The sequence below is a fragment of the Miscanthus floridulus genome, chromosome 16, assembly GCF_019320115.1.
Source record: "Miscanthus floridulus cultivar M001 chromosome 16, ASM1932011v1, whole genome shotgun sequence".
Taxonomy (NCBI): Eukaryota; Viridiplantae; Streptophyta; class Magnoliopsida; order Poales; family Poaceae; genus Miscanthus; species Miscanthus floridulus.
This window is the reverse complement of record NC_089595.1, coordinates 97,374,237-97,446,325: the sequence shown is the minus strand read 5'-3', so window position 1 is coordinate 97,446,325 and position 72,089 is coordinate 97,374,237. Positions and strand designations below refer to the sequence as shown.

Genomic DNA, 72,089 nt, shown 5'->3' with positions numbered 1-72,089 from the left:
ATGTAGCAGTGAATGTTCTTAATTTGATGTATTTTTTGGGATCTGAATTATATTTGTTGTGATGTTTATTTTGTGTGATGGGGAATTGGTCTTCTACGATCGGTAGTGCGATGGTAGCCCTCTAACACCTTAGAGTTCATGACCATATGACATGTCTGTCATTAGGTGCTAACATCTTCATGACACCTAATCACCACTACTAGTAGCCTTCACTGCCGCTTCCAAACGGTTAGGATGGTACAGCTATCATCAATTTCCATGCCCACCTAAGTCTCCCGCACGTATTTACAAAGTTTTGCTCAAATTTCCATTCCCGCGGCTCCTACTTTAGCTTACAAAGACTGCTTCCCCACCTTGTCTGTCTCCTCCTCAGTGCTGTTATTCCCCATCGTGGCTCCTGCTCCCTAGTGTTGAACGGTGTGACCGCCCCTAGTAAACCGTGTGCAAGCCTCACTGGCCCACATAAGTCAGCCGTGTGCAAGCCTCACTAGCCCACATAGATCCACTAGTGACCAAGGTGGCACTCACCATCATGCCCGCTCAAGCTCACTGCCACAAGATCCAAATGCAAGGGTAATGCTTTCTCACTTCCCTTATCCATGTTTCTTGGATTGTTATTCCCCACTTCACTCATGTAAGTATGAAGCCAGCTTCCATCTAATTAGTTTGTCTGTCGCTCGAGTAGATCCTTGTCAAGATAGAGGAGGTCCCCAACAAGAGGAATGGAACGACCATCCTCGCAGACCATGTCTTGGTCCTCATTCTCCACTACCTGCTCCTTGTGCTGTGTGTTTGCCGCTCCTGGAACCATCTCATCTCAAACTCCAAGTGACGTAAGGAGCTACCCTCGATTGTTGCTAGATTCTTCTATCGCACCTAGAAAGGCAAACACCACTTCACCAGCGTCACCGGTGAACACCCCACCTTGTCCTTCTTGCCCTTCCCCATTCAGGATGTCATCATCTCATATTGTTGCAGCGGTCTCATCCTGCTCATGTGTTGGGTGTCGCTATGTAGTCTGCAATCCGACGATTAACAAATGGTTGCTACTACTAGATAACCTTCGTTCTTGTGGTAAGGCTGACTTGGGTTTCGATCTGATAGTCTCCTTACACTTTCATGTGTTTGAATATGGGAATATGAGGGAGGGTGAGTCCATAGGTGTGAGCATCTACTCAACTAAGAGTGCAGCATAGATCTTTAAAGAATCTAAATGGGACAATGGTATTATAGTATCCACATATGCGAGAAGTGTGTTTCTTAATGGTTTTATGCACTGGCTGAAGTTCTCTCAGATCGTTGCTATTGATATGGACGGAAAGACATGGACAAAAATACAGAAGCCACATGGTGATGCAATCTCCATCCACGAAGCCCAGGGCCAGTTGTGTTTATGTACTGTTGATATTTATAGTATGACTCAACTTTTAATCTAGATCCTTGAAGACTATGGTAGTAGTAAATAGACATTGAAGCATATGGTGACCATGCTGGAGATATTTGGACAGAACAATATTGAATTTGGTTATGAGGTTTGTGATGTGGAGTACAGAGTGATTAGAATGGAATTTGATTTTCCTTGTTGGAGATGATAGAACACTGCTTGCATATGACATGAATCACAAAAAAGTTTATGTCCTCTCTACACGGGTCATCCGCTATCCTAGATCTACTTGGAGTCTATGTATCAATGGACCTCACTATCTTCCTTATGTTTTCTTGTTCATGGAGTCATTAGTAGAGCAGTAAAGGTGTATTTGTTGCATTTTGTTTATTTAGGTATGGAGTTGTTTTGATTCAATATATAGGTCAATTTGGGCTTGGTAACTAAAGTAATGGTACGTTGAATATTATTAATTATGTTCCTTTGTGCGGGTGATGGAGTTTGAGTGCATTGAACAATTTTCCTACAATGGCTAAGGGAAGAAGAGGGGTTGCATGGTGCATTGGCTACCAATCTGAAGGAAGCTTTGCCTTGGAAGCACGAGTGCCACATAGGAGCGAAGCACATCTGCCTTGTTTTAGTTATGTAAGTCTATACGGAGCAGTACCTTTATTCTGCAATCTATGCACCGCTTGTGTTATTACATCGGTTGACATAGTTATTATGTTCGTGTCGATTGTTAGTGTAAAAAATACTCTTCTTTGTGGACATAATGTATGGATGTAATGAATATATCTGTATGGTGTGTGTTGGATGTAAGCGTATTGTTAGTGTCGATTGGCACAACTAAATTAGCAAATACATTTTTTGTTAGTGTCGATTAGCACAACTGAATATATCTATATGGTGTGTGTTGGATTGTTAGTGTATTGTTAGTGTCGATTGGCACAACTGAATTAGCAAATACATTTTTTGTCATTGTTGGATGTAAGCGTCGTTGGTTGTTTTGTCATCGCCACCACCGCATACCCGTTGGTGAAAAGTGAATCACTACCGAATCGTTTAGTAACCTAACATGGACTAGATGATCGTCCTAGGTAGATCATACTGCAAGGCGACAGTGACCATGACCATTGAACAAATGGTTCATACGGCCAAACGACGGTGATGTTCACCTCGACACAGACATGCCGGACGTCAAAGCGACGGTGAACATGCACTGCACATAGTTGGATCGTTGTGCAATGCGATAGTGATCATGACCATTACAGACGCTCAACTGATGGTGATGTTCACCTCGCCATAGACGTATCGGACGTGAAGGCGACAGTGATAATCTCGATTACAGTTGGATCATTGACCAATACGGCGATGTTGAGGAGCCATCGCCATCGATTCTGAACCAACCGTGTTGACTTCGACTATCACCATCTAGTGTTTACTACCGAGGCCAAAAAAGGCTGCAATGAGGGGTTACAAACCGATCATGATAGGTTTGTATGAACAGTAGTGTTTCAATATCCATTCTTGTGATCAACTATGGTCCAATGTTGATTCCCCTTCAATTGCTAACCACTTGATTAAAAATCTTCTTTCCTGATAAACAATATCATCCATGTGACCAAGTTACCTATATTTAGAATATGTATTGATTCACCATTGCTTTTTCTCATATCTTGACTTATATGAATCAACATAAATAAGGCCAAGCTAATTTTCAATTCCTTATATCATCTCTATTTTGGCTTGGCACTTCACTTAATATATCTTTGTGTAGATGTTGTGACCAAGCAAGCTTCCATATAAACTCTTTTTGATCAACTAAGACTTTGATCACACATTTCACATATATTAATCTTGATCAAAAATAATGTATCATCAATCTCTTTTCATTTATGCAAGCAAGCCATCATTGAAACTAAACCATATCCATCTACCTTTGCTTCATTTTGATTTACCAATTTGCTTTCTTTTTCTTCATTCGAGATATGTCATGAGTTTGATATGATCATTTGCAATGAAACTTATCCAAAGCTCATCAAACTCATTAGTCTTTTAATTGATTTGTCATTCAATCATCAAAACCCACTAGATAGCCTATATATGCACTTTCAAATGCCTTCTTCTAAAATTGTTTTCACGTTAGGAAGAATTCAGTACCATATTTTAATAAAGGACTATAAGCTCCAGGTATGATAGTTTTTTCAACTTATTTTCGTTCAGGGAAGGTAATCATAATCTTGGATGTAGTATATTTAAACTTGTAGCTAAAATTAGTTTACATGTTGTCAAGCCTTCTCGATAAATATGGAAAACTACATGCCCTATTCTCATGATGAGGCTCATGATGAGGCATACTTTCTTAGTCCTGAAATATAGTGCATTATGGTATTTGAAATTTATCCTCAAATATAGTGTATTCGGGGAACAAGTAGATAATGTTTATACTTAAATAAAATACATGATTATTTTGTACAAGGAAAGTAACTCATGCACTTGCCATATTTTATATCACCCTTTAATCATGCAGAATAGAATTAGATTTCAATACATTAGGAAGGTAAAGTGAGGGGTACATGCGTCTATTGCACTCTCCCTTATTTTGTCTTAGAATGATCATAATGCACTACATTGGTCAAATAAGGTGCTGATCATTTTCTTCTTCCGTGTGTTATTGTTCCATGTTTCATGTGGATCTCTTTCGCTACTAATATGTTCATCAAAGCTGTATAATATGTGGATCAATATATTGAACCATGCAATCTCATAGTGTCAGTCATTTTGAATTTCATACGGCGGGGAATTCGCCTAATTACTATTGTTGTTGTAGACAATAGATAGGATAACTCATGAAGACAGATAAAACAACTAGCTATATAATGTTGTTAGGTCAATCCTAGCGAGAGTTTTATTCGCATTTGATAAGGTGATACACTAGCTAAAATGATAATGTGACATAAATTAGAGAGAGAGAGAGAGGAGATAAGCAGCGTGCACTATTTTCAGCACATAGAAAATTAGTTAAAACTCCACTGGAAGTATTATGTTTTTATCCTCATGCGTCGGAAATTAAGTGAAACTCCACTAGGAGTATTTCATTTTACAATACCAAGATTTAAAATATGTAGACACGTAAAACTATAAAATAATACCGTGAAGCGTGAGTCTTATTTTATTTCATCATCCAAACCTAGCACCGAGAATGACCTTAGAGTATCTCTAGCAGTCTCCTAATACCAAAATATTTTAAAGGAATTTTAGTGCTCCAGCATTTTCCCAATCTCAACCCTAAGAAAAAATAATTCTCAACCCCTCAAATCCATCCTCCAACCCTCTTCTCAAAATACGTTTTTTTGGCAAGAGGTCCAATTGTCACCATTGACAAAGCCAACTATCGAGGTAGCTACTGATCATCGATCGTTGTGGCAGACATCGATCGCCGAGGAAGATAACGCTGAGCCCACGCGATGTCGATCAGAGGAGGTGGGCAACTGGCATCCTCTCTACGACGGAGATGAGCCACAATGGGGCTGACAGAGGAGATGCAAGTGAGCCATGGTGAGGCGCCGACGATAGAGAAGGAGAGGTGTGTTGACGGAGAAGGCATGAGTGGGCCATGGGCAGGCATTGCAGGCCTAGGCAGTTGGCTTACCTCATTTTTTAAGGTCAGGTAATTTAGGCAATTCAAAATTCGGGTAATAAAAAATGTTACTCGATATTAGCCAAAAAAACATTACCCGTAAATTCGGGTACCCGATAATTCGGGTTCAGTATTACCCGATATACCCGAATTTACAGAAAACAACAAACTACACAAAATTTTAGTAGTGATCTATACATAATTTCAGCAGCAATTTATATATAATTTCAATAACAATTTGCAGAGAATAATATATTACAGCCACTTGTTCAAATAGAGAGAATTATATTCTTATAAAGTGATAAGTTAAAGTGTTCAACTAAGGACACATGATAAATACAAAGATAAAAACAAATCTTTGGGTAGTTCGGGTAGTTTGGGTACTGGGGAATATTACCAGAATTATCCAAACTAATTTCGGGTAATCAAAATCGCTATCCGAATTTGGGATCGGGTATCTCGAGTTCGGGTAATTTGGGTACGGATAATGGGTATTGGGTATTTTTGCCCGGGCCTAGGTGAAAGCTCTAGTTTGGTTTTGGTGAATTGATGAAACCCTAAGTGCTAACCTAGTTTATCAAGTGATCATGAGATAGGTAGCACATTCTAAGTGGTGAAGCAAATGAAGATCATAGCACGATAATGATGATGATCAAGTGCTTGGACTTGGAAAGAAGAAAGAGAAAAACAAAAAGCTCAAGGCAAAGGTATAAACCATAGGAGCTATTTTATTTTGGTGGTCAAGACACTTAGAGAGTGTGATCACATTTAGGTTTGATTGCCGTACTATTAAGAGGGGTGAAACTCGTATCGAAATGCGGTTATCAAAGTGCCACTAGATGCTCTAACTCATTGCATATGCATTTAGGATCTAGTGGAATGCTAACACCCTTGAAAATGTTTGTGAAAATATGCTAACACATGTGCATAAGGTGATACATTTGATGGTTGGCATATTTGAGCAAGGGTGAAGAAGTTAGAGGTGAAAAAGAGTTAGTCTTGCTGGTCACTGAGTGACTAGACGCTGGTCTCAGAGGGACCGGCGCGTCCGGTCAAGTGTGGCAGCGAAGACGCTGGCGTCGGTCAAATGACCGGATGCTTGGTCTTGGACTGACCGAACGCTAAGGTCCGGGGTCCGGTCCTATTGTCGGACAGCGCAGAGAAAAGTCACTGTGTGACCGGACGCTGGCAGGGTCCGGTTAAGCATGACCGAACACGTTCGGTCAAAGAAAATCGTTTCTAGAACCTTACTGGAAATGACCAGACGCTAGAGGCTGAGCGTTCGGTCAGTTTATGCGCTACGTCCGGTCAGCAGATGACTGTTGAAATCTAATGAACAGTATTTAAAGCAAGGGACACATGGCGTGAATCACGTGACCGGACGCTGAGGGCCAACGTCTAGTCGATTGGACCGGAGCGTCCGGTCACCCCGCGTTGTGCCTAGTGAAGGGGTACAATGGCTCTATTTCGTGGGGGCTTCTATTTAAGCCCCATGGCCGGTTGAAGCTCATACCTTTGGCCATTTTCATTGACATAGCAACCTTGTGAGCTTAGCCAAAGCCCTCCCACTCATCTTCATCATTGATTCATCATCTTTGTGAGATTGGGAGTGAATCCAAGTGCATTACTTGAGTGATTGCATCTAGAGGCACTTAGTGTTTGTGTTTCGCTACGAATTTCACTTGTTACTCTTGGTGGTTGCCGCCACCTAGATGGCTTGGAGCAGCGAGGATTGTCGAGCGGAGGTTGGTGATTGTCTCCGGCTCTGATCATAGTGATTGTGAGGGGTTCTTGACCTTTCCCCGGTGGAGAGCCAAAAGGTACTCTAGTGGATTGCTCATGGCTTATGTGATCGTCATCTTGTGTTGGTTGCGTGGCACCCTATTGAGGGTTTGGCGTGTGAAGCCAATTAGCATGTGAACCTCTAAGTGAGTGAATTGCCACAATGAGGACTAGCTTGTCAGTAAGCAAGTGAACCTCGGTAAAAAATCATTGTGTTCATCATTGATTCCGAGGTGATTGGTCTTCATTATTATTTGTCATTATGATTGATTGGTTCCTTCAGCTACACGGTGGTATAACCTTCTTGATTACTCTCCTTATATTACCACAAACTAGTTGTCAAGCTCTTTAGTGTAACTAGTTGTGAGAGCTTGCTTGCTTGGTTGGTGTGGCTCTTTAGTTGGCATTTGAGAGCACACTAACATAGGGTAGTGTCATAGATATTGTGTGAATAGTTACTATCTAAACTAGAATTGTGGTAGGTGGCTTGCATTTTGAGTAGGCTAGCGCAACACTTGCTTCGCCTCATAATTGTCTAACCATTTTATTAAGTGTTGTTGTAGAAATTTTTATTAGGCTATTCACCCCCCTCTAGCCATTAGGACCTTTCAATTGGTATCAGAGCTGAGGTCACCATGATTTGAGGCTTAACAACCTTCGGTGTAAAATGGCTCAAATCAACAACACCAAAAAGCCACCCTAATTTGATGGCATAAATTATCCTTATTAGAAGTCAAAGATGACCATACACATCAAGTCAATCAATAGAAAGGTGTGGAAGATGGTAGAAACCAAAATTGAGATTGGTGATCCAGAGAATCCCATCGCGACCGAAGAAGTGCTTCTTCAAAACAATGATATTGCTCTAAGTGCTATTCATGATGCAATTGGTGACAGAACACTTGAGCAAATCAAGAATATTGAGATGGCTCATGAGGCTTGGAAGAAGTTAAAAGAATCATTTGAGGGCACACAAGCCATGAAGAGTGCAAAGGCATACATTCTCAAAGAAAAGTTTACAAGCTTCAAGATGAAGGAGGATGAGAGTGTGTCGGAGATGTTCCATAGGCTTCAAGTGCTTATCAATGATCTCAAAGCACTTGGAGAAGAGGTGAAGGACAAGGACTTCTCCCACAAGTTATTGAGATGCTTACCTTCAAGATTTAGCACATTGGTCACTATTCTAGTAAGGAGTGGTTTGGACACCATAACACCAAACCAAGTGTTGGGAGATATCATGACCGATGATACATATAGAGATGAAGATGAAAAGGAAGAAAAGGAGAAGAAAGATGAGAAGAAGGATGACAAGAAGAAGAGCATGGCATTTAAAGTCACATCATCTAAGGGCAAAGCTAAGCAAGAAACATCAAGTGAAGATGATGATTTATGGGATGATGATGAGAAGATGGCTCTCTTTGTTAAGAGATTTGGCAAGTTCATGGTGAAGAAGGGCTATCGTGCTAGGAGAAAGAAGTCTTCATCTAAGAACAAAGAACAGTCAAGAAGATGCTTCAAGTGTGGAATCAAAGATCATCTTGTTGCTCAATGCCCATACAATAGTGAAAATGATGATGACAACAAGAAGAACAAGAAGAAGGACAAAAAGGAAAAGAAAGAGAAGAAGGATAAGATGGCCTTCAAGAAGAAGAAGGGTGGTTCATATGTGGTCACTTGGGATAGTGATGCTTCCTCAAGTGATAATGATGATAGTGACAATGTCAAGACCACCAAGAAGAAGGTTCTTGCAAGCATTGCTATCAATGAGAAGTCTTCTCTCTTCGAATCTTCATCATGCTTCATGGCTAAGGCCACTAAGGTACAAACTAGTGAAGATGAAAGCGATGAAGAACATGATGATGAAAATAAAAATGAAATTAACCATGATAGTGATAGTGATGATGATGAACCCACTAAAGATGAATTATTTGACATGCTAGAAGATGCTAGGGAATACTTTGACATCAAGAAAAGGGAATGCAAAAGCTTGTGTAAGGAACTAAAAGACCTTAAGCAAGCCTTTGATGAGCTCAATGCATCTCATGAGAGGCTAGAGGAAGCCAATGAGAAGCTTGGCAAAGCTCACAAAAAGCTTGAAAAGGCTTATTCATCTTTACTTGATGAGCAAAATAAAAAGAAGCATGTTGAAACTTGCAATGTAGGTTTAACTTGTGATATAATTGATGAATCACTATCTATGCCTATCATTGTTGCTCCTACTAACCCTTCTTGTAGCACTTCCACTTCTACCTCATCTAGTAGTGATGGCCTCACTTGTGATGCCTCACTAGTGGTTGAGAATGAGAACCTCAAGAAGGAGGTCAATAAGCTCACTCACACCTTGGCTAAGGCTTATGGTGGTGAGGACCGCTTGCTTATGTGTTTTGGTAGCCAAAGAGCTTCTCTCTACAAAGAGGGATTGGGCTATACCCCCAAGAAAGACAAGGCGGCCTTTACTCCTCACAAGACTAGTTTTGTGAAGAACAATGGTCGGTTTTGTACTAGTTGCAAGCAAGTTGGTCATGTAGAGCAAAAGTGCATGAACAAGAAGTCACAAGCTAATGTATCCTCCATTAAGCTTGATTCTTTCTATGTACTTACCAAGGGTGCAAATGGTGTAAAGGCTAAGTTCATTGGTAAACCATGAATGAGCTCAAAGAAGAAAGCCATTTGGGTACCAAAGAGCTTAGTGACTAACCTTCAAGGACCCAAGCAAGTTTGGGTACCTAAAAAGAATTGATCTTCTTTTGTAGGTTGATTACAAAGCCAGAGGAAGGCATTGGGTTCTTGATAGTGGGTGCACTCAACATATGACCGGTGATGCAAGAATGTTCAACTCAATCAACACCAATGGCGATGATAGTTATGATAGTATCACATTTGGTGACAAAGGCAAAGGCAAGGTCAAAGGGCTTGGTAAGATTGCAATATCCAATGACATGAGCATAGCCAATGTGTTGCTAGTTGAGAGCTTGGATTTCAATTTGCTATCCATGGCTCAATTGTGTGATCTTGGATTCAAATGCATATTTGGGGTAGATGATATAGAAATCATAAGTGTATATGGCTCTAACTTGATCTTCAAAGGCTTTAGATATGAGAATCTATACTTGGTTGATTTCAATACTAGTGAAGCTAGATTATCTACATGCTTGTTCACTAAGTCTAGCTTGGGTTAGTTATGGCATAGAAGGCTTGGTCAAGTTGGAATGAAACAATTAAATAGATTAGTTAAGCATGACTTAGTTAAAGGCTTGAAAGATGTGTTTGAAAAGGATAAGCTTTGTAGCTCTTGTCAAGCTGGTAAACAAGTTGGAAACACCCATCCTAAGAAAAGTATAATGAGCACTAGTAAAGTATTTGAGTTATTGCACATGGATTTGTTTGGGCCAACACAATACACTAGCATTGGTGGAAACAAATATGGCTTTGTGATTGTGGATGATTATACTAGATACACATGGGTATTCTTTCTAGTGGACAAAAGTGATGTGTTTGCAACATTCAAATCATTTATCAATGGCATTTACAATGAGTTTGAAACAACCATCAAGAGAGTGAGAAGTGACAATGGTAGTGAGTTCAAGAACACTAGAATTGATGAGTTGTGTGATGAATTTGAAATTAGACATTAATTCTCGGCCAAGTACACTCCACAATCAAATGGACTTGTTGAGAGAAAAATAGAACACTCATTGATATGGCAAGGTCTATGCTTAGTGAGTATAATGTGAGTCAATCTTTTTGGGCCGAAGCTATCAACACGGCTTGCTATTGTAGCAACCGTCTCTATTATCACCCATTGAAAGAGAAGACACCATATGAGCTCTTGAATGGTAGAAAGCCAAACATAGCATATTTTCAGGTCTTTGATTGCAAATGCTATATCTTGAAGAAATGCACTAGATTGGGCAAGTTTGACAAGAAATGTGATGAAGGATTCCTACTTGATTATTCCACTACAAGCAAAGCATATAGAGTTTGGAATTTGGATAGTGGTACTCTTGAGGAAGTTCATGATGTTGAATTTGATGAAACCAAGGGTTCACAAGTAGAGAATGAGAACTTGGAAGATGTTAGAGGCATTCAACTTTCAAATGCCTTGAAGAACATGGATGTTGGTGAATTAAGGCCTAGGCAAGTGAATGATGATGAAGATGATCAAGTGCAAGTGCTCTCTAACTCAAATGTGTAAGATGATACAACTCAAGCTAGTACAAGTGGATCTCATGACAAAGAATAAGATCAAGTGGCTAGTACATCATCTCAACCTAATGATCAAGCAAGTGCAAGTAATCAAGTTCCAATCCTCCAACCAACCAATGTTGCAAGGGATCATCCATTGGACACTATCATTAGTGATATTTCAAGAGGTGTACAAACAAAATCAAGATTGGCATCATTTTGTGAACACTTCTTATTTGTGTCATCCATTGAACCAATGAAGATAGATGAAGCATTGAAGGATGTTGTTGGGTTAATGCTATGTATGAAGAATTGAATAACTTCACAAGAAATCAAGTATGGGAATTAGTAGAAAGACCAAAGGGACACAATGTGATTAGAACCAAATAGGTCTTTAGAAATAAGCAAGATAAAGATGGGATAGTAGTAAGAAACAAAGCAAGATTGGTAGCACAAGGCTATACACAAGTTGAAGGTCTTGACTTTGGAGAAACATATGCCCCGGTTGCTAGATTGGAAGTAATTAGAATCTTGCTAGCCTATACATGTGCCCACAACATCAAGCTCTATCAAATGTATGTCAAGAGTGCATTTCTAAATGGCTACATCAATGAAGAAGTATATATTGAGCAACCTCCCGGTTTTGAAGATGATAAGAAGCCCAACCATGTATACAAGTTGAAGAAAGCTTTGTATGGCTTGAAGCAAGCACCTAGAGCATGGTATAAGAGATTGAGGGATTTCCTACTATCTAAGGGTTCACAATGGGCAAGGTTGACACCACTCTTTTTATCAAGAAGATTGTAAAAGATATATTTGTCTTGCAAATCTATGTTGATGATATCATATTTGGATCAACCAATCAAGATTTTTGTGATGAGTTTGGAAAGATGATGGCTAATGAGTTTGAAATGTCCATGATTGGAGAGTTAAGTTACTTCCTTGGTCTTCAAATCAAGCAATTAAAGAGTGGTACATTTATGAGTCAAGGCAAGTATATCAAGGACATGATCAAGAAGTTTGGCATGAGTGATAGCAAAGTCATTAGCACACCAATGGGAACAAATGGTAACTTGGATAGTGATGCAAGTGGCAACATTGTAGATAAAAAATTATGTCGGTCTATGATTGGAAGCCTACTCAATGTGACCGTATTAAGGCCGGATGTCAAGTTTAGTGTATGCATGTGTGCAAGATTTAAAGCCTCACCAAGAGAAAGTCATTTGAAGGCTACAAAGAGGATATTGAGGTACTTGAAGCATACACCAAATGTTGGTTTGTGGTATCCTAAAGGAGTAAAGTTTGAGCTAGTTGGATACTCCGACTCGGATTATGTGGGATGCAAGGTTGAAAGAAAGAGCACCTTGGGCACATGTCAATTGTTGGGAAGATCACTTATTTCATGGTCATCAAAGAAGCAAAATAGTGTTGCACTATCAACCGTCGAAGCCGAATATATATCTACCGGTAGTTGTTGTGCACAAATACTTTGGATGAAGGCCACTTTGAATGATTTCGGAATCAAGTTCAAGAAAGTGCCATTGCTATGTGACAATGAGAGTGCAATCAAGTTGACCAACAATCCGATTCAACATGCAAGAACAAAGCACATTGATGTCCGCCACCATTTTATAAGAGATCACCAATAAAAAGGGGACATTTGCATTGAGAGTGTAGGCACCGAAGATCAACTTGTCGATATATTCACCAAGCCATTGGATGAGAAAAGGTTTTGCAAGCTAAGGAATAAGTTGAACATATTGGATTTCTCAAATATGTGTTGATGCACCCCCCCACTTATATGACATGCCTCTCCTTCGAGCTATTCAAGGTAAAAGTTGATTGGCATGACATACATCCTTGCTAAGGACATGTTTAGTGCATCTAGTCACATTTTCAATTTTATTAGGACCTTTCAAGTGGTTCAATTTTATTAGGCTCATTCATGAAAATCAAATGAATTTTATATTTATATGGTACCACTATTGCTTCTATGCTTGACTTAATCTAGTGGTAGCATATGACATGCTTGTGGGCTTGTAAACCGAGTGTTTAATCTAGAAAATGAGCTCTAAGTGTTTAACTCAACATGGTACAAGATAATCCTTAATTAGAGGTGTGAAGAAGCTTGTCCTTGGATCAAACCGAGTTAAATATCTTTGGTAAATGATCTAGATTAGACCAAACTTGGGAAAATAATCCTCATCCCATTGATTGACATTGATAATCTCTACCTATCTATATTTTTTAAACCTTTGTGGTCATTGATGACAAAGGGGGAGAAGTTGTGCACAAAGATATTAGTACATGGGGAGAAAGACAAAAGATATATTAGTGTACTAAGATGGTGAAAAGACAACAAAGGGGGAGTATTTGACATAGGGGGAGAAATATGACAAAGGAAATTGATCAATTAAAATTTTGAGCACACAAGTAGGGGGAGCAAGCTCATGAACTTGTATGATGCATTTGAATGTGCATTTCATATGTTTGCTTGCATGGCACAAGTTTTAAATTTCAATATTCATGCTTGTGTGGTGTATGCTAGTTGTAGTTTTGAATGATAAAATGAAAAACTAGCATGCATAGGACATCTAATGATTTCATTTCCAAGTATTTCCAAGTGGTATCTTTTCAAAGTATGTTTTCAAGTAGTATAAAGCTAACCTTGGTGCTAAGGATGGTATAATGGTGCACTCTGGTTGGTATCACGCTTCAAAGGTCCATCTTTTATACCTTAGCATCATTTGGTAGACATTGTCTCCTATATTTCCTATCTAAGCATATGTGCAAGCTACAATCCAAACTCTTAGCACATATGTAGGGGGAGCAATTGCTAACATTTGGGGTTCATGAAACTTGTCCATATTCTTTTACACATGGTAAATATGCTTGGGCAAGCAACATGGATTCAATTGAATTTCAATTCATATCTTTGTGAAAGGGTTGTCATCAATTACCAAAAAGGGGGAGATTGAAAGCTCTAGTTTGGTTTTGGTGAATTGATGAAACCCTGAGTGCTAACCTAGTTTATCAAGTGATCATGAGATAGGTAGCACATTCCAAGTGGTGAAGCAAATGAAGATCATAGCATGATAATGATGATGCCATGATGATGATCAAGTGCTTGCACTTGGAAAGAAGAAAGAGAAAAACAAAAAGCTCAAGGCAAAGGTATAAACAATAGGAGCTATTTTGTTTTGGCGGTCAAGACACTTAGAGAGTGTGATCACATTTAGGTTTGATAGCCGTACTATTAAGAGGGGTGAAACTCGTATCGAAATGCAGTTATCAAAGTGCCACTAGATGCTCTAACTCATCGCATATGCATTTAGGATCTAGTGGAATGCTAACACCCTTAAAAATGTTTGTGAAAATATGCTAACATATGTGCACAAGGTGATACATTTGATGGTTGGCACATTTGAGCAAGGGTGAAGAAGTTAGAGGTGAAAAGGAGTTAGTCTTGCTGGTCACTGAGTGACCGGATGCTGTTCTCAGAGGGACTGGCGCGTCCTGTCAAGTGTGGCAGCGAAGACGCTGGCGTTGGTCAAACGACCGGATGCTAGGTCTTGGACTAACTGGATGCTGAGGTCCAGGGTCCAGTCCTATTGTCGGACAGCGTAGAGAAAAGTCACTGTGTGACCGGACGCTGGCAGGATCTGGTCAAAGAAAATCGTTTCTCGAACCTTACTGGAAACGACCGGACACTGGAGGCTGAGCATCCGGTCAGTTTGTGCGCTGCGTCTAATCAGCAGATGACCGTTGAAATTTGATGAATACTATTTGAAGCAGGGGACATGTGGCGTGAATCATGTGACCGGACGCTGAGGGCCAACGTCCGGTCGATCGGACCGGAGCGTCCGGTCACCCCACGTTGTGCCCAGTGAAGGGGTACAACGGCTCTATTTTGTGGGGGCTTCTATTTAAGCCCCATGGCTGGTTGAAGCTCATACCTTTAGCCATTTTCATTGACATAGCAACCTTGTGAGCTTAGCCAAAGCCCTCCCACTCATCTTTATCATTGATTCATCATCTTTGTGAGATTGGGATTGAATCCAAGTGCATTACTTGAGTGATTGCATCTAGAGGCACTTGGTGTTCATGTTTTGCTGTAGATTTCACTTGTTACTCTTGGTGGTTGCCGCCACCTAGATGGCTTGGAGCAGTGAGGATCGTCGAGCAGAGGTTGGTTATTGTCTCCGGCTCCGATCGTGGTGATTGTGAGGGGTTCTTGACCTTTCCTCGGCGGAGAGCCAATAGGTACTCTAGTGGATTGCTCATGGCTTTTGTGATCCTCATCTTGTGTTGGTTGTGTGGCACCCTATTAAGGGTTTGGTGTGTGAAGCCAATTAGCGTGTGAACCTCCAAGTGAGTGAATCGCCACAATGAGGACTAGCTTGCCGGCAAGCAAGTGAACCTCGGTAAAAATCATTGTGTTCATCATTGATTCCGAGGTAATTGGTCTTCATTTTTATTTGTCCTTGTGATTGATTGGTTCCTTCATCTACACGGTGGTATAACCTTCTTAATCACTCTCCTTATATTACCGCAAACTAGTTGTCAAGCTCTTTAGTGTAACTAGTTGTGAGAGCTTGCTTGGTTGGTTGGTGTGGCTCTTTAGTTGGCCTTTGAGAGCACACTAACATTGGGTAGTGTCATAGCTATTGTGTGAATAGTTACTATTTAAACAAGAATTATGGTAGGTGGCTTGCATTTTGAGTAGGCTAGCGCAATACTTGCTTTGCTTCATAATTGTCTAACCATTTTGTTATGTGTTATTGTAGAAATTTTTATTAGGCTATTCACCCCCCTCTAGCCATTAGGACCTTTCACTAGGGTATTGGCAGGGGAAGCATCATAGGAGAAGAAGATAGATGACATGCATAGATGAGGCGGCGACATAAGAGGCATAGACGGGAAAGAGTTAGTTGGGGAAGAAGCAAAAAAATACAACATTAACAAACGGATCCATATGCCATGATAGTTGTTTAGGGTGTAAATTTTCTCATTTTAGTATAGACTAGTTTTCGTTGTGTCGACCAACACTTGGTGGTTCGGGGCTAATAGGTATCATACACCTAGCCAACAAATAGCGCCGCAATAACCTACCCACAAGTGAGGTAACTCAATGATACGAGCAATCCACTAGAGTTACCTTTTGGTGCTCCACCAGGAAAGGCACAAGACCCCTCACAATCACCGAGAAATAGCCATGAACAATCACCAACTCATGCCAAAACTCCTTCGCTGCTCTAAGCCGTCTAGGTGGCGGCAACCACCAAGAGTAACAAAAAAATCCGCAGCCACAACGATCCCCAAGTGCCACTAGATACAATCACTCAAGCAAATGCACTGGGAATCACTCCCAGTTTCACTATGATGATGAATCAATGATGAAGATGAGTGGAAGGTGTTTACTTAGGCTCACAAGGATGTCAAGTATGCCAAAGTGTCAAGAGAGTGAGCCCTAAGCTGGTGCCTTCCTATTTATAGAGCCCCAAAACTCAGAGAGCCATTGGGGCTGCGTAGACATGATCAGACGTTGCGACCGAACGCTGCCCCTGTGTTCGATCGGGTGAGTACAATCACCCGATGCCTGCCACGCGTCCCTCCGTTCAACGTCAGTCGCTCATCTCCAACGGTCACTTAGTTGATTGCTCAGATGTTAAGTTATGACCGAATGCACCGGAGAAACCCACCTAACGCAGCACCACGTAGAGTCTGGTCGATTACAAAAAGCATCTAGAGTCAATTTTCATCGACCGGACGTGACCTGTTAGACATGATTGGACGCACGCCAGAGTTTAGTCCTCACTACGCAAGCAAACCTTGCTGACGTCAGCATATGCCAGTGTTGACCTAACATGGCCCCTACGTGTCTGGTCCCACTGCGTTGCCTACGTTCGATCATGTGCCCGCACGCCACCTTCCCTAGAACAGCTGACCGGACGCACCCTCAGCGTTAGGTCACTACGTCTGATCGCACTTCGGTCCTCTTGGCCAAGCGCTGCGCCTCCTGGGTCAACTGACCGGGCACGCCCGGGGTGAGTCCAATCACCCGGCGCCAGAGTCTGGTCGAGTACCTTCGTGTCCTTTTCTTTTTCTAACTCCTCAATCTTTTCACCCTTGCTTCTAAGTCGCCAACCACAATGTGTATAACTTGTGTGCATATGTGTTAGCATTTTTCAAAGTATTTTACAAGGGTCAAGGTTAGCACACTAGGTTCCTAAATACATATGCAAGAATCATGTTACCTAGTGACACTCGATAACCGTTTAGCCAAAGATTTTTTCTCTTTATAGTACAACTATCGATTCTAAACATGATCACATTCTCTATAGTGTCTTGATCACCAAAACAAAAACATATTTGATACGTTTGCCTTGATCTCATTGATTTTTGTTTTTCTCTTTCTTCTTTTCCAAGTTAGAGCACATGATCATCTCTTTTGTGGCTATCACCTTCACCATGACCATCGTCTAGATCCACCACTTGGATTGGACTGTCTTATCTAATTCACACACTTAGATCAAAGGTTAGTCCTATATTTCATCAATTATTCAAAACCAAACTAGGGCTTTCAGCGTTGCTACGGGTGAATGCCAGATTATTCGATTCAATATGTATATTTTTGGTCAACTTATTTATATAACAATTTAAACTGTAATAGTTTCTTGTGTAGTTACCTAGATGGTTTGGTCTCGACAGATTTATCCAATTATCGCATCATCTATTTAGATGTCTTTGACATGCATTGTTCTAGGTCATGTGCACACAGGTCGTAAGTCCAAGTTATATAGGAGGCGTAGGGCATTGCAGGAAGTAAAAAAGATAATTAGAAAAATAACATTTTAACTTTAATATTAAAAGTAAAATATGGCCGTGTGTTGCAACGAAACATATACCTTATGACATAAGGCCATGCTGCTTGAAGATTTATTATGCTCCATCTCTTGACATGTGCGGCCATTCGCCTGCTACCACGTCTATTATTTTAATATAAATTTAAAGACCTAAGGTTGTAAATATTTTTTGAAATAAGAAAATACAATGAAACCCACGTCGTAGAGTAGATTTTCACAATTTATTTAAATATATTATTATTTAATTTTGGGCATTTTTTGTTCTATATATAATATGTTATTATTTAATTTGGGCAAATATATTATTAGTTAATTTAATATTAAGCAAGCTGGCTACCAAGGCTCTGGTTCTTTGGGAATTTTTTTTTAATTTTATCCCTTTTTTGAATATAATTGTAAATCTAACACTGTCGGGTTTTTTTTAAACTAACACTTTTGGTCGCGCCTATTGTCATGGCACGGCCAAATGCCTGTGCCGCATGGCGGCATGGCAGAGGCCTAGCAACCATCACCACTGACCGCTGACGTGGCAAGGCTCTACCGCACCACCGATCTTGGCGTGGCAGTGTCGCGCCCTGATCCGTGGTGCGGCAGAGCCCGGTATAACCACGCGGCCAGTCCCGCTGCCCGAGAAAGGCCACGTAGGCGTCGCTCCCACGCCCGTCCGTCACCACCGTGGCCGCCCATCGCCAACCACGTCGGCCGCCGCACCACGAACGGCGGCAGCCCCAACCGCTAGCCCTGCATTGCTGCCTCCCTCCCTTCCCTTCTATTCTCCGGCCACCTCCATCCATCCTCGTCCTCGTTTAAGGTTATGACGCATATTTTATTTTTGTTTAAATGTTGGATATGATATTATGAATGGAGTTAAGGTTAGCAGAAAATTTTTGTTTAGGAACTATGGTGAAGATATAAGTTTGAGTTTGTCAATGTTAAGGTTAATTATTTAGTTAGAAGTATGTTTGCCATGTATTTTTTTATTGCTATAATTGTTGTTTATAATATTTTAGTTCCATTGCAAATGATTACATTTTTCATTAATTTGCGTTGTTTTGATTGATGTTTAATTTGAACCGTTTTATTAGATGGAAGACATATTTCGGGAGCAGTTATGGCAAAAACGGGGTCGTCCTAGAGAAATATACCCCGACAAGTCTAGCAAAGATGCCCCCATCCCTCCTGAACTCCCTATCCCTAATTGTGACTGTGGTCGTCCGACCGACGTGTTTCAATCGAGACATCCAGACACAGCGGTTCATTGCTTCTACACGTGTAGTCGTTTTAATGTAAGTAATTATTTATGTATATTTTTCTTTTTATTTGTATTACTAGGTTACTAATATTTTGTTGAATTTTTGTTGTATAGGACCATAAGAGGTGCTTTTTCTTTTAGTGGATCGACGGTGTAGACAAGTTTGACCCTAGGTACCTCCTTTTTGATGATTGGTGGAGAGGGCGACATCCACGAGAGCACTTCGAGCGGTGGGTTCCACCTCCCCCTAACCCCCCTCCAATGACGACTAAGGAGAAGCACTTAGTTATAGTTAGACGACTTGAGGAACCTCCTCTGTGCCATTACGGAGACCGAGCCATGATAAACCCTGACAATACGTTGGAGTTTGTGTGTCCAAACAAGCATGAAGTAAGTGCAAAGTGTATTTGTTCAAAAGTTGAGCTATATGTGTCATGTACTAATGTCACGTTATTTAGGTGTATTCAATGGCGAAGTGTCATTTCAAGGAGTGGTTGTATGGTCCTAAGAACAAATGGCCCGAAGAACCTCCAAAAGCAAAACAAAAGAAGCTAGATGAGCACAGAAAGCGAGCTGGTCGCACCGTTGAATCACCGATTATGGTGTCTGATGAGGGGGGCGAGGAGGAGGACGACACTGCAAGACTAAGCGAGCTCATTGCTCTAGCAGATGAGGGCTTGCCAGCGGAGGAGGCTGAGGACGACACTACCAGACTGAGCGAGCTCATCGCTCTAGCAGAGACGGGCTTGCTGACGGAGGAGGCTGAAGACGACACTGCTAGACTGAGCGAGCTCATCGCTCTAGTAGAGGCGGGCTTGCAGGCAGAGGAGGATGACGACGTGTTCTTCACTCAGGCCGCAGAGGCCGCTTACTATAGGCGAAAGGCAGATCAGCGCAATGCAGGTGACCCTAGCCACAGCAATAGGGTTGTGGTTGAGGATTGGTACTCAGACGACGAGTTGCTGACTCAATATGTTTCTGACTGAGAGTTTTTTATTGCGACATCTGTTAGTTCCATGCATTATTGTCGGTGTTGTCGGTGTTGTCGATGTTGTTGTCGGTGTTGTCGTATGAACGGCCAGCCAGCAACAATTTAGTTGTTGTCGACAAAACGAATATTAAGCTAATAAATGGACGACGAGTTGGCACATAATATTTTCATTTGTTTATGAGTACAAGTTTTCAATGATAATATTCGTTCGACATAAGTTCGATGTAATGAACTAAGTCCCATGAATGTAAGGATCCCTGGAACGCCTCTTGGAAACCTCATCGTCCAGTAGAAGAAGGGGGTCGTCGTACTCCACATCAAGAAGGAGGTACAGCTGGTGCTGCGTGGGAGGGGTCATCCTGTTACAAAATGATAAATAAAGGGTTAGAGTATTCAAATTAATATTTTTCAGATAAACATTATGTACCATAGCACAATTTGAACTACTTGTTATGTAATACGAACACAATATAAAATCACCTGTTATCTTCTATGCCAGCTAGCCTTGTGGCCAGATTGCTTGCAAACGGAGCAAAGATTCCTGCCATGGGTCTCGTTGAAGTCTCCCCCGCCATACATGTCTTCGCCGTACCCTCTCATAGCGTCCATGTCCCCCTTCAGTCGCTTCTTCTTCCTTCTACCCTTCCCTACCTTCATTAGATCCGGATACAGCATGTAGTCATAACCATTATAAGGTGGCCACTGTATTGGGTCTAGGTATGGCTCGAAGCTCATCTCCCAAATACTAACAGTGTTCGAACGGAGATACAAGGTTGACATATATGGTAGATTCTCATAGTTGTACCCGTGAACCCTGCAGGCCGTGATCATATGAGAGCAAGGGGCATGCATGATCTGAGGGACGTTATAACTGCACTCTACCTTCTCAAGATCAACTCGGTAGTTTCGTCTACCATAACGTTCGCTGCCCAAGCTTGTGCCACCCTTGCCCCGTACACTAAAGATATGGCGGTGGGGTCCATATGGCTCGGCGGTGTGCTGCTTGGCCAATTCCTCGGCCTCCTTCAAATGTTCAGCTCCGGCCTTTCCAAAACGCCCCTGATCAGCTATATTCCTCTGTGCAAGTTCCCACCTCTTCACAAAATATTCGTTGCACTTATGAAAGGAGAACTCAACAATTCCAGACACAGGCAATGATCGAACTTCGCTGAATACACGGTTGAAGGACTTCGATGAGTTAGTAGTCATGATGCCATACCTGAAACCCCCCTCGTCATATGCTAACGCTCACTGAGTCTTCTATTCCATCTGCGCCTCTAACCAGCCCTTTCCCGCTGCATTTACCATCTTGTCTAGTTCTCTCTTTGTCTCCTTGAACTCATGCTCTGTACGTACACAACATAGAGCCTTTACTTTGTCACATACCTCCTTCTTCCGCTGATGCCGCCAGAAATTTGCGGTAAAGTGTCTCATGCACCATCTATGTACTAGAGGTGGGAACCCATCTATATGCTCACCTGCAGCATTAAGAAGCCCTGCGTGATGGTCGGAGATCAAACATATAGTGCGAGTTGGGCCAAGCACTTGGACACGTAGTAGCCGCATGAACCAAGACCACGATTCATTGTTCTATCCCTCTGCCAAAGCAAAAGCCACGGGTACTATCTGGTACTTAGGATCAACAGCATCAGCCATCATCAAGGTGCCCCTGTACTTTCCTGTCAGGAAAGTGCCATCAACAAGTACGACTGGCCGACAAAACTAGAATGCATGTTCTGTTTGCGCAAACGACCAGAACACACGATAGAAGACATGCCTCAATGGGTCCCAAAAAAACATCCCTCCGATGTCCACAAACCATTTCAAGCCAGGGTTGTAATAATGCATTGCACATAAGATGTGGGGCACCCTATTGTATGCTTCCTCCCAAGTACCCCATCGAATCGCGAGAGCAATTTGCTTAGCACGCCAATCATTTTCATACAACACATCGTACCTAACGAATCTAGATATGAACTGTTGTAAAGAAGACACCGAGATGTTATTATTGTCATCAACGAGCCCCAATATACGACGGGCAAGGTAACGTGCAGTGAGCTACTGATGATTTTCCTTCCCCCTATCGTCTAGGCAAGTGTGCGGTTTAATAACTTTAGTTATCCTCCACTTGCCATCACTCTATCTCCTTCATGCATTTAACCTCCACAGACAACCATTTTTGCATATCAAGTGGTACCTCAACTCCTAGTTCGAATGAGTGATGGTGTACGGTCTATGGTGGTACATAGCATAGTCCTGAAGCAAGAGTTTCATCTCTAACATTGTGTTGAATATCATCCCCTTCCTAAGGGATTCTTTCTCATGGTTATACAATAAATTCCTACATAGCTGGAGACCGGTATCATAAACTGCCACATCCATCATGTTAATATCCCTATAGTTCCGAACGCCCCTGAAAGGTATGTTCTTGGACCTTAGTTGCTCAAGCTCAATCATTGTGTAAGGTGGTGGTGGAACATACTGCTGCGCTTCATTAATTCTGGCCCATGAATCATAGGGATTATCATCTGCAGTCAAATCTGTGACTAGTCTACCCTGAACATGGACACCATGTAAAACCTTGGTTCATACTAGTAATGGCATAGTATGAACCGGTACTGGCATGGCATCAGTCGGTGTTGCCACAGCATCTGTACCTCCTTGGTCATCATCAGAATCGTTTGAATCACTGCTAACTATATCACCGATCCTGTCCTCTTCCTCCTGCTCCTCCTCTTCCTGTTCGAACTTATTCACATCGAAGTCATTGCTTATACAGCCTACTGCCGTTGAATAAAACTGCTCCTGTGTCAACTGATCGTCCAAATCCATGTTATCCTGAGTTGCTTCCCCTTCGACACCTAATTATTGTTCATTGCCTCCAAAACCATCAATGGACGGGCCGTCCTGCACACCATGCATCATGTACCCATTCTCCACCACCACCTCAGCCATGGGCACATTGGAACTTTAGAGAACCCTAGTGTAGCGGGACCAGTGAGCAGGGTCATGCAAGGGCATGAGGACATAGTGTGCCCTAATCTTCCCAGTATCAAACCTCCCCTTGAGTGTGAAATCACCCTCAAACTTTGTATTCAAACGGACACAAAGGTCGTTGAAGCTAGGAGATTCATCAAACCATTCTAATTCTTCTTCCATATCCTCAAACATACCATCTTCTCTCCTAACACTTCCTTCGAACAAAACTCTAACACAACAATCCATCTACAAAAGCATTTCAAGAAACTTCATCAAGTCGTCGAAATCATCGTACGTAATGTCTATACTAACATTATTACATTTTTTAACTATAACTATATTAACTAATCAAATATTAACATCTATACAAGGCTAACTACAACAACTTATTAAACTAAATCCAATGTACAACTAGAGTAAATAACTATACTAACTAAACTACCTTACTTTACTACCTATACTAACTTATTATATTACGTATACTAACTAAACTAACTAACTTTACTAACTATATTAGGTATACTTTGATAATTTTACTAACTTTATTAATTGTGTTAACTATATTAGTGGAGTACCTCGCTGCAGCACCTAGGCGGGCAGCCGCCTTGCGTGATCGGAGGTTCTGGCCGAAGGGGGAGACGCGCCTACGTGCGGGCGTGGTGGGCCGGTGGTGATGAGGACATGGCACCTTCGGATACGAACAATGATTATAAGGTGCGCTCATTCCTACATTTGCATAGTGGCTTTGGTTATAATTCACTTGGTTCCACATGTATATGCCACTATTTGATTGTAGGTTCAAATGTGTTTCATAATGGAAGTTCATCAAAGTTGAACTTTCGGTTCGTCGACAGCCCGATAGTGCCTCATTGGGAAGGCCATAACTCATCCATTCGGAGTGCGATCGAGGTCAATGAGCACTTGATGGAAACCTTGTTTGATAAGCTTTCAAATAGATCTGGTTCCATCTCAATATCACGTCGGCAAGGCCTCCAAATCACCAATATATTCTATTGCTATTTTTGGCAGGAGCTACACTGTCGTCATGGGCTTGTTAGACATCCTTGGGACCTAGGTCCAAGTTGGAGCACGCCCCAAGAAGATGGAGAACGCCTAAGAGATGGCCTTGGATGTCCTCCTCCTTGGCCACCACCTTAGGAGGCCAGCAAGGATGTCCAAGCCAAGCCAGAGGTCCAGTCTAATCCGAGTTCGAGTCTGCCTCGGCCATCAGGAACAGTCTGCAATAAAACGGACGCCCAGGACGCATCCGAACTCCGTTTTCGATGATCCACATATGGATGGAAATATAATTTGATAAGGAAGCCAATCCAAGTGGTTTCACATCAAAATCTCTTCGGAATCAATAGGAATCATCGAAACAAGTCAGCGTCCAGAATCTGTCAGGGTGCTGCGACACCTTCTTTTGGGCTGTTGGGCCTTGTAACGTGTTGGGACACCTTTAGGACGTGAAGAGGGATCCTTGGACGTCATTTAGGCTATATAATTAGTAGCCACCACCTATTTTAGGGTTTGGGTTTTGCTTAGATTATTCTGTCAAGAAACAGTTTCGCCGTTCTTCGGTTTGTGAGACCCTAACTCGTGAGATTAATCTTTCATCTGCAATTTGGTTGCATTCTTTCTTGTTCTTGCTTGTGTTCTTCGTTGCGCAGGCAGGGATTAGCCTTCTTGGCGAGGTCAACTTGGTCCATGACTTGGTTGATAACTAGAGGAGCTGTGGTGCTAAGATTGCAGGGTTCGATCTTTCAATCTGAAGCTGGATCGGTGTGTCATTCTCCGCCACAACGATAGTTACCATCACCTGACGGAAGATCGGGACCCCCATCTCCATTAAGTGGTAATCAGAGCTAAGGTATACCGTCAGGTTCACTTTTATTCCCTAGTTTGAGTGTTTCGCATTCGTTCCATAGTTCAGTGCCATACTCGTTTTTCCTATCCTATAACCATCCACGCCATAGCCTTTGCATGATTCAGTTTCAGAGTCCGCTTTGTTGAGTTTGTGTCCTAGATCAAAGTCTTGTTGCTGGTTTAGATTGTGTTCTTTTCTAGTTTGTATTGATACCTCCACCCGCCGCTATTCCGTATCACCATCGGTTTGCATCTTATGTCCACTAAATCCCTGATTCGAGCAGCTTTCTTAAAATAGTCATAACTTTTGCATCCGAACTCGAAATGGGACAAATTTTATATCTACGGAGAATGCCAGAAAATTTTAGATCTATTTCATCCCAGCATTGCTGGGTTTGCAAAAATTAGATTTGTGAAATTCGATTAGGAAAATTGAGTTTCTGGGCCCATAAGTTTTGGTATGCCTTTTAGAGCACAGTCCTAATTTTTTATAGGCCACATCTTTTATTCAATTGAGCTCAAATTTTTTGTGGTTTATTCTTGTGTGCTCCTTGCTAAGAAAAAAATATTAAAAGAGCAAAAGCAAGAAAAAAAGATTGGACAAAAAAAAATAAAAGAAAAAAATAGTAAAAGAGAATAGAAGATATCGAAAATGAGCACATAAGGAACATTCAATAGCTCTATTGTTTGTGGTACATTTTGCCTTGTTCATATCTGTTGCTACCTTTAATACTTGTTTCCTTTCATCCTTGTTTTCTCTCTTGTTTATCACAACTGCTGATAGGAACATGTATAGGCCAGCAACTAGGACAAGTGCTCTAGACACTTATTCAATATTGCTGTCTATCACTGACTTGTGTGCCACATATATATATTTGTTCTTTTTTGTGCCTCCTAAGCTCCACATATACTTCAGATCGGTACAGAAAAAGACCCTTACAATCTCGGTACCACTGCCTCATAGGTATCACGAACCAGCCGCCGGTTGTACCGCCACTGCTTGCGTTGGTAAGAACTTTGTAAGAGCTTGGTAAGATGCTTCCACTTGTTGTGAAAAGTGACACCACTACAACCACGTAGTCATTTGGTAGGGATAACTTTCACCGTTTGTTCCTTGTTTTTGTGTTTACAATGACAGGTTGTTCGTATCCACTGACTTATGATGGTATAGGTGCTGATGAGTACATGGAGTGGGAAATTGCCATCGATAACATATTTACTACTCGCTTTATGTGTCCAAGGAGAAAGGTAAAAAATACAGCTAGTGTTTTGCTACATTCTGCTTTATCTTGGTGGGAGTCTTTAGATCCTTCTGATAAGCCTCAAACTTGGAATGATATAAAACTTCTTATGCGAGAAACCTTTGTTAATCCACCTCCTATTTTGACTTCATATGATGAGGTACACCATTTAGAGAAAAAGTTTGTTGTTATTCCTCCTACTACGCCTAACCTTTTGCAGGACAATGTAGAAAAGAGCAAGGATGACGTGACAGAAAATGAGAAGCTCACAGCCTCATGTGAAAATTCAGAACCATCAACTATTACCCCTGCTGAACATGAGAGCAAAGGTAATGCCCATGATGCTAAACTCACAGAAGGTGCGAGTTCTCTTGATGTGCTGAATTTTTCCACCAATCATGCTATGATAGAACAAATTTTAGTGGAGCATTCGCTTGATTTACCTTTGTCACAAGATGATTTGCTTGATGTTTCTTATGACGAAGATGACTTGCATGATGATATTTATGTTATACCCATGCAATCATTGAAGAATGATCACGCTATATGTGTGCTGAAAATAAGCACTTGTGCTGAAAATAGACTTGTTATTCATAATGCTAGTGAAGTTGATGAGCTGAAATTGTTGTCTTCTTTAAATACTTTGGGTTACATTGAATTTGATGTTCCGTGTAATCTTAGTTCTTTAGAGGAGAAACTTTATGTATATGCTGATTTGCCATGATTCTCTAGACATACATACCATTTTATTGGAAAATATAATTGTAAAGAAGAGTATATGGTGCATCATGTCTATATTTGTTCAAATCTGAAATCTCCTTATATTGTGTAAAAGTATAATCAACCAAAGGATTGCAATTGCTATAATCTTGTCATGTCGAGTTCCCCTAGTTTTGTTATAAAGAAACATGTTAAATTTCAAGAAGGGGAGCAATATTGGCTACTACCAACAATGTTTTCTTCATCTAATCCCAAATCGAGGACGGTTTGTTGTCAAGAAGGGGAGGATGATGAGGACATGGCACCTTCGGATACGAACAATGATTATAAGGTGCGCTCATTCCTACATTTGCATAGTGGCTTTGGTTATAATTCACTTGGTTCCACATATACATGTCACTATTTGATTGTAGGTTCAAATGTGTTTCATAATGGAAGTTCATCAAAGTTGAACTTTCGGTTCGTCGACAGCCCGACAGTGCCTCATTGGGAAGGCCATAACTCATCCATTCGGAGTGTGATCGAGGTCAATGAGCACTTGATGGAAACCTTATTTGATAAGCTTTCAAATAGATCTAGTTCCATCTCAATATCACGTAGGCAAGGCCTCCAAATCACCAATATATTCTGTCGCTATTTTTTGTGGGAGCTACACTGTCGTCATGGGCTTGTTAGACATCCTTGGGACCTAGGCCCAAGTTGGAGCACGCTCCAAGAAGATGGAGAACGCCTAAGAGATGGCCTTGGATGTCCTCCTCCTTGGCCACCACCTTAGGAGGCCAGCAAGGATGTCCAAGCCAAGCCAGAGGCCCAGTCCAATCCGAGTTTGAGTCTGCCTCGGCCATCAGAAACAGTCTGCAATAAAACGGACGCCCGGGACGCATCCGAACTCTGTTTTCGATGATCCACATATAGATGGAAAGATAATTTGATAAGGAAGCTAATCCAAGTGGTTTCACATCAAAAGCTCTTCGGAATCAACAGGAATCGTCGAAACAAGTCAGCGTCCAGAATCTATCAGGTGCTGCGACACCTTCTTTTGTGCCGTTGGGCCTTGTAACGTGTTGGGACACCTTTAGGACGTGAAGAGGGATCCTTGGATGTCATTTAGGCTATATAATCAGTAGCCACCACCTACTTTAGGGTTTGGATTTTGCTTAGATTATTCTGTCAAGAAACAGTTTCGCCGTTCTTCAGTTTGTGAGACCCCAACTCGTGAGATTAATCTTTCATCTGCAATTTGGTTGTGTTCTTTCTTGTTCTTGTTTGTGTTCTTCGTTGCGCAGGCAGGGATTAGCCTTCTTGGCGAGGTCAACCTGGTCCGTGACTTGGTTGATAACCAGAGGAGCTGTGGTGCTAAGATTGCAGGGTTCGATCTTTCGATCTGAAGCCGGATCGGTGTGTCATTCTCCGCCATAACGATAGTTACCATTATCTGACGGAAGATCGGGACCCTGTCTCCATTAGGTGGCCTGGCTGGCGCGGCTCGCTTACTGCCTCGGCTGGCTTGCTGGCGCGGGCGGGCTAGCTGGCATGGGCGGACACGGCCGCGGCGGATGGCGTCCTTGGCTGCGGGCAGGCGCGGGCGAAGGCGGGCGCGGTGGCACTGCCTTGCTGCGTTTCTCGCGGAACGCCGACTGCTCGGGCAAAAGGCAGCGGCGGTGGTTATACCGGGCTCTGCCGCGTCATAGATCAGGGCGCGGCACTGTCGCGCCAAGATCGGTGGCGCAGCAGAGCCTTGCCACGTCAGCGGTCAGCGGTGATGGTCGCTGCCACGTAAGGCCTCTGTCGTGCCGCCATGCATGGCGCGGCATAGGCATTTGGCCGCGCCATGGCAATAGGCGCGGCCGAAAGTGTTAGTTTTAAAAAAAACTGATAGTGTTATATTTAAAATTATATTTAAAAAAAGTTAAAATTAAAAAAATCTTCTTTGGCAGGTTTGGACCGGATTTGTCGTAGTAAAGGGCGGCGGACGGGCGTAACACAGGCTTGAAGTTGAAGCATATACGGCCCGAGTTGGAACGAAAAAATATATAGGAAGAGGCAAAAATAAAAGTACGATGAAAATTTTGACTTTTTATTATTAGGGAACCTAGAATCAGACTTTGTATAATCAGTAAACGTTGTTTTAACCTGTATGATCGTGGGTCATGAGTTCGGCTCATATAATAGATTCGGAAGATGTGGCCTAATATGTATGGGAATTGGACCGGAGTTTGGACCAGCTGAGCCGAGTCGAATGAAATTTACCAGAAAAATTTCAGCTGAGCTGAGTGGAATGAAATTTACCAGAAAATTTTTAGCCCTCTATTGTTTGTGTGTGTCTATATATATATTTATTACTAAAAGTATTTTTAGGACTTTTAAGGATTTAAGATATTATATATATATATATATATGGAAAAAATATCTTAAGTCAAAGTCCTAAAAAGTACTTTTAGTAATAATAACATATCAGATGCAAACCAACTAACATATGCAAACTTAGAAACTACTAATCAGGATCACTAGATGCTGATCCAATAGATAGGGTGAGAGATAGGATTTTTTTACGCTTAAGCCCCCACCCACTGGTCTTTTTTTTACGCTTAAACCCTTTACCTTATTTATTGGATCATTATTAGTTAGTAAGTTTGCACAGATTAATGGGTTACACGTGATATATTGCCCTTATATACAGTCTACTCCCCTCAGGTCGGCCTACAAGGACCCGATCTGTCTGCCTTTTCTTCTTCCATCGCCACACCAACGTGCGACTCTCTCGTGGCGACGCCTGGGCGGCTGTCGTTGCCGGCCTGCCGCCTAGGATAGGTGCCCAGGTCTTCTTCGACCTCTTCGCCGGCGACGAGCACCATCAGGTACGCCCTCCCCCTCGGTCTTCCCTTCCTGTTGTGCGAAACCGTGCACCCAAACCCTAAGTTACTATTTGTATTCGGATCTGACCTAATTACAAGTGTATATGCGTGTATTGTGGCTACTAACTTCGATTGCTTTGCGAAAATATAGGGTGTGCATGTGTACACGAATGTCCTTTACTGGGTCCGCCCCTGATTTAGCTAATGACTATGATTCTGGTATTGCGGTGTGTCTAGGGCCTGCCCTGGCATGCTGACCTGAGTTGGGTAGCTGATCCATTTTTTGTTATACTGCCTCGATCTATGGTTCAGGGTAAAGTTTTGCAGCTGATCAATCATAGCTAGATTGATTGAGCTAATGTCTGCACCTGACGTTGTCGGTTTTATTAGTTGCCATAACGGTGGAGGAGCTGAAAGTTGCATGGTTATCTAGAGAATAGGCTTGATAGTAGCCTGTGAGCGATGTGTTATGCGATGAAGCAATGTGGCATGTTTGAGGCTCGTAGTTATCAGTTTCCAGTTATTATGTGGATTATGCCAGATTTCTCGTCACGTTGATTGTCTTGTTGGTCTTTGTGAAGTGATGACATACATGTGCGATAGCATGATTGATTCTTTTAAAACCATACCTATTCCTTGTGGGTCTTAATGATTCCTTGTTTAATTATTGTCAATAATGAACTGACTTTTGTTGATTAAATCAATCTGTTTTGCATGAAAAACTATGTATTTTGTGGAAGAAGCATTTTCTTTTTGACTAGCAAGTTCTGATCAGATAGGTCAGAAGTGCCATCTGTTGCTATCCTGTTAATCAAATAATCCTGATGTAGGGATGTGAGGGAAGGTGTTGTTTGTGTCGTGTTCTTCACTTAGTTACAGAGGTGCAGTAGATTAGCACACCAAGTTTCTGAGTTGCAGTCCTTCGTAGAACGTTTATTTGTTTATGTTTGATTAAGCTCACGCCATCGTGGTTCACAAATATGAGGATGAAATGGACAAATCTAATAACCTCTCATGCACCTACAGCAGGAAAGAAAAGTTCCATCGGTATAATTTGTATTGTAACGAATACTATTTTGATGAACCAAATTTGACCTGTCATTGGACCTGTTACTATTACTACTGAAGCCTTTATCACCATCCCATCCTTTTATATTTAATCCTTTCGTTGGATGGTTGGTCTCACAGATATGAATTAATAATCTACATTGCCTTATTATCGTGGCTTTTATTTCTATGCATGGGCGGTAAGGTGAGGCGTGGCGACCCATCGCCTTCCAGACGCCTAGGCGAATTAGGCGCGCGGCAAGGCGGCACAATACACATACCCTCACTTACATCAGAGCAGGACAAACATACATTGATACATATACCCTTTTTGCTGCCAGTTTTAGAGCCTATGCACAAGCAGCCACCACCCACTAGCTAGAGCAGTTTATACCCTATCCAACTATCCGAGCACAATTAGCATACCACATCAAAGGAGTATATCCAAATCCATGTCCAAGATCCAAGCAAACATAAGCAATATAGTTCAGACTTCTGAACAGAGGAAGGAAAGGAGAGGAAGAGCAGAGGAAGGAAGTGAGATGAAGAGCAGAGGAGGGGAGAAGAAGAGGTACTTGTGAGCCAATTCGGTCCTGGGCTGCTGGCAGGGAATCGAGCAGAGGAAGGAGACACTAAGTCCACGTAGAAGCGGAAGCAGGCATTAATCGATGGCAGGCGCGGATTGGCGGGTGGAGGTTGGACACCAGAGGCTGACGGAGCAGAGATCGGAGGCGCAAATCGGTGGAGGCTGTGGAGTCGCAGTAGGAGCCACGAATCGGCGGAGCGGAAGGGGCGGGAGCGGCTGGATGAGGTGGACTTGCCGCTAGGATTCCAGGTGCTGCCACCGCCATCTTCTCTTCCCTTCTCTCCTATCTTTCTCCCCTTCTCTCAATTGGCGAGCTGCAGGGATGCTGCGCATTCTCGCGTGAGGTATAGGGCTATAGGCGCGCAATTTCCCCTCCGCGCGCTTAGCTCCCTCTCATTTTCCCCCCATATGGCTCCTAATTTTGCCCATACGCACATAGCTCTACAAGCTTTTCCTTGTGTGCGCAGCCACCTTTTTGCTCACACTGGTGTTGGTGCCACGCCTTGGTGACGACTTTTCGCATTGAGGCGACGCCATATGCAGTGAGGTTGTGGTGGCCACGACACCTTGATTTGAAAAGCGCCCTAGACGCCTAGGCAACGACTAGGCGAATGCCTTAATAACCATGTATCCTATGCTCCAGCCTACCCCAACTTGCTTGGAACTAATGGTCTGTTTGGTTGCTTGTCTAGACCTAGCCACGCTAGGCCTAAGTCAGGCCAGTCCTGGGTCCTGACCTGGTTGGAGCAATCATTTTGCTCAGTGGTTGGTTTGCCTACAGAGACTAGCCCGTATTCCAAACGTTGTGTTTGGTTGTCTAGCTTGTATTGGATATGTTCTGTTGTGGTGAGTTTATTTGGATCACCTATGCCTCACACCAGAACCACCATCTCCTCTTTGTTTCTCTCTATTCCTTTCCCCAAATCTGCAGCGCAAGATTCTCATAGAAGGATTCCAAGTAAACTGATTGTTTTGCAGCAGCAGTAAAATTCAAGTGATGGAATTCACAAGTGATGGTAGCACCAAACAACTCAGATCAGATCACTCAACATGGAATTGAATATGATTTGATATCAGAAACCAGTAAACCACCTGTCGATTCAGTGCATGTCTCGGGTTCTAAAAACTAATTAGCAGAAGCAATCTAATCTGCTCACCTAAGTACACTTGCTTGCAGCAAATCACTGCATTTCCAATGATACTGTGGGAGAACCTGAGCTTGGCTCAATGCCGTGGACCTGTGTCATGGGGCGTGGCAGGCTGGTGGCAGTGAGGAAGAGCTCAAAGCCTTTTTGGGCTTGCTGACACCGTGAAGTTGCATTTTACAAGCCTGTCCATGCCCTAATCCAGGCAACCAAACATACCCGAAATGGCCTTGTTGTTGTATCCATGCTCCATTGAATTGAACCTAATGTGTTACAATTGTATTTGCTTATACTCGATACAAGTTGTGTTCCTTTTTATCTGGTGTAGTATGTGAAGGGGGCTGGGGAAGGTTTAAAACCCAGCAAAACTAGTAATAAAAATTGAAACCACCAAGTTCAAATCTAGGTGCACCTGGGAGATCTTACGATGAAATTTTCATTAAGTGATTTCCTGGATGATAGAGGTACTCTACTTGAGATCTTCTGAAAAGAAAAAAAGGATGTCCTTGAGGGGAGATACAGCTGCATGGATACGTAACACGTTTTGGCACATACTTGGAGTAGTTTGACAATAGATACACCAGGAGTAAGGTGACTTTAGTAGCAAATCCTCTCTGGAGATTTCTCAGATGTAATGTTTTAAAGTATTGGAATTTTTGGGTCTTATATTTTGACCATGCATCATCTAGGTTTTTGTGGAGTGACTGCTGCTGAGAAGAAACCAATGATGCAGTCTCGTGATGTTGATAAATATTTGAACAAAGCTGACAACGCTAGCCATGTGCTCATGAACTCTGATGACAGCTTCTATAATTGGTGGTCGCTGCCTGCATGGTATGCATGGTTTGGGGACTCAGCTGGATTCTGATTGCTCAGAGGTATGTTCTACTGTAATTAGTAGGAGTTTGAACCGTTGAACAAATTTTCGGCTATCGTATTCTTTGATGAATGGCCTATTGTTGTTTTCCTGTTATACATACTTAAAACGATCATATCTGTACCTATTCACTTATTCATTTCATAACAAAAGATTGAGTAGCTCATCCCCTGGTGAAAATCTGGACAACAAAATCAGAAGGCCCTCCAAATTATGTACCATTGATGCTCAAGGCCGGTGCAAGAAAGGAAGGAGTTGCATCTCTCTTCATGAAAGAGAGGGAATTGGTTCTGCAAAGGCTGGTCTGCTCGCACCAGCTGGTTCTGGAAATCATAGAGGTATGAGCTTCCTAACTAGGGCAATCTGTGGTCAACAACTTGCTATCACAGAACCAACTTCTTATTGCTCCCTGCTGTGCATAGGTTTTGAAGAAGGATCTCAAGTACAACATAAATCTGACTTGAAATTGCCTCAGTTCAAGGATTCAGAGGGTTTATCAAAAGATGAAATGTACCGGAATCTTATTTATGCGTTTGGCAAAGATAATCAGATGGCGGCACATCTTGCTGGTACACACAGCTCTCCCAATCCTGGGGTTTCACAAAGGATGCCTGTCAGCATTGGTGATTCATTGACTGAAAAGCCTACTGCTCATGCAAATGAGCTGGCGCAGAATCCAGTAGTTCATGAGAAGGACAACAGACGTTTCATGGGACACCATATTGGTTTGGCCACTGAAAACTATTTGGATGCTAGAGGTACCTATCCAAGATTAGATGGAGGTAACTTTCAGTTTGGCACGGACAAGGGAAGCAGTGATAGTGATTCCCATGTCTCAAGAACTTACCTTTCAGACTATCCATTATCAATCGTTTGGCTTGTCCTGTTTCATCTGATCCTCTCCAACTCAGGTGAGAAGCTGTCAGCATATGGTGGAGCGACAATGACTATTCCTAACATACATCAGAAAGAACATCACTCATTCCATGCTTCATACGGCTCACATAGCTTAACAGGGTCCAGAAATCCTTGCTTTGCTACCTCTGAACTGTTCTTTCAGGTAGCCCATCTCTTCTAGCAACTTCTCATCTGGGAATACAGTCCCATCATCTTGTTCACATCTGATATTGAGAAGGCTGATCTCCATAGATACCTTGATATTGGAAAGGGCTGTGGTACTTCTAGCTTCTGGACCTGCATTGCTTGTGGGCAGTGAACCTGAACCTTATATAATGCCAGTTGGGCCCCACTCTCCAATCAAGGATAAGGTCTGGGAAACATCAGTGCCTTTTGTACCTTCTTTTAGTTTTCCTGATAATACAACACCTTCAGAAAGTCAATATGACCAATTTGTTGACTATGTTGAACCTCCTAAAGTTGGGAATACAAATAATCTCAAGCCCTCCAATATATCCAGCAACATTTCAAGTCAGCATACAAATCAATACGCAAATGCACCTGCTTGCTTGATTGCTCCTGACAGAGGACGCAGCTCTAGCTTGGATGATATTATCAAGGTCAAAGCTTATGGCAGAAAAAAGGATGCAGCTTATAACAATGAGAAAACAAGGGACTTTCGCTTTCATTTGGCAGAACATATAAAGGAGTTGGTCAAACCAATATGGAAAAAAGGCAATCTGAGTAAAGATGCTCATAGACTGGTAGTGAAAAAATCTGTCGAGAAGGTTGTGGACTCGATTGAGCCCAAATCAAGTACCAACTACTGAAGAATTGATTACCAAGTACATAGCCACCTGTGGACCAAAGATAGAAAAACTTGTGAAGGTAAATTTCTTGCACTTCCAGTTTAATGCAAGCAATCAGCTCTCACATTATTTTACTTCTGTCTATTCAATCACAGGCATATGTTGGTAGGCACAGCACAGCATGTCATCCAACCTTCAAGTACAGCAGCACTGAGATGGGAGCTTGAGCTTGATGGTGATGGGAGCTTGAGCCTTATGTCGTACCAATCTGGTTAACCTTCATTTGTAGGCCCAGCAAGTTAATATTGGTATGGCAGTCGTTTCTAAATAATATATTTTGTAGCTTAAACCTGGTTGATTCTGCAGACTTCAATCTGAACTCCCTTAGAGTAACTGGAGATGGTAGATTTTAGTTTATGTTTGCATGTTAAATGTGATGGCATCTAATGCAGCCAAGAACAACCTTAACTGCATGTCTGGTTATCGAATGTGTGTTAAACAATGATGCTTACTCTTTTCTCCTCCTGTGCTTGGTGTATTGTTTTGTCCCTTTTGTTTTATGCTTTTTGTCCCTTTTGTTTTATGCTTTCTAAGTTGAGAAGTGTTCTCTTTTATTCAGTGTTATAGTGTTTGAATAGAAGACACATTCTTAAAGTGTGTCTTCATAATTTATAGTCAACTACAATTTACTAGTAGATGTCATATAGTTCAATACCGTGGCAAGAAAAAGACTAGTAGGGGCATGAGGCCATATTATTAATTTTCTTAGTACATATCACATGTGCACTAATATAGAGAAAGATGGGTGGGATAGCTTAACTGCAACTTTTTCGGTTATTAGTATAAAAAAAGGCGAGGGAGGATCAATACTTTGACATGGAGCACTATTGCAAGTGAGGATGTAAAGAGTTGTGGATATGACCTAGCTTCTAGAAAGAGAGTGAACATACATTAGTAATAAATATTCAGCCTCATTGTGGAACCCTACTCAACATATGATTGTGACCTTTGTGGTAGAGGTCCTTATCATGTCATAAGTAATTGAGACGGCTTGATGCTCAACGTCTCTCTCTACCCTTTTGATAGGGGACTACCACCATGGCATTTTTCTCCATGGCCAATGGATACTTCGTTGCTTTAACTCCATCAAATATGTCATTGTTCAACTCTTTGTATTACCGTTGCATTAGTTTGTTTGGTCGCTCCTTTGTTGCCTTTGCTTGGGCATGGTTATCGATGCCCCTATCCTTGTTGAGTAGCTAGATCTTTCTCTCTAGCTTGCCAAAGTTGTGACCATTTTTTCTTGAACAAGCGTGAGAAATGTGTCATTGGATTAAGAAGAAAGTTTGTTACAACCAGTTAGTTTCCCAAATTAGATTCATTCTTGTGCTTATATAATAGAAAAATGACCACAACCCATGGCACTAGCAAGGCATCGCGGGTGAGTAGCCTTACATCGTCTGTAGCCTGCATCGTCTGGAAGGGGGGGAGCCGTTCTTGAAGATGACAGTGGTCTGCAAGTTCCAAATCGTCGAGGCACCGAGAATGACCCGAAATTCCTTGTGCATGGCTATTGCAACATGTCCTTCCATCCGTCTCTAACTGGGGAGGGGAGGCGTTCTTGAAGATGACAAAAAAATGACCACAACCCATGGCACTAGCAAGGCGTCATAGGTGAGTAGCCTTCATCGTCTGGAAGGGGGCACCGATCTTGAAGATGACAGTGGTCTGCTGGTTCCAAATCGTCGAGGCGCCGAGAATGACCCAAAATTCCTTGCGCATGGCTATTGCAATTGCGTCCTTCCATCCTACCTGATCACTTCGAGAACGACGAGGGAGTTGAAATCCCTTACGTTGTTGCTACCTAAGTATAGAGCATTTCCATGGCCCTTCACTCTCTCGTGCTTAAGGCACGGTGCGGAGTTCGATACCAAGACGAATTGGAATATGTATAGTTTTCGTGGTGTGCCACTCCTTGTGTCTGTATAAGTTAGCGTGTGTAGACACGATGTAGAGTCTAATCCCAAGACGAATTGGAGCACATGACAATCGATAAATCTCCATGCCTCCTATGCCTATACAAGTCAAAGCATTGTGCATCTAAGCACGATACAGGGTCTGATTCTTTGATGAATTAGAAGACATGACATGATCGTTGGATAAATCTAGCGGCGAGTCGTCCAGGTAACTAGCGCAACAAGTTGTACATCCTGTTGTAACGTACGAGCATGTTTGCTTGTATAATATTAAAGCATGGAGAGTTCCCCTAGTCTGCCACTCTCTTGTGCATGTGCGAGGGAAGGAGTTCAATCAGCATGACGCAATCAAGCTGCACACATCCAGGTATGGCACTCTGTCAGATTCCAAAACGAATCACAACACATGACATGATCCTTGAATAAATCTCCAAGCCGCAATGGAGATCACACGATAAGCTATATGTCTTGTTTCACAATGCATCCTTCCGCTCTATCCCTCCGTTTCGCGAAAAGTTCTGTTAGGGCTATGTATTAGCCCTTGCGCGCGATACTGGGTGAAGAGCTTGTGCCAAAACTCTATTGCGAAGACGCAGGGCTCAAGCAAGTGTTGGACATGCGATGACTCACCAAGACAAATTGGAATATGTATTGTTTTTGTGGTGTCACTTTCTCGTGTGTCTATATGACATGATCCTTGAATAAATCTCCAAGCCGCAAGGAGATCGCACGATAAGCTATATGTCTTGTTTCACAATGCATCCTTCCGCTCTATCCCTCCGTTTCGCGAAAAGTTCTGTTAGGGCTATGTATTTGCCCTTGCGCGCGATACTGGGTGAAGAGCTTGTGCCAAAACTCTATTGCGAAGACGCAGGGCTCAAGCAAGTGTTGGACATGCGATGACTCACCAAGACAAATTGGAATATGTATTGTTTTGTGGTGTGTCACTTTCCCGTGTGTCTGTATGACATGATCCTTGAATAAATCTCCAAGCCGCAAGGAGATCGCACGATAAGCTATATGTCTTGTTTCACAATGCATCCTTCCGCTCTATCCCTCCGTTTCGAAAAGTTCTGTTAGGGCTATGTATTAGCCCTTGCGTGCGATACTGGGTGAAGAGCTTATGCCAAAACTCTATTGCGAAGACGCAGGGCTCAAGCAAGTGTTGGACATGCGATGACTCACCAAGACAAATTGGAATATGTATTGTTTTTGTGGTGTGTCACTTTCCCGTGTGTCTGTATGAGTTAGAGCATCGTGTGCGACATTCAATCCCAAGACGGATTGGAGCGCATGACAATAAATCTTCAAGCCTCATGTGGCCATTTGAGTTTAGGCAACGTTCATCCAAGCACGATACAAAGTTTGATTCCTTGATGAATTAGAACAGATGACATGATCGTTGGATAAATCTTCAAGCCACAAGTTGTCCAAGTGATTGCACAACAAGCTATACATCCCGTAGCAACGCACGGGCTTGATTGCCCATATAGTATTGAAGTACAAAGTGTTTCCATGGTCTGCCACTCTCGTGCATAGCGAGTTAGAGAGGCGTGAGTCCATGAATTGGGCGGAGTTTTCGATCCCAAGACGGATTTGAACACATGACGCGATCAAGTAGCACCCGTCCATGCATAGCACTCAGATTCCACGATCTTTGAATAAATCTCTAAGCCGCAAAGTGATCGCATGATAGGCTATTCTATATGTCCCATGGCAACGCTGGGCATGTTTGCTAGTTCCATCACAATGCATCCTTTCGTGATATCCTCCAGCCCGTTAAAACTTCCGGTAGGGTTGTGTGTTAGCTCTTGCGGACGATGGGTGAGGAGCTTGTGTCAAAACTCTCTTGCGAAAATGCAGGGCAGAAGCGAGTGTTGGAATTGTGATGACTCACAGCATAAGCAGGTGTTGGATGTCTTCATCTTGCTGTTCGCAAAGAAGGCATTGTTTCAAGACACAAACATGTGATCATCACTTTGAAGTTTTTTTCAAATTGGTCACTATGAAGCAATGGGAGAGTTATCGAGCATCGCTTGAGAGCAATAACGCGGGTCTCTATGAACCAATTTGGTTTCATGCCCGGAAGGTCAACCATGGAAGCTATTTTCTTAATAAGACAAGTTATGGAGCGGTATAGGGAGAAGAAGGACCTACACATGGTTTTTATTAACTTGGAGAAGGCTTATGATAAAATACCAAGGAATGTTATGTGGTGGGCTTTGGACAAACATAAAGTCCCAACGAAGTACGTCGGGCTCATTAATGACATGTACAAAAATGTTGTGACTAGAGTTCGAACAAGTGATGGAGGCACGGATGACTTCCCGATTAGGATAGGACTACATCAAGGGTCAGCTTTGAGCCCTTATTTGTTTGCCTTAGTAATGGATGAGGTCACAAGGGACATACAAGGGGACATCCCTTGGTGTATGCTTTTTGCGGACGATGTAGTGCTAGTTGATGAAAGCCGAACATGAGTGAATCAGAAACTGGAGTTATGGCGGGAGACTTTGGAGTCCAAAGGTTTTAGACTCAGTAGAACTAAAACTGAGTATATGAGATGTGACTTCGGTACTACTATTCAGGAGGAGGAAGATATTAGTTTGGAAGGTCAAGTAGTGCCTAGGAAGGATACCTTTCGATATTTAGGATCAATGCTACAGAGAGATAGGGATATTGATGAAGATGTTAGCCATAGAATCAAAGCAGGGTGGATGAAGTGGCGGCAAGCATCTGGTGTCCTATGTGACAAAAGGGTACCACAGAAGCTAAAAGGCAAGTTTTATAGGACGGCGATTAGACCTGCTATGTTGTATGGTGCAGAATGTTGGCCTACGAAAAGACGACATGTTCAACAGATAAGTGTCGCGGAAATGCGTATGTTGTGTTGGATTTGCGGTCATACAAGAAGGGATCGAGTTCGGAACGATGATATACGTGATAGATTAGGGGTAGCACCAATTGAAGAAAAGCTTGTCCAACACCGGTTAAGATGGTTTGGACATGTCCAACGGAGACCCGCAGAGGCACCGGTGCGTAGTGGAATCCTAAGCCAGGATAGTAACGTCAAGAGAGGCAGAGGAAGACCGAAGTTGACTTGGGTAGAGGCAATAAAAGGAGACTTGAAAGGATGGAATATACCCAAAGACTTAGCCTTAGATAGGAGTGCTTGGAAGACAGCTATTCACGTGCCTGAACCTTGATTGCTTCCGCTGGGTTTCAACTCTAGCCTACCCCAACTTGTTTAGGACTTAAAGGCTTTGTGTTGTTGTTGTTGTTGTTGTTGTCACATTGCCACTTGATATACTTATTTCAACTCTAAAGTTGTTCATGGAGATTTCTTTACTTTGTTCATCGTTGTGTGATTGGTGGCATCAAACATCTCTTATTTTTAGCTCATAAGTTGTGACCATGGTGGCATAAGAATGTGCTCCACCACTAGCAACTCCATACCTTGACATTATTCACTTTGTATGCCTAGATACCACATTGCCTTTTGAATTGCATGCTTCACACATTAGCTTGAAATGGTTGATGGTCAAAGAACACGGGATTGGAAGCAACAACGGAAAAGATAGTGCAATGATGGTGTAGGAAAAATGATTGCTCTAAGTTTGAGAATTTATGTTTGAACCTAGGTGGCCAATGCACTCAAATTTGTCTCCTACCAAACAAATTAGTTTTTGGTTCTCCAGTGTACAACGGTACTCCAATGAAAATTCAAGCCTATCTTAGGTTGGCTACGTCACTTAGCCATGCTAGCCATCCAAGTCTTTGCTTGATCTCAATGCATGTGAAAGTTCATGTCATATGGACTTTTTATAGTTAAGGAAGAACATATGGTCATTGGTGTGCCATTCCACATCATTCGATGCTTAGTACGAGGTGGTAAGTTCCATGGTTGCATTCCTTCTCCTGCCTTCTTGCTTCTCTTATTCAATAAACATAGGCAAATATTGATCATGGGTTCGGAATCTCTCTCCAGGCTATGTAGACTCGAGCTTGGCTTCCTCGAGGACCCATGACTTATGATGACATAACATTTGGATGTACTCTCGTCTTTTGAAGGCTAAACGAGGGTCACAAATCGATTCCATGATCATGAGGACACATCATCTTAACATTTCTTGACTCTGAGGGAATCACACCTTGAAGCTCCCAAAGACTTGATCCCCAAGGATCCTAAAGAGATACCTTGAGAATCATGATAGTATGGTCCTCTATGGTCTCGTAGACTTGTGATAGGCTCTAGAGGGAGGGATGGGAGGTGCTCACCAACAAAGTGAAACAGGCAGTTGATCTAGAGACTACAGTTTGTTGACTATTTTATCCTTGGTCAACCCTAGTCAACTTCATTGACCACCAACAAAGTGAAACAAGCAGTTGATCTAGAGATTACAGTTTGTTGACTATTTTATCCTTGGTCAACCCTAGTCAACTTCATTGACCTTGAGACCATCTTTTGTACAAGATCATGTCCACTATACCCTAGGTAGCCCTCTCAAGAGTGCAATTGATTCATGCACAACATAATGAACTTTCACAAGGGCACCCCGGGAAGGATATTTAGGCATCATGGAGATTTGGCTTGTTGATTGGACATATTGTGCCACGCGACTTCAAATCACGTCTTATTTCATATCATGGATGCCAAGGCCATAAAGTGGACTAGTGTCCATTCCTTCACGGCTTTACGTGACTGAGTCTGTGACTGTGTTATGCCTTACTGTCACTATGCATGTCTATTGTACATGGAGTGGATGCTATAATCAAGGGACCTCTTTCAACTATATTCATTTATGACGAATGCTACTCATAGCGCAACACACCAACTGCCATTGCCAACATGCATTTTCTTCCCTGAAGGATTTTAATTGCATTGGGTTTGATGCTGCGGTAGGATAATGCTTTCCGGTAGGATAGATGAGTTTCATGTCTATCTTGGAATTAGGGTTTAAATGGCATCAACATTGAACTTGTACGAATTATTCTGTGTTTGCAATAGATGAGTTTCATGTCTATCTTACTTTACTTTCTCCTCCAATGCTCTTGCTTTCCTTGTTGGATTATTGTTAACTCTACTCTCACTTATCACATGATCTATCCATAGACAGCCTTTTATAACTGTCAAGGGAGTGGATTAATCACGGGTTAGAGATTGCAGCATACATTCCTTTATGGCTAATTTGGAAACTCTAATCCCCTTGGGATCTTGGACTTTTCCCGGGGTAGTTCATCCATGGGTATGCTATTTTACTTAGCCACTTAGTTCTCCACATGGGGCTTGGGTTTTGCCTCCCCCTTGCTTCCAAATTAGGCCTTAGTAATGGAGCAAAGCAAGGGCAAAAGGGACTTCTCTTCCATGATGACTCAACAAAGGATGACCAGCGCTGAGTCGCTGACTAGGCATGCCATGTCGTACCAAGGATAGATTGGAGCAAAAACAAAAGGGAAAACTAAATGGCTAGATTGGTCAGTTTGAAAGTTCCAAGGATGGACAGAGTGGTCTATTTCGACTAATAATAATTTAAAGTATGTCAGAATCAGAACTTAATTTCCCTCTGTTATGTATCTTCCACATTACACTAGATATTATCAAATATAGTAATCCCACTATTGAGCCTTAGAATTTTGAGCTCTTTTTTGCTGAATAAGTTTCTTGTGTGCAGGAAGCAGAAAACCATACAAGCAATGGCAGAGGCCGTGTGAGGGGTTGTGTGAGAGGCTGTCGCGGTGGACATGGAACTTGGCGGGGGTTGTCACAACTCATGAACAATTCGTGGAGAACTAATCTAGCTAGCTAGCCATCCTAAAAGTGGAGATAGCCGATGAGGTCTTAGGTGCAGCTGAAGCAAAAGAGTCTACTACACCAATGAGCAGTGCCAGGGCTTCCCTAAGGAACATTGACTTGAATTTAGATCCAACTGATGAAGAGGATGAGATTACAGTGCGGCCCCAAGCCCAGTCATCAGCTCCAGCAACTAATTTAGCTGCGGCCAATTTAGGACTAACTGCTCCAGCAACTAGTTCCATTGCAGCCACTACAGAACCATCTGTTCCACTTTCTGGGTGCTTGGGAACTGCCTGACATGAACAATATGGAGATGGGCCCTGTCCAGTTTGCTTTGTCAAAAAACCATAGATTGGAGAGGATGAGGATTATGACCATCAAAACTAGCTCTGCCTTTATAGCTTCAGAGTGGATAAGTAGGATAGCAGGACAATTGTAGGTTGGGCTTAACTCTGTAGAAATTCTCATGTATCATGTGTATCATTGCCACCGAAGCTGCAGATGTATAGCTTATAATGTACCACAGGTTTAAGGTTGCTTGACTAGTTGACTGTAATGTTCCAAAGTTAGATTCGCTCAGCAGGTAGTGTTTTGCATATAGTATGTCTATGCTTCATTGGATAGTTGAGGAAGATCTTGCTGGATGTATGTGTGGCAAGAAAAAAAGCTAGAAGACTTTCAGATTACTTAGCACAGCTCATTCCATGACAGGAGTCGATATTTTCATATATCATAGATCTGGTAAGATGCTGGTTTATTCAGCATATTATACTTTTCCAGTGAGATGTATTTCATGTCCAACAACTAAATTCTTTCATTCTTATGCTCCAGCAGCCTCCAGCGAAAAGCCTGTGAGCCTTCAGGGGAAAATACGTCATCGCACTGGGAGATGACACCTTATATTTCCTGAAACATGGTTATCCAAGCACAAGGGAAAACTTCCAGTAGTGATCACCCTTGCTAGTACAGGTTTTGCAAAGCTATTTCAGTGTTATTCCCTCCCATTTTTTGTGCTACACCTGTGAAAGAACTTGTACCTCAGGTCAGGTGACTGCGGCATCCCCGATGGGCTCGAAGCTCTGCAGCTGCTTGAAGTTCTTCCGCCCACACCTTGGCCTTGTACAGCTTCTTGCCGCTGCTCGCCTCCTTCACCTCGACAGTAAAGTGGTGCATGGTCCTGGCCACCACCTGATGCCTCACCTTCACCGACCTCTCAAACTCTAGTATCACGTTCTGCACATATATTATACATGTGATGCATCATCAGTGGTGGCTCCAACGATCTCAACTTGAATGTGTGAAGGTGGTGGTTTATGCAGAGGGACATGTCTTACGGTCTTGCCATTGTGCTCCGCGTCTGTGAAGCACACGAGCTTGATGGCCTTGAGGCCTTTCTCGCACCCTGCCGGTGTGTTCCTGGACGTTGTCCACCATCCCCACAGGCCGTTCGTCTCGGCCATGGCTGCTGGAGTTGAGCAGCTGTGCAGTGGGAGAAAGAGGAAGCTGCAGCGAGACTAGACAGATGACAACGGCCACTCCTGCTTTTAGTAGTAGAGCAGCAACAAATAATGTTCCTTGAAGCCAGATCAGCATAAGTCTGGAGTGGAGGACGGCCAGGTTTTAAGTGGATGTGTAATTTATTGCACTTTCATTCAATGTCAACGTTTCTCGTGGTTCTTGAAGATATACCATGCTTCCAATTTGTTACTGTCCAAAGCCCAAACCCTCTTCAGTGTTGTTAGTACTCAATACGAGGAATTTACTCCGGTTTGATAATGTGGTGATTTTGGGTTTTTTACGGTTATAATGGGCAGGTCTCCTCTAGAAGTGAATTTACTTTCAGCTAATTGTACCATTATCTTCTATTGCATATCTTTTTTACTTCACTTAATTCTAGCTAAAGGGCAGTGAAAAAATATCTGAGTGGTATGGCATTTTCTGGTGGTTATATCTTTCTGGCTTTGGGCAGTGGAGATTTGGGGATTACTAGTAAGTGATCAAATCTCAGCTCTCAAGACCCGCTAAGTGTCAACTAAATATCGATTCCATTGATTGCTCATTTTCCAGAATTTTGTTGCTATGAATGTAAATGTGCTGTGCAAACTTATTGTAAGTATCTGTGGTGAGCCTCTGTCTAAAGGCTGATTACGACTGTCATCTGATTTTTTTCCCCTTGTGAAGCTCATGCAAGTCTTGGTATTTTTATCCGAAAATATTACCTCATGTGTACATTTAGACCCTCCAATTTTACTATCGACCTTTGATATGTAATCTATGATTCTCTTCCAGGGTTAAAATTATTGCTTTCATATTTGCTTTACATGATTCATAAGTTTCAATTTTCTCCGTGGCTATTGCTCGCTTCAAACCTGGCTTTGCATCTGTTGTATGTGATCCGCTCCCTTTGTCAGCCTTATGGCTGAACTGTGGAAAGCTGTGGTTCCAGCATCGTGGTCTTTGTTGATTGTGGCTAACTAAGTCTAGTAGTGGCAAAATTGCATCGCATTTGATTATGTTAACTAATAAATACGCGGTTTGGTGCATGATTCTCTGATGCACAGAGAAGAAAGCTGATGCTGAGACATTACCATTTCCCTCTGTCACTAAGAATGTTCTACAGAAGGAGAAAGGCTACATTGAGTGCTTTGCAACAGAGTTGTGACTTCTCTTGTTCTTAGCAATCTGCTGTGTTTATCGCAACTTTTCATATTACAGCCTATATGGAATGGTACATCACAAAAGTTTTCGGATTGCCGTTCTTTGTTTGTTTGGAATCGGAACACCTCTCATAAGATTAGTTCGCTTCAGCCAGATCGATGTTTTTGTAATCAACGTTACAGTTTGACCATAAGAATGATCCTCAGTTCAGTACCTCACTATTTACTAACCTAAGGCTCTGAGCGTACATCCGCACATGAGATTGCAGTGGACCACTGTCCAGATCATGCTGCCTTGTATAATTAGTAGTTATCTCAATATCGAAGGACCTCTGCTGTCTTATTATCTCGAAGGGACCCTAGTGTCTGTTGTGTTTGCAATGATCGCATTGTTTTGTTATCAGTATTTCTACAAGATTACTCTCTTTGCCTTCGACGGTTTGGCCATTGGTACCAAAGTGAACCACAAAAGCCCCCCTTGATAGCTTTGTGTTTTTTACGGATTAGCTTCTAATGCCCTTCTCTGGAGCCAATTTGAACTGTATTGAAGGTATCTTTGAATTGCTCTCATGTGGTGCTCGCTCTCATTTAGGGTGAATTTTGTTAGATAGGCAGATGGGCCTAGAGCCTGGTATTTATATGGGCCTAGAGCCAGGCATGTATAGTCGTGCTGGTGCTGGTGCTGGTGCTGGTGCTGGTGCTACGCACGCTCACTCATCAGTCGCGTGGGTACCACTTCATCGCTTTGAAACTTCGCCAGTGCGTCGCTGCGTCTGTCTGTAGCTTGTGTGCGGGTGAGCCGTGATCGAATAAACATCGGTCTCTCGCATACAGACATACGTAGGCGGCAGGCGCGTTGCCGTTTTGTGAAAGTGTGTGGCGTCAGGGACCACTGATTGAAGGGGAGCGGAGAGCCCAGCATATTTCAGTGCACATTCAAACAATCGCCAGCCATGGACGATCCGAAATCATATATTATATCCGTCCTCTCAAGATAGGAAGGCAGCGACATGGTGCCTTCCGATCCATGGCCTTCGAGGCTGGGCCAGTGTTCTGAACTCGTGATACCAGCGGAACCTCAAACGTGATGCCGGGGCTGCCTCCCCGCGATCGTGCGTCCCCACACCCCCCATCTCGCCTCTGTCGCGGCCTCCAATTGGCAGCCGTACAGGCCCGCCCGTCCGGGGCAGAGGAGGAGAGGAGACTGCACGCTGGACTTGCCGGGTTCACACAATCGGCACCTACTACGCGGATTAGCGTCAGGGCCAGTCAAAGCAAGCACACGAAGATACGGAGTACTCAGTACAGTATAGGAGTAAACTACTGATGTGTGCTGCCTCAGTGACCGAACGTTCGTTCTCGGCGACACGGTACGGTGCTGGGCCGACACGTACGGTGGATCCGTGTCTCCCATCTGCAGGTACAGTTGAAAGCGGCCTGCGAAAAAGAAGGGGGCGATGCATGCACGACCGAGCCAGTCAGGGTGTGATTGGTTGCCCCGACGTGATGGTACTAAGGCCCATCCGACACGAGTTGGTGTAGTGAGGGCGTGATTGATATCCGGGCTCGCACCATATGTCTGTCCCTCTCCATACATTTTCCCTCCGCCATCTCGCACGTCTTCATCTTCTCGATTTCTCCTTCCCTCTCGGTCCTAGACGCCGCGATGCTTGGCGGAAACGATTTCGGCTTGCGCGGGAGATCTCGTCCTGGGCTAGGGTTACCGCCCCCATTTCGCGCCTCTCATTCCTCCTCTGGTTTGGTGTGCTCTCTCCTCTTTCTCCCCATCGAGCTCGCTTGACCTATACGGTCAACCTCCACCGGCGGATTCGTGTTGGTCTTCCTAGTGCTCCGACAGTATATCTCACCTGCTCCCATCTCCTACCCCTCTCTGTGCGGTGATTTCTGTTGAATCGTTTGTGGATTTTGTTTGCCATCCACTGATATTAGGGTTCATGTTCTTAGATACTTAGATCTGGATGACATTTTTGCTGATCTATATGTTTACATTTGCTTTCGTCTTGTTCCGCCCTCAGATATGTGTGATGTGCACCTCTTATTTGCTTGTACACATGTGTTGTCGCCTAGATTTTGCACATGATGATGCCTAGTCCGATTTACAAACTGAGCAAAGTGCCTTGGTCGATGACTGTTTACTTTGTAACCCTATGCGCTGGAGGAGCACCCTATGGTGTGGCAGCCAGCGTCTTGCTTAAGTCCATATCTCTGATTCTAGTGAGGGTTCTTTGTGCTGAAGCATCTAGAATTTATGACTGTGATGTTCAATCTCTTGATATGACTGTGATGTTCAACTCTTGATATCTATTGGCCAATGATATGACTGTGATGTTCAATCTCTTGATATGACTGCAATTTGTTTTTTGTGCATTCTGTATGATTCTCATGACCGTCGTCAAACAATAGGACATAATCTTAGTTTTCTTCTATCTGTTTTTGTTTGCCTTAGCAACCACCTATGATTGAGTATCTGGAGATTGTACACATATCGTTAAGCTGAGGCCTCACTTACTTTGCCAATGATGATATCATATTAAGCATGTCAAGAACTGATGACCTTGAGCTTGAGTTGAGGTACTGGAACTTTATTTCTTACTCTATTTGTTTCTTATGCTCCAAGCTCAAGGTCAACCGAGGAGCAACTAATATCTTAGGTCAATATGTTGAATACTACATCATTTGATCACCATCTTATTATTGGTATTTTGTGTACCTGGGCTACATACCATGCATAGGTCACTGGTTTTTCAAACTGCTGAGTAGGTGATAACCTCATCAAAACCATACCTAGGTGCTCACACCTTTTGTCGTGCGCCAAACCAAACACAACTGGGACACACCAATTCATACTACAAAATTGTCTACATAAACAACCAAACACGATTCCTATAATTCAGTATGCTACACTCATTTGCAACCAAACAGACTAAGGTACATGATCTCATCTGAGATAGTTTTAGTCTGCACAGACCCTCCCTCCGGCTGACAGGACCAAGGAGCAACCAATCACGCCCTAAGTGGCTGCGGCGTCCGCAACGAATTCAGACGTCGCCCGCCCGCCCGCCCGCCAAGCAGAAGCCGCCGGCCTACGAAGGGCACGACCCGCGAGAGGACGGGGCGGAGGAGTTGTTAGCGAGCGACCCGGCGGTGACCTGGTGCCAGACACGGCAGCGACGACCCACTCGCCCACCATGCGAGTCGCGCGAGATAGAGAGAGAGGAAAAAGAAAGGCGTGTCCTCGTCCCTCCCCTCCCGGACGGCGGACGGACTGCCACTGACTCCGCACCGCTCCCGCCCACCTGTACCATCCGTCCGTCACCAGCAGCAGATGGCGGGCGCCGCGTCGGCACGCACGTTCGGTGCGGCGCCTGACGGGCCCCGTCGTCGTCGTCGGCCCGACGCGAGATTTTGACGGGGTTTGATGGGGCGGCACGTACGCCGCAGCCGCAGGCGCGGGCCGTCGCTGTCCCCAGTCCCCACCCTCTTTTTTTCTTTCTCCAGGCCAGGGTCCCCCCACCCCCACCCCCACCCCTTTCCCTTTCTTTTTTCCACGGCGCGCAGGCTCAGGCGGCAGGCGGCAGGCGGCAGGCGGCAGCGCACGAATCATCCGCGACCGGATCCGTTGCGTGATCCGCCAACCATGCCACTGCGCCTGCGCGGCCGCCTGCCTGGGCCCCGCGTCTTCGTGCCCGCACGGCGCGCGGTCCTCTCCTCCGGGGCCGGGGCGCGGGCGCGGGCTGGTCACCTGGCGCTGGCGGGGGCAGTGGAGGCGTACGGGGTGTCGTGATTTCTTTAGGCGCAAGTGTGTCGGCCGGGCGGATTAGCGTGTGCTAATCCAGATCCGGCGCGCCGCTTCCGTGGGCGTGGTGGTGCGCGGTCCGTGGGGTGCAGTACTACTGCAGCGCAGGTGCAGGCGGCAGCCCACCGCTGCCGGCCAGGCGCGGCGACAACGGCCAAACCCCGCGCCTCCTCACGAAACTTCCACGCTGTCTGTGGGCTGTGGCTGGCAGCTGCCAGCGGGTACCGGCTTTGGCTCCTGCAGGGCATGTTTATAAGCCGGTTTGTGCTTATTTATATAGCTGATTTATTAAGAGAAAAAAATACTATATCATAGCTAATGAAACTAGCTTATAATGACAGCTGAACGAAGCCTTTGCTTGTGCGGTGCCGTATGACTATCTCATGGCCACTAAATTATGTACGGAGTACTGTTAAGACAAACAATCATTGCATATAAAAAGTAGCACTACTAGTACTACTCGACTACTTACTGAATAAACACTGTGTCTTCCGTTTCCAACGGTTCTACGGTAAATAAATACGTACTCCATTCTGAATGTTGCCACTAGATCAATTCTGTCCTTTTCACTAAAATAAGTTTTCTACGAGGCTTGATCTTGTGCTTTCGTGCACTTTGTATGAAGCCTCACGAAAACTTTTTCTAGTGAAAATACGTAAAGACATAGCATCCCTCAAAAAGAGAAGGCACTTTGTATGAATAAACTATCGTATGAGAATTTGGAGTCGTGCCTTTGTTTGCAAAAGGTTCCGTGTGAAAATTCTTGTACGTATTAGTTCTAAGCTACGACCCTATTCATTTAGCTGATAAGTTAAATTAAAAAGTATCATTCGTTGATTTATCGTAAAAAAAATACTATTTTTTTACTGAAAAAAGTACTGACTAGTAACGCAAACGAATGGACCCTATATTCACTGGATTGGACCATTACTACTCCTACAGTCCTACGCAGGTACTACTAGTAACAGTGTATAGTCGGTACATAAGCTTTTCGCTGCCAGTGCCGCCACGGCACCACCTGAAGCAGCACGTCTGAGGTCGAGTAAAATCACTCACATCCTACTCAGCAGACCACACCAAATTACTCGCCCAGCAGCTTTTCCTCGGTTCAGACTGAAGAAGCGCCAACAAAACAGAAAGTTGGTTTTGAAACGGAAAGGCTCCTGTGAACTGTGATTAACCCCGTTCACTTCATCGCATCAGTCCATACTTATCAGCTTATGATATAATATTTTTTCTTATAACAAAACAGTATTAGCCGACTTATAAGCCACAAAAACGATCAAAAGAGTGTTCGGCTGGTCGTTTCAGCCAGCTTATTTGCTGGCTTATAAGCCATGGTACAATATTTTTCTCTCTAAAAAAATCAGCTATACAAATCAGGCACCAGCGGCTTTACAACCGAGCCGAACACTCCCCAAGTGAACAGGATGTAGGCCAGGCTCCGATGATGATGAGGCCGACAGCGTTTTCTCTAGCGTACACGCAAACGTCATGTTCACTTGTCTTATGAGTCGTACTATTTTAATGAATGAACATTATTTTTTCCGCTAACAAATCAATGAGCAAACCTTTCGGTCATGTCTTTTCAGGCAAAAACGAACGTGTCAAAACCGTCCGATTTGTACACCTCAACACACGAGCTCGAGCTCTATTCCCCACCCCCGTGGTGTCCAGATCACCTCGCGCCGCTCTCCCACCTCACAAATGGACAAGGACAGTGTGCGGTGCGGTGCGGCGCCCGTGCCTGGTACGCGATTCGGCGTACGCGCGCGGGCCTCGATCGGGATGGGGACGGCGAAAAAAACCAGTGGTGGTCCTCGGGCCGGCGCGGAAGAGCGGCAGCGTCGCGAGCGTGTGGTGGCGCGGCGCGGACCGCGGAGAGGAGGGGCGGCGAGGGCGCGTCGTCACTCGTCACGCACGCACGCTGGCCCCGCCCGGCTCGCGCCCACGGGACGCAGCACGTCGCGACCGGCGCGTGGCGGTGCGCGAGGCTGTCGGTCCACGCCGCGCCCGCGCGCGCGTACCTCCACCGCTTTCAATGCGAGAGCGCGGGGGAGGAGGAAACGGTTGGTGCTGGTGGTGGCGACGCGATCCAGGCACGCACGGCACGGCACGGCACGGCAGGCAAGCAACCGCGGTTGGGGGAGACACTTGGCCGCGGGCCCCACACGCCTCGAACGGCGGCTGCCGCCTACCGTGCCGTGCCGTCGTCACGGCTGGCTGTCCCACTCGGCGTGTTTTACTTTCTTTATCGTCCCGTCCAGCCCGGCGCGGCGCCAGGCGCCAGCCACTTTACGTGGTGACTACGGGCTGAGCGGTGCGGCGGGCGGCTTTTAATCGGCTTGCGCAGCTGTCTGTCCGTGCCCATTGGACGTCACGCACGCACACCCTGCTCGCGCGCGCCGACGATGCGGTTGGAGATACGATCCCGGGTGACGACGACGCGAGGTGCTGGGCGGCCGCGGTTGGGGGACAGGAGGTGCCGCGCCGCGCCGAGCGGAAAGAGAGAGAGAGAGAGAGGGAGGTGGCGTCCAGTCAGTCCAGTGCCTGTGCGCGCACGCGGGCGGCGAGGAGGATGGTTGGTTGGCCGCTTGCCCCCACGGCTGCGAGTGCCGCGCAGACAGCGGCTCGGGACGCACGGATCGTGATGCGTCCTTTGAGCGGGGCCCACGCCGCCCGTGACGTGCTCCAACAACGTGCCGCCCTACGCACCCGCGGTGGGCCACCCAGCGGCGGCTTTGATGCCTTTTGTTTACGGAATGGGATCATGGTCATTTTACACGCCGGGACCCTGCTCAAGCCGTTATTTACTTATTCAGTCAGTCAGGCCCCGGACTCTACTTTATCCCTAAATTCAGTCCCGGAACTATAGGAAGGGTATATTGATCATGAAAAAAAATCCAAAATAAAATTCAGCAGCGATTCTCGAAATTGTTTGGAGGTGCTATACAGATATCAAACAAAATAAATTTAACCGGTATTTTTTTCTTACTATATATTGCCGACTTCAAATTCGTTAAACAATCGATATAATTTCAGCAACACATTAAATATAAATCCGTTGATATAAGTTTTTATGTTCTAGACTTGTATATAATTTGAATAATTATTGATCAAAGTTTGTGTAAATTGCTTTTCTCCATTTCAAATATAATTATCATTTTTTAGACAGAGGGGTCATGAGGATTCTGGTAAACGTAACCAAAGTCTTCCGTATATTTCCACCCTCAAGTCATTTAACAGGCTTGAAGCGTCGGACCTTCGGGATTCTGAAACTCAAACCACAAATTCGTTTCAACTTAGGAGTATTTCACAATTCTAAAATTTTATATTTATAGGCTATTGCTGGCAATCAATAAATTAAAAGAGAGCATAGTATAGTAAGATATACGATGCTATCCCAAAAGTACCTACAATATGTTGCATTGTAGGAAGGGTAGTTTTCCTTTTTAGAAAAAAAAACATACAACCGAGTAGCCGCCTATTGGAATCATGCTAGAAACTCTAAAATGTTGCTTTTAACTTTTGTGCTATTTTTCCCCCCAAAATCCATCGAAAGGGCTAAATGCTCGAAATTTACAAAAGAGGCAAGCCCATGACTTTCTGACAGAGTGATAGGTTAATAGTTTGTTGAAGTGATCGTTCTTCCTTGAAGTTATGAGGTACTCTAGATGATAGATCACCATCTCCACTAGCGGAATACTCTCTTGGATCACTTCGGCCATTGCCCTTCGAACTCGTGACTGCTCAACCATAGTGCCATGAGACGGATTTATTGAACCTGTCTGTGGCTCAAGCATGTCGTGTTGTCCGTGGTTCTCTCGTTGATACTTGCATTGCTGCCTGCCTGCATCAGCACTTCATCGTTGTTGCCTTTTCTATTGTTTCTCATGTAAAATGAGAGCTGATACACAATAATACACGTGCCTAAATGCAATTATACATAAAGTTTCCTATGATATGTCATATGTGTAAGGATAGTTGATACTACTATACTACTATAGAAATTACTAGTGTCGTAACTCTTACTATTAGAGACGCCCTGAGCAAGCTTATTATTGTGTTTTTCCAATAAAAAAAGATAGAGATGCCAAATGTTCTAGAAACAAGTTAGCCGTACTGAAGAATTGCAAGGTAGCAACTAATCTAATTCTAATATTGTATAATTTGCCCCATTGCCATGGAATGCTTCACATAGAGATGGAAAACAAGCTACACAAGTTCTTTGTGCCCTTTTTAAAGCATTTCCTATGTGGGATTCTTTGCCGTGATTTTGACAATTAAATGACCCCTTTTCCTCTTATATGCACTCTAGGAAATCATAACGAGATACAAGTTCAAACAAGACTCAAGGCTCAAGGATTCTTCCACACTTAGAGCAACTCTAACGATGAGCCAGCCAGCCAGCTCATATTATGCCACATCATTTAAAGACAACGTATAAGTTATCATCTCCGCTAATCCAACTCTTAATGTGGGTCCCATATTTTTTTTCGGCCCACCACCTCCTCCCTCCTTAGTCCTCACACACGCACGCTAAGAAGCCCAAGACACTGCAGCTCGCCTCGTACTGCTAGTCGGCTCGTTGTCCCCAATTGTCCGCTTGCCCCAATTCCAGCACCCTCTCTTGCTTGATCTGGGTGTCCTGGACCATCTCTCGCTCTCGGACTGTTGTCGCTTCCACTTGATTCAGTCACCACCATAACCCCTCTTGATTTAGACTGTTGTCGTCCTCGTATGGCTTGATCTAAGCGCACTTGTCGCCCCTTGCTCTCTGGTTTACTTATCGTTCGGTGAGAACTGGTCAGAAAGAGTGATGGAATGGGCTAGTAGACCCTGCTAGTACAACCATGTGTTGTGTTTGAGCCTAGCGTGAGAAGAAGAGATTCTTTCTCTATTCTCTATTTTTATGTAAACAAAATCCTAAGGTGCGGTGCGTTTTATGATCTAGCCGATATTGTGATTGTTGAAGTCTTAGAGACGCCCTTGTTAGGAGCGGAATGCTGCCTAGCCTCTCACGCTTTGGACGTGAAGCATTCTTTGAATCGAAGCTGGCCCGAGGCCGAGCAATTTGCAACTCCACCGGGGGCGCGGAAGCAAAAGCAGTGCCTGCCGAATGGTAATGCCGCCACGCTAAAGACGAGTTTTATTCCTTGTTGCCGCTGCCAGTCAAGCGAACCGCTCCCTGAAGGCGGCGGCGGCGCGGACAGTCAAGCGAACCGCTCCCTGACTGCGCCGAGTTTCTCCTTGTGCCGCTGCCGCTCCACCACCCGCTCTCGCTCGCCGTCGCCTTGCCTCCCTTGTTAACACCCTCCCCCACCGCTATAAAGTCCCTCCGCCCTCCTCTCCCACCTCAAATCCCAGACGCCAGACGCCACCACCCATACATACTCACACGCACGCACGCGCCTCCCGCTGTTCCGCAAAGAAAGAAGAGAAACGAGGCCATGGCGCCGAGGACGTCAGAGAAAACGATGACACCGGCGGCGGCCGCCACGGGGCTGGCGCTTAGCGTCGGCGGCGGTAGAGCCGGCGGCCCGCACTACAGAGGCGTCAGGAAGCGGCCGTGGGGCCGGTACGCCGCGGAGATCCGCGACCCGGCCAAGAAGAGCCGCGTGTGGCTCGGCACGTTCGACACGGCCGAGGAGGCCGCGCGGGCCTACGACGCCTGCCGCGCGCGAGTACCGCGGCGCCAAGGCCAAGACCAATTTCCCTTTCCCTTCGTCGTGCATGCCACTCGCCGCCGGCGCCGGCGCCGGCGCCGGCACCTTGCCCGCGGCGGCGACCGTCACCGGCGGCGGCAGCCGGAGCAGCAACAGCAGCACCGTCGAGTCCTTCAGCGGCGGCGGCGACGTGCAGGCGGCGCCCATGCAGGTCATGCCGCTCCCACCGTCGCTCGAGCTGGACCTGTTCCACCGCGCGTCGGCCGCGGGCACGGGCACGGGCGGCGGCGCCGTACGCTTCCCTTTCAACACCTACCCCGTGACGCACTCGTACTATTTCTTCGGGCAGGCCGCGGCTGCCGCGGCAGCAGGGTGCCACATGCTGAAGCTGGCACCGACGGTGACCGTGGCCGCCGTGGCGCAGAGCGACTCCGACTCCTCGTCGGTCGAGGATCTGTCGCCGTCGCCGCCGGCCGCCGTGTCGACGACGAAGGCCGCCGCGTTCGATCTTGACCTGAACTGGCCACCGCCGGCCGAGGCGGAGGCCTAGTCGCCGGAGGTTTTTAGCTGAAAAAATGACTGCCTGTAGTTTCTTTCTTTCTTTCTTTGCCTTTTCGACGTAGAGGAAGAAAATTCGGTACGCTTAGAAACCCTCTTGTTCGACAGACGGAGGAGGACATTTTTGTAAATAGTTTTTCCGCTGGGGACCTAGCTTTAGCTGATGATAACAGCTTGTATTGTCACCCAAGACACGTCCTGCCGGCGTTGTTATGGACCGGATTATTATATTATTATGTATTTTGATAGTCATGAGAAACGGCTTAGAAAATCCAAAAAAAATTGCACAGAAACTATCTTCGTTTTCAGAAACTGAAGTGAGATCTATGAACTGCAAGCATGGGTAAAGGCCGGCTTTCGTATCGTAGTTTCATTTATTGCTTGCTTTTATTGGTCGGTTAAAGATGTATCAAAGCGAGTCGACGATCCAACATTCACCGTCTCATCTCATCCAGTGTACGAAGTAGACATTCACCATCCAACGTTCTGTTTTCTCTTTGTTTCAGCTAGACTTATCAGTCGATTAATAATATTTTTTTTCTCAGTACTAGCCGGCCTTAATCAACAAGAACAGGCCACAAGACTACTAGGTCATGTACGTGTCCATTTTCAGAACAACGAGCAACGAGCACCAGTGCTAGTACAGATCCACGGCCACAACCGAGACGCTAAAATAATCACCCTGTTCATTGATGTTGATGTTTATACTAAAATATTATTAAAGAAAGAATATTATTCTATAATTAAAAAATAGTTCTAAATAAGCTGAAACGGAACAACACGAATGTGCATCATTCAGTTCTCTAACTTTTACCCCCAGGTCGGGTAGATGGCACGACTAGTGGACGGAGGCGGCGGCATCGCCGTCCATTTCACGCGTGTAACACAAGAGGAGGACCCCGCTACAGCCGCCCGCCGTGCCGACGGACGGACCGAGAATATAATTTCGCGTACTACTGCGTGCCTTTTCCAGTCGTTTTCCCGGCGCAGCGAGCGGGCGCTATGGAACTGTACCGTGTCAGGCACAGGGGCAAAAATAATGCTGGCCGCCAGGCTGTTTTAATTACGGGCCCGCTAATCCAAATCCAAGGTGACGCATGTGGATAACGAACGAGTAAACATAGGAGACGGATTAGTTTATTTGATCCGATTAAACTAATCGGGAGCGGCGGCACGGCAAGGCGGCAGCCGGCAGCAGGGCAGCAGCGGGTGCGGGTGGCTGGTGGGGCGGATGGATCTTTCGCGCCCGTCGGTGTGCGCGTACGGCGCGATCGTCCCTGTCCTGCCTGTGCTGTGTGCTGTGCGTGCGCTGGGCTGGCAGGTCGTGGTTGCCCTTTCCGCTCGTGATCTCGGGAGTAACGTGAGCGTGTGGGCGACGACGACGCGCCCCGCGGGGCCTCGTGTGCGCGGCGCTGCCGGCCACTGCCGCGGCCGCCTTGCCGGCCAGGGGCGGGATCCGCCCTGCGCGCCCCGGCCCACGCACCAGCACCGCGGACCGGCCGCCCCGCGTGGGAGTGCGTGGGAGGCGGCCGCCCATTGGCTGGCGTCCGTGGTGCGTGGACGACGCGGGTAGCGGTGGGAGTACCTGGCGTGTGCGTGGTCCGCGGCGGACAGGCGCGGGCGGGCCCGACACGCGGGGGAAGGGGGCGCGCTGATTCGCGCGGCGGCCGTTTCGCCCTCGCTCTCGGGGGCGGGGCCCGCGGCCACCATCGGAAGGTCGTCGCGCACAGCGCCATCTACCCGCTGTTTCTTCCTCGCCTCGGCTGTGTGCGTTTTCTATTGCTTTCCCGGCGCGACCGTTTTCCCTCGCTTGTACGTGTTCGCCACAGTGGGCTCCCGGGATCTCGTTGCGCTGCCGCTGCAGGCTGCAGCTACCTACCCGCTGCTCCTAGTCCTTCTGGCACCACCATCCCAGACGTTAGAGAACACCAAATTCAACTGCTGTCACGCAGAAATTTTGCTATTCGCACTAACAAATATTTCTGCGCGACTAAAAATACAGGCTACGCAACACTTCTCTCCTGAAGGAGTTTTTTTTTAAGAAAAAAGGAGAATCCGAAGGAGGAGCAAGTCGAGGTCGAGCTGTGGTATGTTGGGGGCTTGGGGCGCTAGCTATACTAGAGCACTCGAGCTGGCCTGCTGAGGCGTGGGGCCCATGGGGCTACTCGAGTTGGATATGGTTAAGCTAGGCGGGTGAGCCAGCAACACGTGAAACTGCTTGTCACGCGCAGTCGCGCACCAAAAGTTGGTTTTTTTGGTGGTGCCCTACATTTGTAACTGGTCCCGTGGCAGGTAGTAGGCCTTAGCCCAAAAACTTAGCTGGGCCGTGGATCCCGAGAAGACCAAGAAAAGCCCGACAGGCGGTCAAAAGTTTTTGCCGCGCCGGCAGCTAATTTGCCTCTTGCGCCTCTTTTATGTACAGTACTCAATCAGTTTGCTGTGCGCCTGGTTGTTTTTTTTTCAACTTAGGCCTTGTTTAGTTTCAAAAACTTTTCCTAAAAAGTGTTACAGTAGCCATCACATCGATCTTGCGATATGTGCATGGGACATTAAATGTAGACGAAAAAAAACTAATTGTACAGTGTAGTTGAAAATCACGAGACGAACGTTTTGAGCCTAATTAGTCTATGATTGAATACTAATTATCAAATAAAAACGAAAGTGCTACAGTAGCCAAAATCCCAAACTTCGTCCAACTAAACAAGGCCTTAAGTAGGAGTACTCGGGAATACTACAGCACACTTCTATTAACGGTACTGTCCAGTGTCAAGGACTCAAGGTCCAGACTAGAGAAGGAAAGTACTCTTAGGGGTTGTTTCTGTCGATTAGATAATCTTGCAGATGGCGAAAACCTCAAGCTCAAGACTAGTCCTTGGGCTCCACACTTACAATTAACTACGGTGACCATAATCTTTTGGTACTTTCAACAAGTCTTTAGGCCACACCTTCAGAAAATCCAAGCAAGAGCATCAATAGCACTTCAATTTTCAATTCTTTGGTTTGGAGGGCTCTTCAACACTTCACACTACCTCTCTGTAAGTATTGGCAACAATTGGTAGAAGAGCAGTTCCAAATGAACTAGGAGAAGCGCTTGTACAAATGGTTGTGTTGCCTTTGTTAAGATTTATGAGCTCTTTCGAAATGTCATGGGTTGCCTTTCGGCTCCTGATCCTATTTAAAAGTTTGTTCGTCTATGGCTTCAAAGAAAACATTCCTTGCTGCAACGTTCCACCTATTTTGCTCCTCCTCCCCTCGAGCTTGAGTGTCACACTCCCTCCTAAAGCCATTGCTTGAGCCCGTGAAGGCATGAAAGACCACCGAATGTCACAAAAGGGTGAATTGGGCTCTTAAAACATATAGTGTCCACCTTATACTATGCAAACTATAGATCCCCACTTTACTAAAAAAAAAAGTGAAAAGTAAACTAATGAGTTCTTAGTGCCATAATACTACACAACTCTTTAGCAAAGGGTCTACATTGCCACACTAGATTATTGTCTAGTGAAATAAATAAACCTATACTAAACACTCTACCAAGAAAATCCTAATTATCACTTAACGTGAACTTTGCACACGACAAGGAAAGAAGCTAAGATACGAAAGCAGTGCAAGAATGAAACAGAGGCAAAAGATACAACTGATTTTTTTCCTATGTTAATGAATTGTTGCGACAAACCCTTAATTCACGTTGGAGCGCTAGAGCCACCCATAATCAGTTGAGCTTCTCTGCGTTATTGAATATGGATGGCAGGTTTCAAAGCATGCACAACTTTTGGAGCCTCTTCAACAAGAACTCTAATAAAAAAAGCTAACCATGCCCTCCGCTGACACTACTACAGATTTGATCTATAGAGGTGACTACTCCTATAAATCAGTAATTTGTAGAGACGGTTATCCAACAACTTTGGCTAGGAACTGAGTCGCTTTGTTGTTCAGAAGTCATTAGTCACGTGATTTTTCGCACAAGAAACACGCGCTTCACGGCCTCTGGGGCTCGAACTTGCAACCTCAGACATCGCATGTATCCTCCTAATCACTTCACCCATATGTCACTTGTATCCATATGAGATAGTGGACCCAGGATTTCAAAGTTGGGTATGCCCAAGCCCCAAGCTAAAGAAAATATATTATAAATTGAGCAAAGATCAAAGGAGAACTTGAGTCGTTGCCTCTGATTTTGGTTAAGGAAGATACCGAATCAAGATCTGTCTGCGCTTCCAGACGGCTCTAGTGGTGTGCGTCTGTGATGGCCACCAACGTGCCATCCTAGCCACCGGTATCTAGCGGGGTGTGAGGCGACCCGCGGTTGAACTACACCTGCCTGCTTGCCGAGTGCTCGAGCCACAATAGTGGTAGATCAGCTACAACACTGTGCATTTTAGGGCGACACCGCACTCGGGTTATTTTAAGGTTGCGGGCGGCGTGGCCAACGTCTTCGCTAGGCAGGCGCTAGGATTTTGTCTCGCGGGAGCATCCGTCGGGCTCGCGGCTCTTGCGCTTTGCCTCATGAGTTTCTTGACCAAGGGAGGAGAATGGACTAGAATCAACCTTGATGGCCGGGTGAGCAGAGAGGTAATGGGCTGCAACGTGGTTTCGTGGGCTATTTTTGGATGAACAAGATAAAGAGAACCACGATACTAAAGCTTAACTATATCGTGCATATATGTATACCTATATATACTAGTTTTTTTGTGGCAAAAATGTTGGGTATGCCCGGGAATACCCGGGCACAACACCAGGTCCGCCCATGGATATTCGTCCTTCTTTGGAACCATAAACGAATTCAAAATTGTCAACTACAAAGTTGTTTAACTTTTCGAGATGTACAACTTTGGTTTTGGTCGTTTCTCCATCCATGGCCATTTGAAAATTATGAATTTCAAATATAATTGTCCTTAGATAGACAATTTCAAATAAAAAAGTTGTCAACTATGTTGTATAACTCTTCGAGATGTACAGCTTTGGTTTTGGTCGTTTCTCCATTCGAGGTCATTTGAAAAATATAAATTTTACCATGCAGCTTATATTTTCAAAGGTGCCTCAATTTCAGTTGTCTATAAAAATTAATTTTTTAGAGATGGCTACAAATAGACCCGCCTCTAAAAATTTATCTTTAGAGGTGGCTGGTAATATGTCCGCCTCTAAAAATACGAGCATTTGTAGAGGTGGCTCGGTTTGGATGCCCATTGCTGAAAATCAATTTTTTAATAGTGCGAGTCACCTATGTGATGGTAGAGATGGATATTGGGCTTGTGTTTCCTCTCTACCGTCATATAGCGAGAGGTACATATCGAGGTCAAATGGGCCACAAAGTTGGTAATGGGCTCGACCTTATTAACAAAGGCAAGCATCTTAAGAGGGCCACTTTTGAAAATGGCTTTCATTTTCAAACACGGACCTTTTAAGAGAATCGTCTCCGTAAATCGATTTTGAATTGTGTCGGGTACCATAGAACGGGGTACCCCGAGCGTACACCAAAAGAGTCACTTAAATCTCATCAACAACGAAGCCAGAAGGTAAGCCATGGGTGCATCACCGGCCCCGTCCGAGCCCACCGGCTCTCCACCTCGCCTGAGGCCTCGCACGGGAGGTCTCGGCGCCCTGACGAAATCTCCGCCTCGCGCGAGGCCTCTCGCGAAAGGCCTCGGCAAGGAGCCCAATCTCCGTCTCGCCCGAGGCCCCGTGCGTACGGCCCCGAATGAGACAGCTATTCTCCGTATCGCTCGAGGCTGGCTTGTCAACAACTCGTCGCTCCTGCCTCGACCAGCCTTCCCGACAGCATGTCACGTCTTATTAATGCGTCAACCACTCCCGCAATCTCAGCTGGACGATGGCTCAACACTACGGAGTGGCCGACAGGAAGTCGCATCAGCGCCATACCGGCTGAGACAGGGCACGGCGGGGATTACCAGCCACTGTATTCTGGAACTATGCCCACGATCAGCGCTCGCACTACATTGTGCCCCGCGATCCCCGCCCCGTAGACAACGTGGCATGGGAAGCCTGGCCCGGGTCATCATCGCCTTCGAACCAGTGTACCAGAACGACCGCTCCCTCCGAGCCTCGGCACCCTACGTTAGGGCCTCGGCCATCTCAAGATTCACGTCTGCCGAGACCCCCACCACGGTTCGGCCTCGACGCTGACCAAGCCCCGGCCTCGCGCGTAGTTAACCCACAGCGACCACACACTGACCACCGCACCCGCTTCGAGGCAGCCCTGGAGCTTCCATGACGCACAGGATCGGATGTGACCGGCACGTCGCCCCAGCGCCTCAAGGACAGACCACTCCGACGACCACGCCGCTATAGGAACAGGCTACAGGGCTCGGACACGCCGCCTCTGTTCGCACGACGCCTTATAGTTAGCACATGTACTATCCTTGTCCTCCCTTCTACTATAAAAGGAAAGGACTTGGGCCATTTCTAGGGGGGACGGAGGCACTCACGAAGAACAACACCCTGTAACACGCACACTTCTCTGCTGCCTGAGAGCAACGTCTCAAGCAGCCCACATCACTCCCCGCCGAGACCTGGGACTAGCTCCCTCTCTCACCGTGCTTGTAACCCCCTACTACAAGCACTTCGGTGCAAAGAATACAAGATCGATCTCTTAGACTAGACATAGGGCACCAATTGCCTGAACCAGTATAAGCCTTGTGTCTCTTTGCATCACCATCTAGGATTAGGAACACGCAGCATAAATTCACTAGTTGGTTGAGGATCCCTCGGTCCAAAACACCGACAGTTGGCATGCTAGGTAGGGGCCTCTGCGTGTCAGTTTCGTCATCCCAACAAGTTCCGGATGGCAGACCATGTACGATCGCTGTGTCTCGGCACGGTGGTCTGGTTTAGGAGCCTGGAGTTCATGTCTCTAGGGCACGAGTATGACATGGTACTTCTCACACCCTGAGCCCCGCCTGTCGACGACGACGTCATGCACCGGTAGCCTAGGTGCAGGCGGCGCCCGGGCGGCCGCTCTCGCCGTGCTCACCAGGCACAACGCGAGCAGGATCACCCTGAGGCCACGCGAACCCTGGGCGACTCGCCGCTCTCCGACGGTATCCCACGACCAGCTATTGGCACGGGGTCCCTGGTTGGGGACCTGTCTAGCCTGAGCCTGGACAGGGGAAAAACGCCGGTGGCACCCGGCGACGCCCTGACATCAAGCTCCGCTCCACCACTACCTGAAGAGCCAACTCCGGCGGAGCAGAGCCTGGCGATGGCACCATCTCCATACCCCTTCGGGTTGAGAAATGCTGCCGCCTCTTATGCTTACGCCTACGCTTCCGCTCACGTGGATCTCTCGGAGCGCCGCGAGCGCTTCGCTTTTGACTTCGACACCACCACGTCGACCCACACCCACGCCAACTCCTCGGAGGAGGACGAGGCATGGGCCGAAGCGGATTTCTCTGACCTCCATGACCGCGAAACCATGCGTCGCTTCTTGGCCGCAAGTGACTATTGCTTTGGCTACTCTAATTCTGACGATGAAGGTACTTATGATCCCTCTCGTGAGTGCCTCCACGTCGGACTTGGGATGCCAAGCACGGGCGACGAGGACGAGGGGGTGGGCAACCGCACTCTGCTTCATCAAGGAACGGGCGATGCCACGCCTTCACGCATTGTCCCACCGGCAGCACGGAACGAGAACCTTGCCCTCGGACAATTTCGATGCCCGGACCTGGAGCAGCTCCGTGAGCTTTAGGCCAAGGTTGAGCAAGATCGGCTCCTTCTGCAACAACTCTGAAACACTATCGAGCAGGAGCAGCAGGGCCGTGGTGATGGCGGAGGAGCCCGGCGATGGGCTCATGACATACACTACCGCATCAACGACGACGAAGGGGACGATCGTCCCCCAATCTTCAATTGCGCTAGCCAGAATGTCACGGCGGTGGCGATGTTAGTGCGTGCGATGCCCGAGCCTTCTACCATGGAAGGGCGATGGGTTCGCGGTGAGCTCCGGGATCTCCTCAAGACCGCCGCGGTACAGCAGGCAGAGAGTTCCCCCTCTCGGCGGCGCGAAGCCGTCTCGGACCTCCCCTCAGCACCACATCGACAGAATAGGGAGGCCTCGGTTCATCCCGAGCCCGCTCGGGCGCCGATAATCAATAGGGTCCCCTCGGTCCATGACCGCCTCGACAACCGATGCGAGACGCAGGGTGACCACGAGGTGGTCGGCCGACGATGACGCCACGATAGTGAGGGGCCCGCCCAAGGCTACCATCCGCATCGGGGCGGCCGTTATGACATTGAGGAAGACCGCAGTCCTTCTCCTGAACCACCTGGCCCATGGGTCTTCAGCAGAGCCATCCGCAATGCTCAGTTTCCAGCCCGGTTTCGCCAGCCATCCAACCTCACAAAGTATAGCGGCGAGACCAACCCCGAGCTCTGGCTTGTCGATTACCGCCTGGCTTGTCGGCTAGGCGGCGCGGACGATGACCTGCTCATCATCTGCAACCTCCCCTTGCTCTTGTCAGACTCGGCGTGAGCCTGGCTCGAGCACCTTCCTCCCTCTCAGATCCACGACTGGCGCGACTTGGCTAGGATCTTCGTCGGGAATTTCCAAGGCACATATGTGCACCCTGGAAACTCCTGGGACCTTAAGAGCTATCGCCAGAAACCAGACGAGTCTCTCTGAGACTTCATCCGGCGCTTCTCTAAATAGTGCACCGAGTTGCCCAGCGTCGGCAATTCAGAGATCGTCCAGGCTTTCCTCTCCGGCACCACCTACCGAGACTTGGTCCGAGAGTTAGGCCAGAACGTGCCGCGCTCGGCTGCCACGTTTCTCGACATCGCCACCAACTTCGCCTCGAGCGAAGAGGCTGTAGGGGCCTTCTTCCCTGAGAACGACGCCAAGGGGAAGCGGAGGGATGAGGCCCCCGAGGCCTCGGTTCCCCACCTCCCCAAAAGAAAGAAAAAGGATCGCTAGGGGAAGCGGGCTGTCCTCGAGGCCGATCTAGTCACGGCCGCAGAATGCAAGAATCCCCAAGGCCCTAGGGGCCCAGGCCTTTCGATGACATGCTTAAGAAATCCTGCCCTTACCACCAAGGCCCGGTAAAGCACGCCCTCGATGATTGCTCCATGCTGCGGCGTTACTACGCCAGGCTCAGGCTCCCCGACGATGACGCCAAGCAGAAGGGCATCGGCGACTGGGACGATGACAAGGACGACGGGTTCCCCAAGGTACACAACGCCTTCATGATCTTCGGCGGACCCTCGGCGTGCCTTACGGCGCGACAACGAAAGAGGGAACGCCAAGAGGTCTTCTTGGTCAAGGTGGCCACTCCCCGGTACCTCGACTGGTCTCGGGAGGCGATCACCTTTGATCGAGATGACCACCCCAACCATGTTCCGAATCCCGAGCAGTACCCACTTGTTGTCGACCCGATCATCGGCAACACCCGATTCACCAAGGTGTTGATGGACGGAGGCAGTGGCCTCAATATCCTCTACGCCAACACCCTAGAGCTCTTGGATATTGACCGGTCGAGGCTCTGAGGTGACGCCGCACCTTTCCATGGCATCGTGCTAGGGAAACGCACGCGACCCCTTGGGCGCATCGACCTTCTCGTCTGCTTCGACACCCCCTCCAACTACCGCAAGGAGGTCCTTACCTTCGAGGTGGTTGGGTTCAGGGGAACCTACCACGCCATCCTAGGGCGGCCGTGCTACGCCAAGTTCAGGGCAGTCCCCAACTATACCTACCTCAAGCTCAAGATGCCAGGCCCCAGCGGTATCAACACGATTGAGTCCACGTATGAACATGCATACGACTACGACGTCGAGTGCATCGAGTACGCCGAGGCTCTCGTGGAGGCCGAGACCCTCATCACCAACCTTGACCAACTCAGTGGCGAGGCGCCTGACTCCAAACGTTGTGCGGGGGCGTTTGAGCCCGCGGAGGCCATCAAGCTCGTCCCGGTCGACCCCGCCAGCCCCGACGACCGAGCGCTGAGGATCAGCACCACCCTCGACATCAAATAGGAAGCCGTGCTCGTCGACTTCCTCCGTGCGAATACCGACATATTCGCATGGAGTCCCTCGGACATGCCGGGCATACCAAGGGAGGTCGCCGAGCATGCCTTGGACATCCAGGCTGGCTCTAGACCAGTGAAGCAACGCCTGCGCTGATTTGACGAGGAAAAGCGTAGGGCCATTGGTGAAGAAGTGCAGAAACTCTTGGCTACCGGGTTTATCAAGGAAGTGTCCCACCCAGAGTGGTTGGCTAACCCCGTATTAGTTAGGAAGAAAAATGGGAAATGGAGGATGTGTGTAGACTACACCGGTTTGAATAAAGCCTGTCCAAAAGTCCCCTTCCCATTACCCCAAATCGATCAGATCGTTGACTCCACTACGGGGTGCGAGACCCTGTCTTTCCTTGATGCGTATTCTGGTTACCATCAAATCAAGATGAAAGAGTCCGACCAGCTTGCGACTTCTTTCATCACCCCATTCGGCATGTACTGCTACGTGACTATGCCTTTCGGCCTTAGAAATGCGGGGGCCATGTACTAGCGGTATATGACCCAGGTCTTTGGCAACCACATTGGGCAAACTATCGAGGCCTATGTGGACGACATCGTGGTCAAATCCAGAAAGGCCGAAGATCTCATCAACGACTTGAAGATAGCCTTCAAATGCCTTAGAGAGAAGGGCATCAAGCTCAATCCTGAGAAGCGTGTGTTCGGGGTCCCCCGAGGCATGCTCTTGGGATTCATAGTCTCGGAGCGCGGCATCGAAGCCAACCCAGAGAAGGTCTCGGCCGTAACCAGCATGGGACCAATCAGAGACCTCAAGGGAGTGCAGAGGGTCATGGGATGCCTTGCGGCCCTGAGCCGCTTCATCTCACGCCTCGACAAAAAAGGCTTGCCTCTGTACCGACTCTTGAGAAAATCCGAGTGCTTTTATTGGACCCCCGAGGCCGAAGAAGCCCTCGACAGGCTCAAAGCACTGCTCACAAATCCTCCTATCCTGGTACCCCCGGCCAGGGATGAGGCCCTCTTACTCTACATCGCCGCAACGACCCAAGTGGTCAGCGCTGCCGTAGTAGTAGAAAGGCAGGAAGAGGGGCATGCTCTACCCACCCAACGACCTGTTTACTTCATCAGCGAAGTGCTCTTCGAGACCAAAACACGCTACCCCCACATCCAGAAGCTGGTCTACGCCATAGTCCTGGCCCGGCGCAAGCTGCGTCACTACTTCGAGTCCCACCCAGTGACCATGGTATTGTCTTTCCCCTTGGGAGAGATAGACCATAACCGGGAAGCCTCAGGCAGGATAGCCAAGTGGGCCGTCGAGCTTATGGGGGAAGCCTGGACTTTTGCGCCTCGGAAAGCGATTAAGTCTCAGGTCTTGGCCGATTTTGTGGCTGAGTGGACCGACACCCAATTACCACCTGCTCAAGTCCAGACAGAATGCTAGACCATGTACTTCGACGGGTCTCTGATGAAGACTGGGGTAGGCGCGGGTCTCCTCTTCATCTTGCCCCTCGGAGTACACATGCGCTACATGGTGTGGCTCTACTTCGCCGCCTCCAACAACGCGGCCGAGTACGAGGCCCTCGTCAACGGCTTGCAGGTCGCCATCGAGCTTGGGGTATGGCATCTCGATGTCCGGGGCGACTCGCAGCTCGTCGTCGATCAAGTCATGAAGGAGTCAAACTGCCTCAACCCCAAAATGGAGGCTTACTGCAAGTTGGTACATCGCCTAGAAGACAAGTTCGACGGTCTCGAACTAAACCACATCGCGCGAAAGTACAACGAGGCCGCCGACGAACTGGCAAAGATGGCCTCGGCTCGGGCTCCGGTCCCCCCGAACGTCTTTGCTAGGGACCTCCACAAACCTTCCATTGACTACACCTTGGTAGCAGAGGAGGGCCCACCTGTCGAACCCACGATGGGGCTCGACGCCCCCTCTGCTACCGAGACTCTCTCGACCAAGCCCGAGATCATGGAAGTCAGCACCGAGCCTCCCCAGACCGACCAAGACGCGGATTGGCGAATCCCGTTCCTTGATTGGCCTGATCGGGGAGAGCTTCCTAGTGATAGGACCGAAGCCCAACGGCTTGCACGCCGAGCCAAGACTTACGTCCTCTGCAATAATGAATTGTATAGGTGAAGTCCCTCCGGTGTCCTCCAACGATGCATCACCGCTGAGGCAGGGCGAGCCCTGCTTTGGGACTTGCACGCAAGGGCCTGCGGGCACCATGCGTCGCCTCGGACGCTCGTGGGAAACGCTTTTCGCCAAGGGTTCTACTGGCCGACGATAGTCGCCGACGCCACCAAGCTAGTACGCTCCTACGAAGGATGCCAGTACTATGCTCGACAGACACATCTCCCAGCCCTGGCCCTCCAAACCATCCCCATCACATGGCCGTTCTCCGTGTGGGGGCTCGACATGGTCGGGCCTCTGCCGGCCCTGGCCCTCCAAACCATCCCCATCTACTGGTATCAATCGACAAGTTCTCCAAATGGATCGAGGCATGTCCGATCAATCGAATCAAATCCAAGCAAGCAGTGCTGTTCTTCACTGACATTATCCACAGGTTTGGGGTCCCTAACACCATCATCACCGACAACGGGACACAGTTCACCAGCAAAAAATTCTTGACATTTTGCGATGACCACCACATCCGTGTGGCCTGGTCGGCCATAGGACACCCAAGGACCAACGGCCAAGTAGAATGTGCCAACGGCATGATCCTACAAGGCCTCAAGCCAAGAATTTTCAACCGGTTGAAGAAGTTTGGCAAGAAATGGCTCGCCGAACTCCCATCGGTCATCTGGAGCCCGAGGAACACCCCAAGCCGAGCCACGGGGTTCACGCCTTTCTTCCTGGTCTATGGGGCCGAGGCCATCCTCCCCACTAACCTGGAATACGGTTCCCCAAGGCTACAGGCCTATAACGAACGAAGCAACTGCACCACCCGAGAGGATGCCCTCGACCAACTAGAGGAAGCCCGAGACGTCGTGCTGCTGCACTCGGCTAAATACCAGCAGACCCTATGGCGCTATCAGGCCCGGCGCGTCTGAGGCCGAGACTTGAAGGTAGGCGACCTGGTGTTGAGGCTAGCACAGAGCAACAAGGGCCACCACAAGCTGACCCCGCCATGGGAAGGACCGTACATCATCGCCCAAGTGCTGAAGCCCGGGACCTACAAGCTAGCCAACAAAAAGGACGAAATCTTCACCAACGCTTGGAACATAGAACAACTACATCGCTTTTATCCTTAAAATTCCAAGCATTGTATATATTGTTTCTCGGAATACAATTGAAACCCGTTTTTTAGTTGTTCTAATTTTTCGAGAAATTCCCCGAGCCTATCGTTGGTCTCGGCAATACGATGACACTATAAGGGAGACTTGGCTCCGCCTCCATAGAACCGAATCTCCCTCGTGGGCTAGATGGGGGATTCCCCCTAAAGTCCCACGTGCCATTTTTAGTCGTTTTTCAAAAAAATTCCTACGCCAAACCCTCTAGCACGCTCTGACGAATCGGTTGCGGAAAACCCAAAGACCAAAAGCCCATCTCAGGGCCAGAAGGCCGGTTGAGTCGCGAGACGGCCTAAGCCTCCGGGCTACGGTGCTCCCTCACCACCTTTCGCCCAGGGGACGGCTTAGGCTCCAAAGAGGTTTTTTGCAAAGAAATCAGATCGGAGACAACAAGAGGGCAGAGGCTCAGAAATACAAGACAAACGATTAAAGAAACACGAGTACTTTAAAAAGAAAGGCCTCGACGGCCACAAGCGTTACGATACAAATTTAATTCCTACTCTATTTACATGGCCGCTTGGGCCCAGGTCAAGGCTCAGCACCTCTGGCATCGGCAGACGGTGGGGGAGGGACCACCTCCTCTTCAAACAACGTTGCCAGCGCGGTGCCAGGGCCTTCCGCCGCCTCCAACAGCTTCGTCACCACCTCGTTGGCCTCATCGTCATCATCGGGCAAGACGTAGCCATCGCTGATGGCTTGAAGGTCAACACCAACATAGTGCGAGGCGATGACGGCCAGTGCGCGCTTGACGCCCATATGCAGCGCTCCTCGGAGCCACTCACGCACTTGACCACTCAGCGCAATCAGACGGCTCCCAAGGGAGCTGCTTGACTGAACCCCCTCGACCACTAGGGCCTCGCAGGCGGCATGGGCGGCACTTTTCAGCGCCTAGTGCTCTCTGATCTTGGTCTCGAGCACCGTCTGCACTGCACTGGAAGCCTCGACTGCCCGAGTAACCTCTGCCTCTGACTCTGCACCACGGAAAATGGAATGGGGTTGAGCAAGAGAAAAAACAAGCTAAATAGGGACGGAAGCCTACGGAACTCACCCTTGGCCTTAAGCTCCCAGTGTCGGGCCTCGACCCGAAAGGCCTCGGCTTTCTCCTTCAGGCGCTGAGCCTCGACCCGAGAAGCCTCGGCCGCCCTAGAAGCTTCACTCCCCAGCTCTGCGTCACACGAGGAAGTTAGGGAACGAACATAAGAAAAAGTGAATAAAACGAAGGGACTAGGACTCACCCTTGGCCTTTCCCCTCCAAACCACAGCCTCGGTTCGCGAGGCCTCAGCCACTGCAAGGGCCTCATCCAAAGCGCCTTTCGTCAGCTGGTGCACATTCTGTTCCACGCCCTAGCTGCTCGGTAAGAGCCGTGGCCGAGGCCATAGCTTCTACGGCTCGAGACCTGAAGGCATCCCGATCACTGGCCACGCGGGTGAGCTCCTCCTCCAATTCCTTGACCCACGCTACTAGAGGGGCGCACTGCTCCTGGGCCGTGGCCGCCTCGACCTTCGCGTTGGCACAACAAAGATGGAGGTCCTCCACCTCTACGCTCCGTGCCGACAGGAGCTCATTGGCGCCTGCAAGAAGGCCCTTCTGCCGCTGAAGCTGGTCCTAGACATCCCTCTCCCGGCAGAGGAAGACCGACTTCCCAAGAGATCGGGTCTCGAGCTCCTGGGGGAAACAGAACAGGGGTCAATCCCTACAAAGAAAGCTCGGAAAAAGACCACCGCATGGGAAAAGAAAGCACGAACCTAGGCGACTCCGAGCAAATCGTTGACCACCATGGACAGTGCCGTCCATAGAGACCGCTTCGCCAGCTGGCGGTACTGCTCGAACATGTCCCAGCGACCGCCCTCGACCGCGCCCTCAAGGGCAAATAGAGGCTTTGCCTCAGGATCATCCTGGCTTTGCCACAGGACACGCGGGTGGTTCCACCCGCGAGGCTCGGGTCGCACCCGCGCGAGGGCCGAGCTTCCCTCGCCCAGGGTTGGAACCGGTTGTTCCACGACACCGGCCACCTCGGCGTCGGCCATCTCCTACACCCGGGAAGTATCATCGGAGGAGATCGGAAGAATCTCCACCTCCCGGGCGCTCTCCTGCAACGGCGGCGAGCCTTGAACCAAGGGTGTCGCCAAGGCCTCTGCCGCCTTCATCTCCACTTCCTGGGCCGGCAGCCCCACCACGATCATGTCAGCGTCGGTGGTCCCGGGGGCTCCGGCCTTCGCCATTGTGGCCTCGGTGGTCTTGGGGGCTTCGGCCTCCGCCATCGTGGCCTCGGTGGTCGCGAGGGCTCCGGTGCCCGCCGTAGCGGCCTCGATGGTCCTAGGCGCCGCAGCCTCCATCGCCCCGGCCTATGAAACCCTGGGGACCTGGTCCCGGTGGTCTCGGCGGCCAAGGGAACCTCGGCCGCATCCGACCCATGGGCCTCGCCATCGCGGGGCGGAGGCGCTCCCTCCCCCTCCTGTGTCAGGGCCGCCTTGGCAGCCCCTCCTTGGGTGGCCGGCTCCTTTGGGTCGGCCTTTGCCGACGCCGCGCCACGTTGTAAGGTGGCTTGCGCCTCCGCCACCCAGTGGGCGGTGGAGCCAGGGTTAACCTTGAGCGCTTTAAGGGGCGCCAAGGTAGGCACCTCCGCTGGCCGCTTCCGGCTAAGGACAAGACGATCACAGGGTTGGCACAAGAAAAAAGAACGAACAGAAGGCACTACGACCCCAGCAAAAATACACCTACCTCGAGCGGGGCGGCAACTGCTTTGCCACAGCGACCCTTGTCCGCAAACGCAGTGGCGGCGGCAGAGGCATGGCCCCCATGTCCATCGGCGCAGGTTGGTCCTCAATGGACCTCGGTGCCCCCTCGGTCCTCTGCGGGGGCAGTTGCGTCGCCTCCGCCGCCACTTGCTCCACCGCCACCACCGAGCCCATCGGGCTGACGGCGCATTTGCCCAATGCCCGCGCCTCGGGCGTGTCGGCCTTAGCCCTAGAGTGGGCAATTGCCGACCCCGGGTCTGCTCCTCCTCCTCCTCCTGGGAGCGCCGGGCTGCTGGCCGATGCCTCGGGCACCATCTCCCCTACGGCAGGGAGATGGTCTAGGGGACCCTGCCCTATCTCGCCCTCGTCATCCCCGTCCGAGGCCTCCGTCGACAGCAACGGCGATGGGGATTCCTCCAACGGGAGGCCATCCTTCCTTTGCTGCTGGCGGCGCATATCCAGTTCCTCGCGCGTGAGGATTTTCTTCGT

General features: G+C 46.6%; 2 pseudogenes; both read left to right on the top strand.

Annotated features, from left to right (window-relative positions):
* Nucleotides 1-33,232: 33,232 nt before the first annotated feature.
* LOC136514279 (zinc finger CCCH domain-containing protein 36-like) lies at nucleotides 33,233-44,608 on the top strand (annotated as a pseudogene).
* Nucleotides 44,609-54,628: 10,020 nt separating this feature from the next.
* On the top strand, nucleotides 54,629-55,826 carry LOC136512210 (ethylene-responsive transcription factor 8-like; annotated as a pseudogene).
* Nucleotides 55,827-72,089: the final 16,263 nt, after the last annotated feature.